The sequence below is a fragment of the Thamnophis sirtalis genome, unplaced genomic scaffold (genome assembly GCF_051295495.1).
Source record: "Thamnophis sirtalis isolate CommonGarterSnake01/CBP01778 unplaced genomic scaffold, rThaSir2_p1.2 scaffold_4, whole genome shotgun sequence".
Lineage (NCBI taxonomy): Eukaryota > Metazoa > Chordata > Lepidosauria > Squamata > Natricidae > Thamnophis > Thamnophis sirtalis.
The window spans coordinates 113,266,687-113,318,339 of NW_028261384.1; the positions used below are offsets into that span (position 1 = coordinate 113,266,687).

Here is a 51,653-nt window from a genome sequence, read left to right on the forward strand (position 1 = left end):
CTTGTGTGTGTGTATGTGATATTTGTGCTGATAAATAAATAAAGGGATTTATACTAGTCTCCCTTTATTTATTTATCAGCACAAATATAACACAAATGTAACAAAAAGGTAACAGTAAAAATATTGGGATGGTCTCTTGTGACGAGCCGATGGACAGAGAATGGAAGTAGTGATATTCCTCCCATATTTGGGCATACCGGGGGTTGTAACTCACTCTCTCTCTCTCTCTCTCTCTCTCTCTCTCTCTCTCTCTCTCTCTCTCTCTCTCTCTCTCTCTCTCTCTCTCTCTCTCTCTCTCTCTCTCTCTCTCTCTCTCTCTCTCTCTCTCTCTCTCTATATATATATATATATATATATATATATATATATATATATATATATATATATATATATATATATATATATATATATATATATATATATATATATATATATATATATATATATATATTAGATTTTTTACAACCCCTGGTAAGCCCCAATTATGGGAGGAAGGTCACACTTCCACTCTCTGTCTTCGGCTCGTCACAAGAGACCATCCAGACAGAAACCCAATATTTTTTACTGTTGCCTTTTTGCTATATTTGTTATATTTATGCTGATAAATAAATAAAGGGAGACTAGTATAGATCTATTTCAAGCTATTTAGCTCTCATCAGCTAGCCATACCCTTACTGGGATTTGAACCTGGGCTATATTGCACACTAGGCATACTAGGCAAAGATCTTAGCCATTAGGCCACAGGCTCTTATCCGTTTATCAGCGAAGCCAGGGTGAAAGGTATCTATTAGATTTTTTACAACCCCTGGTAAGCCCCAATTATGGGAGGAAGGTCACACTTCCACTCTCTGTCTTCGGCTCGTCACAAGAGACCATCCAGACAGAAACCCAATATTTTTTACTGTTGCCTTTTTGCTATATTTGTTATATTTATGCTGATAAATAAATAAAGTATGCCTAGTGTGCAATATAGCCCAGGTTCAAATCCCAGTAAGGGTATGGCTAGCTGATGAGAGCTAAATAGCTTGAAATAGATCTATACTAGTCTCCCTTTATTTATTTATCAGCATAAATATATATATATATAGAGTTACAACTCTATATATATATAGAGCAAGTGTCTTTCTTTTCTTTCTTTCTTTTTTTGCTCTTCCCTTCTCATAACCTCAGTAAATAAGACCTATTCCTTACTGGAGTGGGATAAGGATGACTATTTTTCTCTGGAAACTGAGGGTTCATTAAGAGACAGGGGGGAGAACAAGGATAATATTAAGAGCAATTTTAAAGGAGGCTTGGATTTGATTGCCAAGAATTGCCTCCTGACAGCACAAACAGTTATTGCTATATTTGACCAGCTATTAGAAGCAAACAAAAAGATTGAAGAATTAAAGTCTCTAATGGGAAACTTCATTTCTAAATTAGATAAGGAAGCAAATAGCAAAGCCAATGCTTCAAAACATATTCTTAATTCATGGATAGCTCAAGTGGACTGGGAGCTTCAAGATAGAGAAGTCCTATAGTGACTGTTAAGCGAATTATCATGTGACCAATTTTACAACTATTTTTCCTGTGATGTTAAGAAAATCAGGTGGTTGTTAAGTGAATCATGGTTGTTAAATGAATCTTGCTTTCCAATTTGATTTTGTTTGTCAGAAACCAGTTGAGAAGGTTGCAAATCACAATCACATGCCCAAAGGTGCAGCAACTGTTATAAATGCAAGCTGGTTGCTAAGCAACCAAACAATGATCACATGACTTTGTGGGTGATCCATTGGTCTTAACTTTGAAGACCACTTGTTAGTCACTTTTTCCAAGGTTGTCATAATTCTGAACTCTTGTTAAACAGATGGTTGTAAGTTAAATACTACCTGTATAAATTTGTTCCTGGAAATAGTTCTCACTATGACTAGGGTGCCTAGTCATTACAAAGAATGTTCTTAATTTTAGAAAGCAGTGTGTTAAATTTATTTATTTTTCAAGAACTCAGTTTAATCTTTATTTAACTTTTACCATACATTTATCATTTAATACATAGACTTTCACATTCAAGTAAAACTTAATTATCTTTTTAACATATGGTATATGAAATACTCTTTGATTTTAGATATTTCTATTAGAGTATACTTTTGAAAAGGTTTTTCTTGGTTTTGCTCTTGAATTTTCCTTTGTAATGCAAAATCATAAACATAAACATTTTTTTAAAAAATATGACCTTGCTTTAGCTTTGCCTCAGATTCAAGTTTGGCAATTATTTTTTCCAAGAAAATATGATACATAACTTGTGATATGAATTATTTAATATAAAACCTTTCACATCGGGTTTAGTTCATTAACAACTATGACTCTTGGAGGATTTTTTAATTTATGAATTCTGAGGAAGTAGACAAACTAAATTTGGAAGCCTTGCCAACTGTAGCTAATATCCATAGCAACCTCAAGTAGATTGTGGTTGCCCAAGGATATTTGCTTCTTGTCCAAATATCCATTACTAACTTCTGTCTGGGCTACTGCAGTATCCTTATGTAAGGCTTCCTTGGTATGAAATGTGGAAACAAGATAACATTTTTTTTCTCTAAGGTTATTTGGAGAGAACAATATTTTGGATTTTGATTGACAGTTACACTGCCTGATTGTTACAGTTTTCTATATAGGGATTTAAATAATGTATTTATATATTTTGCATTATCTGGTGAAATATTACATGACTCATTCAACCCTGCCATTTCATTAATGGATGGAATTGCAAGCATTGTCTTTAGAACTGAAAACATACCCTTAATTCCACAGAGACATTAAAAATAAAAGGTTGCAATTTTGTTTTCCTCTTATAATTATCAATTATTAATGTCCCTGCTTCTCAAAGGCTTGATTGCCAATTTATTTCTACAAAGAATGTAGAGGTGGATGGATAGTTAAAATATTTCATGTGTTTTTTAAAATACTCTTCTTTAGCATTGCCTAAGATCACTATCAACATAGTCTCTGAATCACTTTTATTCTAAGGTTCAAAACAGAATGGGAGTTATCTGAAGAATACAGAATGATTCAGTTCAAATTATTTCTATTGAGATTGAAGCTTTTTATGGAAATGAGAGAAACTTTCAACTGAAATCAATTTTTAACATGATTGTATTGAATCTGCTGTTACTTTTTTTGCCACATATGACTTACCAGGGTGAAATAAAATGCAGAATCAGAAATCCTATCCCGATTGTTCATAATTATTTTCAACCAGGTGACTTAATTATTGGTGGCATTAGTTCGTTTATCTTCGTGCCTAAAGATGTACAAAACTTTGAAGAAGACCCTAATCATTCAACTGTTGGTGAACCCCTGTAAGATATGATGATGATAATGATGATGATGATGATGATGATGATGATGATGATGATGATGATAGCTATATCACACTAGATGCCATATTATGATGTTTCATGTTATGAATCACAAATAGATGTATTGCTACAGATACAGTATTGGTACTGCTCAAATAATTATATCTTTGTGCTCTATAAAAAAATGCACAGCTATAATGCATATTCCTTAAATCAAAGGGGGGGGTGTTTCAAACTAAATATTCAACTTTTTAAAATAAGTAGATCTTGATGATATAGAAGCTGTTGTCTCTTTGAGGTGAGAGTTAGCATGATTATATATAAACATAAGAATAATACTATTTATTTTGAGATATAATATAATTTGCTTCAGTGAAAAGTACAAGAAAATGTTCTTGGGGTGGGTGGATGATGTCTTCTCCTTAGTGTTAATTAATAAAATAAGCATTATTTTCCTCCTAAATTTTCCTTCTAGCAAGTTTTAACAACTAAATTTAGCAAAGCATATTTATACCACCATGAACAGTTATTCATTCAGTTTGGCATACTTGGTTGATGCTGTAAATTTCAGTGTTGCTGTGGCTTCAGCAAGATATATATAATCTTGGAGGAGATGATAAAAGTAAAGGTTTCTCCTATCTTATCATGTCCAACTCTCAGGGGCAATGCTCATCTCTATTTCTTAGTTGACGGAATCACTATTGCATTAAGACATTTTCTGTGCTCATTTGGCTAGCATGGCTATACAACATGGAAGGGTGCCACTTTATTTATCTACTAACATTTGCATGCTTTTGAACTGCTAGGTTGAACTGCTGCAGGAGCTCATCCTGTTATGCGATACTTGGGTCTTGAATCCAAGATGTCAGTTTTCCAGCTGACAAGCTCAGCATCTTCAACTGTTAAACCAGCATGACTCCAATGGAGAAATTAAAGAAGGATAAATTCAAAATGCTCCCCCCTTTTTTTCCATTTCATTCATTAAAATGACTCCTTCTCCAGGAAAATAAAAAATAACTAATCCAATTGTACTCCTCAATATATTTTTACAATACATATTCATTTTACATGTAGGGTAATCACTGTGTTCAGTTTCATATATGCAAAATTTCTTTAAAATAGTGGACTGCATCCCAAAAAAACCCAAGAAAGTCCAGTTGCCTCCTGAAAAAGCACCTTTGGGACAACATGACCTGGATGACTGAAAATCTCTACAAACTGAACCCAAGAAAACTCAGTGATTATTCTCCTAAAAACAATATCTAAACAGAATGCCAATTCATTAATTAGGTTACATGAAAAAGTGATTATTGCTGCCTAAGACACTATTTTGAAGAAAGTGAGTTTCACCGCCTTTTTAGGTGTAGAATTTCATTTGATGTAGCATCTAATTCCCATTACAGAATCCTTACCAAGTATTATCAGCATATTTTGGCCTTGATATTTGCTGTGAAGAAGATCAATGAAGACTTCCAGCTATTATCTAACATCACCTTGGGCTTCAGAATCTATGAGACTTATGGTGGGGAGTACACATATCATGCCACAATGGAGCTTTTCTCCGGTCAGAACCAATTCATTCCCAACTACAAGTGTGGCTTCAAGAACAAACTCATATCAGTTGTTGGGGCTATCGAACCTGCAATATCTTTCGATATGGCAGATATTTTAGGCATGTACAAAGTTCCACAGGTAAGATGCATTAATGATAAATTGTCCACACCTTGCTTTTTTGAGAGGGGGGATTTCAAGACCTTATTTTTTTTTATTTTCATATATATATTTCTGTAAACTATATTTAATTATATGTATTTATGAAACACAAATCAATGTGAATTCAGTTTCAGAATTTGATATGATAGATCAGTTTCAAAACTTAACCATTAATAAGCCCTGAAATTTGGATTTCTGTAGTTGTCCGATGCAAGTTGGAAAAAAGCTTCAATATTATTGTAATCAATCTTCATTCAATCATAAACTAGCAGATGAAACATCAGAATTAATTAGGATAACAAATAATTATATTTTTTTTCTAAAATATTATAAAAGGATTAAAACAGACACTGAGATATTATGTACAAAATTTAAAACTATTTAACTCTGATAAAGGAAATAAAATCAAATTGATCTGATAATATCAATTTAATATTAAAACAAGTCAGAACAACCAGGTTATTTAATAAAGAATGGAGATTCCTGGCAAATATCTGCTAAAATGGGGCAATAACATCCCATTATTACAATTCAACCGTATTCCTCCATCCCATGGACAAAAGGGGTGTTTTGGTATCTCTTTCAGTAATGGTTGTTGGGAGGGCATTGAATCAGAATAAGGATAAAGCCCTACTGAACCTCTCCACCAATTTGGAATTTTTAGTGTTCCAAACTCACTAGAAAATAATGAACACAGAGTACTTCTCCAATGTATATTTCAATCTTTGTATATAACCTCATAAAACTTTCTGTGTTGTTTGTATAGTTGATTTTTAAAAACATGACATAGTTATTTAATATTATGCTATATTTCTTTGTGCCATACTGTAAAAGGAAGGGAGGGAGGGTGAGAGGGAGGGAGAGAAGGAGTCAAGCCTAAATCTTACTTTTAGGAATTTCATAAAAACAAATTCTGAAGATAATACTATATCAAGAAAGCACATAATTTTATATTTCTTCCACAATGGAAAGCTTCATACATAAATTATTCATGAGTGCAGGTAAATTTGACAAAATGAGCTTATAAATTCTATGTTGTTAAAAAAACATTTCACAGAAACATTATTTCCACTATAGAAGAAAGAAAAATATTCAGTTTGTGAAAAAGTGATTGGAATTCATAAAATTGTACAATTGTGGCAACACAATTACCAGCTAATAAAGTATAATCTTTATTGTCATTGTACTTAAATACAATGAAATCGGTTAATCTTTAGTAACTACCTGTGGGTGTAGACTAGTTTTTGCCTAACTCCACTGTGACACCAGGAGCTCTGATTTCCAGAAATATATTGTGCACAAAATAATGAGATATTTCAGAGTTCTTTTATTTAAAAATTTTTAAACATTTTCTTTTGTTAGACAATTTCTTCTTTTTTTCATTTTCCTATCTAATTTTTATTTCTATAGTTCCTATATGGCCCTACTCCAAGTATGGAAGGTAAAACTGATATCCCTTTCTACTACCATATGGTTCCAGATGAGGAATTCAGTTTTAGGGGAATTCTTCAACTACTTTTGCACTTCCAGTGGACTTGGATTGGGATCCTAGTAAAGGGACATGGTGGACCAAATTTTGAGAACTTAATTTTTTCAGAGTTTGCTCTCTATGGCATCTGCATTGCCTTCTTAGAGCAACTCAAGCCAATTTATATCAACAATGTGTCTGATGGACTCAAATGGCTTGTGGAAACCTTCTATGTTTTTATGAACAGTAAAGCTAATGCTGTGATAATCAATGATAACTATGTTCTACATTTGAGATGGTTGTTATATGTACCTGAAATGGAATCACTATCTATAAAACCTAAAGGTAAGGTATGGATTGTGACCAATCAAATGGGTCTTGCCTCATTCTTTTATCAAAGGACCTGGGATATCCAAATCCTTCAAGGCACTCTGTCTTTTGCAACTTCTTCAAATGATGTTGAAGGATTTCAGCATTTTCTTCAGACAAGAAACCACACTTTATTCTCTCACCAAGATGGTTTCATAAAAGATGTTTGGGAGCATGCATTTGGCTGTGTATTTTCAACACCTTCTTCAAATGAGGAAACTGAGGGTGTCTGCAGTGGGAAGGAGAAACTGGAGACCCTTCCTGGGGCTTTTTTTGAAATGAGGATGACCAGTCATAGTTACAGTATATACAATGCAGTGTATGCTGTGGCACATGCTTTACATGCCATGCAGTTGGCCAAACAACCACACAGGAGAATATTGAGTGGCAGGACACTGAATCTCCATGATCCACAACCATCGCAGGTAATTTTGTAAAGAGTTGAAAATGCTCGGACTTAATTTCCACTGACACTGATTGTAAACAGATACATGTTGACTTTTACAGATGATTACCATATTTTTGGAGTATAAGATGCACCTCAGTATAAGATGTGCCAAGGTTTTAAAAAGGCAAATAAAAAAAATTGCACTCTGTAAACCTCCCAAGAATGGCCCATTTTTTATGAAAATGGGCCCGTTCCCCCCCCCAAAAAAAGGCACGAATAGCCTTTAGGGTGCTTGCAGAGTGCTCCTGAGGGAGTGGGGGCAAAAATGAGCAATAACAGCCCATTTTCTATGAAAATGAGGCTGTTTTTCATTAAAAAGAGGGCATGGATAGCCTTTAGGAAGCTTATAGAGTGCTCCTCGGGGCTCGGGGTGGTGGTAAAATTAAGCAAAAAACTGGCCGTTTTTTTTTGCTCATTTCTGCCCTTCCCAGCCCCCCAGGAGTTCTCTAAAAGCTTCCTAGAGGCTCTGCGTGGCCATTTTGGTCAAGGAGGTGGGTTTTCAAGAAGAAAAAAATGCTGTATTCAGTGTATAAGACACACCCAGATTTTCAGCCTCTTTTTTGAGGGAAAAAGGTGCATCTTATACTCCCAAAAATATGGTATATTTATCTTTTGTTATTTGATGAGCAAGCAAAAAAACCAAGGTACATGTATGTGTGACTTGTGAGTAACATAGATACTGGGAACCTTTGGATTAGGGTTTCCTGAGGATATAGGTATAAATGTACAGCAGAAAACATGAATACCACAAAAAGGAAGGGATTTATAGCAGCCTAGTGTGTCCTATATGCCACATCCCAATGGAACAGTAGAGAAAGGAAAAATTGCTCTATAAAAGATGAGAAGGATTCTATAGGGTTTAGTACTAATAAGAAAATATTTGGAAGAAGCTGTCACCACTGCCACCTACATGTAAAGGATCCTGATAAATGTTACAGATTGAAAGCCAAGCAATTTGTGGCATGGGAGGAGGTACTTTAGATCAGGGCCTTCCAACCCAGGTCCATGGACTGGCATTCCAGAAAATGGGACACACAAAGAAGCAAAGCTTCACCTATGGAAAGCAGGCAGCATACAAAACCACAATCCCTCTGGTCCACCGAAAAACCTCTCTCCATGGAACTGGTCCCTGGTGCCACAAATGGGGCTACTGCTCTAGAGTGCTAAATTCTACGGTTAATGCTTACATGCCAGACAAAGGGAACCAAAATGAATTGTCATTAAGGTGGTTGGATACACACAGTACTGTAAATCTCTGCATGAATTCTTAAGATATTGCAGTTTTATTTGTATGTAAGGAAAAAAGGACTGTAATTTTAAAATCTCAAATCATATTTCTGATGTTCATATGAACAAAGCAGCTTTGAAAATGGTTTTCATAATGTACCCAGAATTTGATTGCAAGTCAAAGTCTGAAGGAAATTGATTACTGAACTCTTCTGCCTCCTCCTGTGCATTCTTTCTCCATTTCATTAAAGCAATTTTCTGTAGCTTTGGCAACTTCACACTATTTGCAATCCAGTGAGGCTTCTAAACTGCTATTCACAAGTATCAGAGAAGAATTTAAACCAAGAATAGGATTTACTAGGGAAACAGGTTCAGTTTAAGTGAATAAATAACTCAGTTTTAGTCTTCCTTTTATCTATTCTGAAATAGGTAATGCATTAAATGGCAATATTAAAGAAAATTATATAGTTATATTTGACAGACTGATAAAACTCATTTACAAATAGGCAAATTAGTTTCAAAATTATATACATAACAAATAAGTACCTATCTACATGAAAATAGTATAGAACTGTTTATGAATTAGAAACAAGTTTAAAAGATGAAGAATAAACTTACACACACACACACAAAGAAATTGACCAAAACAATATGGAAAACCTTGGCCATGTTCACCAACTTCAGTGCCTCTGTCAGAGATGTCAGTCTTTGTCCAGCTCATCATGTTCAGGCAACTCATATATCAGTATAAAAGTTTTTCTGTACCTGTTTCTTTTTAACCAAGTAGTTGACTGGATTAAGTCCTGATTTGAATGAAAGGAATGCATACAGTATTAACTGCTTCTATATATTAACTGTAGTCACATTTTTGTTTTAAAAAATGCCCATTTTTTTTCTATATTCAGCTTCACTTTTTTTTGAAAAGGCTCTCATTTAACAATAATGTTGGAGATAAAATTTATTTTGACCAAAATGGAGAATTGATTTCAGGACTGGATATTGAGAACTGGATTACTTTCCCCAACCAGTCCTTTCATCGAGTGAAAGTTGGAAAGTTGGATCCCTGGGCTGCTGAAGACCAAATGTTCACCATCCATGAGGAAGCCATCACCTGGCACAGCACTTTCAACCAAGTAGGTTCTGAATGTAGATAATTTTGCTTGAATGTGAGATGATATCTAAATAATAACCACATTTAATTTAACACAAAAATAATATTGTAGACTTACAGTATTCTATCAATTGATGTGAATGTCTAGAAATGGGAATAATGTACATACACACACACAAACACACACACACACATGAGAATATTTGTAATTCACGGTTGAAATGAGGGCTTCTTGGTGTTCTCTGATCTTACATGTTTTCTTGCAGATGTTTCATTACCCAACTATATAACATCATCACTTCTATTTTCATACACACAGTATTGTAATGGATAGTGTAATTTGTATATACCTAAATCATTTTAGTGTTGCTATTGATTGAAAATACTTGTGTCTGATAGCAAATTATTTTGCAAAGTTTTATATACTCAATGCATTTTATTTCTTAGGTTAGGCATACAAAAGATGCAGAGCAAAAAAAATATGTTCACTATCTTAATTTTTATTTCTCTAATACTTTACAAGAAGCTTATAAGTATACAAAGTTTAGAGAGATTGTCTGATCAAATTGAGCCTAATTTCTAAAATAGAAAAAAAATCACAATGAATTCATTAATTTTGTGTATAATGTCCATATAATCCAAAAATAAGAAATGTCTGGAGATTTGGATGAATTTCACTGAAATATGTATAGAATTAATGCATGATTTGAATTTAAAATGTTTCACAAAGTATAAGTAACCAAGTTATTTAAACAAGTTGTTGAGCAGCAGATATAATCCAATCTTGCATAGTTTTGATATTTATGATTTTGAAGAACAAGAAAATATCCTTAAAATTATCCTATATTTGCTAAATATCAGTTCACCATGATTTTACTTTTTTTTTCTAAATATTGGATTGAATGCTAATATTTTCTTTCTTATTTTATTTATTGGGCAGACATTACCTATTTCAGCGTGTACTGAGAGCTGCCTCCCTGGTTATTTCAGGAAGAAACAGGAGGGGAAGCCATTTTGCTGCTATGATTGCCTTCCATGCCCTGAAGAGAAAATTTCAAAACAAAAGGGTAATAATAGATTTATGAAAGCAGTTAATCTTATGGTTATAAAGGACATAGAAGGCAGATCCATATATACAAACTACATTATAGACTTCCATTTTTCACCAGAATATCAGTAAAATAAGGAATTCCTCATTATTTGACAGCAAAGCAGAGTTTAAAAGCAAAGAGTTTAAAACCTGGTGGCATTACATTAATTGGGGGCTCTGGAGTTACATTTCTTATGTAAATATCCTTGCCACATCAACATGACAATGATATAAATTACATATTCTATAAACACATTTACTTGTTTATTGATATATTTAATATATATATACCATTTTTCATTAAAAAAGAACAAAACTACATTGATGTGATTTACTGTGTGTGTCTGTATGTGTGTGTATGTATGTATGTATGTATGTATGTATGTATGTATGTATGCATGTATGTGTATGCACGCACACGAGTGCCCATGCCCCCCTATATATATAAAATTTAGAGTCACAACCCCTGGTAAGCCCCAATTAGCAACTTATTTAGTAAAAAAGAAAATTTTCTGCTCATTTTTAGTGGAATATTTAATATTAAATTTAATACTAAATATTAAATATTAAATGTAGTAGGATTATCTATTGGTCTTTGTTGTCCTATATAGGTAGAGTATAAAGCAAGTTGTAGAATAGTATTTTCACATGTTATGATTTTATTTGAATAAATATCAGTAATATTTGTAGAAATCAACAATTGATTGTAAAAAGCTTTTAAAATTAGCTACTCTGTTTCTCTGTTTCTTTGATAAGTAGATCAGGAGTATATGTGTTACTAGGATGTTTATTTAAAAAGGACAGTGTTATGATGCATTTAGTCTTGTAACCTAGATACATATGTAGATAGGAAACAAGGATCAGCTGAACTAGAAAGAACACCATTTAAACAGAATGCACCTTGTGGGTTTTTTGTAGATATTTTTCTTGTTAATTGTTATATTGTATTAGAAAATATTATAAAATGTAGAAAATAGCTGAATCCATTTGCTTATACAAAACTAGTAATTGTGATAATTCAGATAAATTAAATCTTTAATGTGAGTGAAAGGTTTTTACCGATATTCTGTAAAATTTTCACATGATTTACAGTGTTTATAAACATTTATATCTTACAAGCCAAACTGTAACTATTAGTATTTGCTCTAATGTATTGATATATTTAGTATATGGAAGCCATCCTTGCTTGATTTTGGTTAAACTTATGTTGTGAATATATGTTGTTAGCTTTGTCAATGCTGTATATTTTCCAAGTTTATATTGGAGATATTGCTGGAATTGTATTTCCCAGTTAATACAACTGTGAACAGAATAGAAATAGAAATCGCAGTAGCAATAGCATTTAAACTCATACACTGCTTCACAATGCTTTATAGCCCTCTCAAACCTATTTACAGAATCAGAATGTACCTTCTTTGTAGGGATTCCTGGCATGTGACCTCTTTTAGTGAAGTCTTGGCAAATATTGAGCTTGTTAAACAGATAAATATAGTTTAACAAAATAAATACAGACCATCTCAATATGTAGAAAGATACATACATATATTTATTCCATCTTACTAAGAAAAATAATGATTCAATTACAGTTTTGTTCCATACAGCATCAACCTTGTGAACTCTCAAACTCTCTCTTTATACTCTCTCTCTCTCTCTCTCTCTCTCTCTCTCTCTCTCTGTGTGTGTGTGTGTGTGTGTGTGTGTGTGTGTGTACTGTATGTAATATGACCTCTTTTAGTGAAGTCTTGAAAAATATTGAGCTTGTTAAACAGATAAATATTAACAAAATAAATACAGACCATCTCAATACATAGAAAGATACATACAGATTCCATCTTTCTAAAATGCAATAATGATTCAGTTACAGTTTTGTTCCGTACAGCATCAATATTCTCCCTCCCTCCCTCTCCCTCTCTCTCTCCCGCTCCCTCCCTCCCCCTTACCCCCTCTCTCTCCTGTATGTAATGGCATGGGTATATGTGTTGTATCTATGGGTATGGATAGAAATACTGTATATTTTTCTTTGAGAGTAGGCAACAGAATTTCACTTTTAATGTGTGCCAGTGTGCTGACAGTAAAAAATGACAAAGATATGCAAAAGAGAATATGATGTTTTGTGCGTGTGTGACTTCCACAAAACTGTCTAAGAAAATAAATTCAACATGTATGGGTCCTTTCCCAATTGCTAAGCAAATAAACCCAGTAGAATTTGATTTAAAATTGCCAGCATCAATGAAAGTTCACTATGTATTCCACTGCTCTTCACTTCTGCAAGTGGTGGTACCCTGAATTCTGAGTTCACAGATGTCTTCCTTTTCCCATATGGATGAGGGAGGAAAAGTGCAAGGTGAAGGTGGTGCTAAACACAGACAGAAATGACTTGAATACTCGATACACTGGAAAGTTACCTAGAGTTTGAGAAGCCATGCTAGGCAGCAATGGATGTACATGTACTACAATTGGTGCACTGCTTTCACAACCAATACCCAAACAAAACCCATTCTTAGTAACTACTAATCTTCCAGGACTTAGGTACTGACCAAGATGAGCAAAATGACTTTTTCTATGAGATAGATGACACCCTAGGTATATCACATTGCGGAAGATGGAAGCAACCAAATAGAAGGCTTGAGAAATAACCAAGATACTTGGGGGCTGGGGGTTGAGTGAGACAATCAGATTATTATTATTATTATTATTATTATTATTATTATTATTATTATTATTATTATTTATTTGTCTTGTATGCTGCCCACTCCCGGAGGACTCCGGACGGCTCACAAAAGACAAGGGAGAGAGGGGAACAAGACAAAGAAAACATATTAAAAACAAAACCAACATTCACAATTTCTATGGAGGTAGATGCTTCTCAGCTCCCCCAGCCTGCTGGAACAGCCAGGACTTGGTGGCTTTGCGGAAGGCCGGGAGGGTAGTAAGAATCTGGATCTCAACAGGGAGCTCGTTCCAGAGGGCCGGAGCTGCAACAGAAAAGGCTCTCCCCCGGGGAGTTGCCAGCCGACATTGGCTGGCAGATGGAATCCGGAGGAGACCCAGCCTGTGCGATCTAATTGGTCTGAGAGAGGTAATCGGCAGGAGGCGGTCTCTAAGGTACCCAGGTCCGATGCCATGTAGGGCTTTATAGGTAGTGACCAGCACCTTGAAGCGGATTCGGAGACTAATAGGTAGCCAGTGCAGCTTGCGGAGGATAGGTGTAACGTGGGTGTACCTTGGTGTACCCACAATCGCTCGCGTGGCTGCATTCTGGACTAATTGGAGTCTTCGAACACTCTTCAAGGGCAGCCCCATGTAGAGCGCATTACAATAATCCAGTCTTGAGGTCACGAGGGCGTGAGTGACTGTCTGAAGGGCCCCCCGATCCAGGTAGGGTCGCAATTGGTGCACCAGGCGAACCTGGGCAAAGGTCCCCCTGGTCACAGCCGACAGATGGTGTTCTAGAGTCAGCTGTGGGTCCAGGAGGACTCCCAAATTGCGAACCCTCTCTGCATATAATTTCACCCCCCAGCCTGAGAGATGGAACAGTTGGACAATCTTTGGGAGGGAACATCAGAAGCCACTCGGTCTTGTCTGGATTGAGTGCCAACTTGTTTGCTCCCATCCAGACTCTAACAACCTCCAGGCACTGGCACATCACTTCTACTGCTTCACTGAGTTGGCACGGGGCAGACAGATACAGCTGCGTATTGTCTGCATATTGGTGATACTTAATCCCGTGCCGGCGTATGATTTCACCCAGCGGCTTCATGTAGATGTTAAATAGGAGGGGGGACAGGACCGAACCCTGCGGCACCCCATACTTGAGGGGCCTTGGGGTCGATCTCTGCCCTACGACCAACACCGACTGCGACCTGTCCGAGAGGTAGGAGGAGAACCACCGCAAAACGGTGCCTCCCACCCCCACCTCTCGCAACCGTCGCAGAAGGATACCATGGTCGATGGTATCGAAAGCCGCTGAGAGGTCAAGAAGCACAAGGAAAGAGGGGTGACCCCTATCCCTGGCCCGCCAGAGATCATCGATCAGCGCGACCAAAGCAGTTTCCATGCTGTAACCAGGCCTGAAACCCGACTGAAAAGAGTCTAGATAATCGGCTTCATCCAAGGACCGTCGGAGTTGCGAGGCCACCACTTTCTCAACAACCTTTCCTACAAAGGGAAGGTTGGAGACTGGACGATAGTTGCTCAAGATGGCTGGGTCCAAAGACGATTTCTTCAGGAGGGGTCTCACCACCGCATCCTTTAGGAGGGGTGGGAAGATTCCCTCTCGGAGAGAGGTGTTCACAATCGTTTGGATCCAGCCATGTGTCACCTCCCTGGCTGGTCGAGACCAGCCAGGAGGGACACGGGTCCAGTATACAAGTGGAGGCACTCACCGCTCCCATGGCCTTGTACACTTCAACAGGAGAAGCCCGTTGAAACTCAATCCATAAAGCATGCTCAAGACCCTCCCCCGGTACCTCGGCTGGTATCGTGCAATTGGAGTCCAGCTCTGTCCGAATCCGAGCGACTTTATCCTTCAAATACTGAACAAATTCCTCAGCTCTACCCTGTAGAGGGTCACCCACATCCCTCCCTTTCAAGAGGGAGCGGGTTATTCTAAACAAGGTGGCTGGGCGCGATTCAGTGGATGCAATAAGGGCGGCAAAATGCGAACATTTCGCCACCCGTATTGCCACGAGATTGGCTCTAATAAAGGCTCTCATCAGTGCTCGGTCTGACTCAGTTTTACTGGCCCTCCAGCGGTGCTCTAGGCGTCTCTTTTGGCGTTTCATCTCCCGGAGTTCCTCGGTGAACCAAGGAGCCCTCCTGGATCCGCCGCCTCGGAGAGGTCGCAAAGGCGCAATCCGGTTTAGAGCCCCTGCCGCCACTATATTCCAAGCAGCGACTAAGGACTCCATCGGATTGTTGACGATAGTGTCAGGTATTTCTCCAAGCGCCGTCTGAAACCCCATTGGGTCCATCAGGCGCCTGGGGCAGAACCACCTAATTGGTTCCTCCTCCCTACAGTGGGGGATTGGCCTCCGAAAGTCAAGCCTCAGCAGGAAGTGATCAGACCATGACAAGGGCAAGGTTTTAATGCCCTTCAACTCTAGATCACATCTCCACTGCTCCGACAGAAATACAAGGTCAAGTGTGTGACCCACTGAATGAGTTGAACCTCGAATTACTTGGGTCAAGTCCATGGCTGTCATGGAAGCCATGAACTCCTGCGCCCCATCAGTGCGTTCACCAAGTGTAGGCAGGTTGAAATCCCCCAGAACCATAAGCCTGGGGAACTCCACCGCCAACTCGGCTACTCTCTCGAGGAGCGAGGGGAGGGCTATTGAAACGCTGTTGGGAGGTAGGTACGTTAGCAACAGACCTACTTGACCACCAAGGTCCAGCTTCATCAACAGGGACTCACACCCGACAAACTCCGGAGCAGGGATCCTACGAGGAACTAAAGACCCTTGGACGATGACAGCCACTCCTCCACTCCTTCCCTGGGATCGCGGCTGATGAAGCACCTGAAAACCTTCTGGGCACATTTCAGTGAGGGGGACTCCTCCCTCTGGGCCCAGCCAGGTCTCAGTAATACATGCCAGGTCTGCCCCCTCGTCTAAAATTAGGTCCCAGACAAGGGGAGCTTTGTGAACCACAGACCTGGCATTTAGCAACAACAGCCTGAGACCAGGGCCCTGACAATTCTCACCACCTGGCCCTGGAGTGGAACTAACAGGGCCGGAAGGAGGGATCTCTGTGATGTAGTGAACCCTCCTTCCCCGGTAATGGCCAGCCCTGAAGTTCCCATCATACCTGCCCCTCCCCATAGTGACCATAATGCTCCAGCCCTCCCCCGCTACTGTAGACCCCACAACCCCTCCCACAGCTCCCGCACCATCCAGCAGGCAATCCTTAACACTCATTCTAGGACGGGAAGTAAGTCTGGGCCCCTACCACTTCTGCAGTGGCACTCAGTGGAGGAGACACCGGGCAATACTCTCAACCCTCTCATACACACGCAGCCACTCACCCATGCAGTCCCCACAAAATAAGTTAAACACAAAAAATACAACAGTATGAATTTTAAAAAAAGTGGGTGCAAACATTAACCAAGCATGCCATTCACACTACATTCCTAAAAAATTCGCGGAGCACTGCGCTAGTGCGATGTAAGATAATGGTGTGCAGATGGAGGGCGAGCTGCTCCGCTCTTCTCCCCTCCTCTGAGTCCTAGAAGAGCTTCCCAGGCCACGGGTCCAAAGTCAGTAGCATATAAAGTGGCTGTAAGCGGAGAGGGCACGGGATAAGGGTCCGGTATTGGTACACAGCAGCTGTCCAGTCCTACGTCCTCCGGATCCAACAAACAATTTATGGCCCCCATGTCGGGGGGTAGTTCTTCTCCTTCCCCTGAGATTGAGCAGGGTCCAGAATCCAGGGGGGGAGAGTCTGTGGGGCCAACATCTGGGACTGGCCCGAGCTGTTCCAGAAGATGGGATAAAGGGCGCCAATTCCTACAGAGCCAAGTCCTGACCCCTATGGCTGCCATCATTTACCACTCCTAGCCCTACTCCAACCTTATCCTACTACTAAACCTAATCCTAACCTAAAGCTAATCCTAATTCTAAGCCTAAACCAAAAACTAACACCAACCCAAACTAAACTCACCCATTCTAACCCTACACCAGCCTAATCCTAATAACCCCAGCATAGCTTAGCCCTAGCCCCCACACTAACTCTACCCCCAACCCTAGCCACGACCCCAACCCCGGTCTCCACTAGCCCTGCCCCAAGGCCGAGAGCACCCACAGATGGTACAGTCTCCAGTACTTATACCTAAAACTATATCTAATCTATGCCTAAACTATATCCTAAATCTATATCTAATCTATGCCTAAACTATCTATAACTATAAACCTAAACCTAACTAAATCTACCTAATTAACTGGAGCTATGGCAGGCAGCAAACAGTCAGAGGGAGGGCAGATAGAATGACCAGAGCAGATGGCCCCAGCCGAGGCGAAGGAGAATCAATGCTGGGTAGGGAGATGGTAAGGCTTGCCGGTAATGGAGAGGGACAGGAGTGGTATCCGAAAGGCTGCGATGGAAAAAAAGGAGGGGGAGGCATCCAGGCCTCTCACTGACTCAGCAATGGACGATGTCAGCACGGCGCCGCCCTTCTCCGCTCCGAGCAGAACCTGACAGGGGCGGAGGGGCGCAAGGGCGAGAGGAGAGAGGTGAGAGGAGAGGCTGGAAAGGGCGAGCAAGGCATTGGGGGGTGGAGGGAATGGCCACAGCGGCGGTACGCGCAGCCAGCCGCCAAATCCGCCAATCCCACAGAACTCTGTTCCAGATGGTCTCAATCGAACAGATCTCCCAATCCCCCCTGCTCACTGCTCACCACATAGATGAAATAAAAAAACAGAGTTCAGCTCCAGTTGGAAAAGCAGCCGCTCAGATAGAATCAAAGGCAAGCATCCAAGATTTAAAACGCAGCATTCAACAGAGCGGCGCCGCCATCTCTCCTCTACGCCATGAAGCAGCTCCAGTTCCAGGCCTCGGCAAATCCACAGCTAGGAAAGCGACTGGAGATGGCTGATGTTCAAATGCCAGTCCCCACTCGATCCGTGAAATACAGTCCTTCCAGGACCTTATGTCAAAGTTGTCACGGACTCCGGAGGCTCTTCTAAGATCTTCTTTTGTCTCGCCGGCTTCTATCGGGCGAGAAGCCAGGCAGCCAGCCAGGTCCTGCACATGTGTGGCAACAACCTCTGTAGGCACAGTGGAGTTACTGAATGCCTTGTGCCATTTTAGGAGTTAACTGACAGAAGATGGGAATGACAGAGGCCATAACCATTTTCCCCTGAGAACTTGAAAGAGGCAGATGAGTCTGAGTGGGAGGGTGATGTAGGTATGTAGTAAGTCATTGCTTGACCAGGCAAAGTTTTGCTGCCTAGGGAATAGTCTGATAAGAGCTAGGATAGAGCACAGTTACACAGAGGGTGGAATAAGAGATTCAGAAGGGCCTGTTCCTAAATTATTGAGTTGTAAAAGTATCAGCAGGAGAATTTTATTTTCATACTTACAAGATTCTGCTAATATATAGTAAAGTAGAATTAGGTTCCTGGGTTTGAATTTCTTATCTGGTCTACCTAGTATGACTGATAGAAATTAAGAAGCACTTACTAAGATGAAAGAAATTTAAATTGTCACTTTTGGGGAGAATCTTTATGAATATTTTGCCAATAATTATGTTATAGTTTCAGATAATATCTGATTATAAATCATACAACTGATGTATTATTTAAAGATAATGGAATGGAATAGAATAGAATAGAATTCTTTATTGGCCAAGTGTGATTGGACACACAAGGAATTTATCTTTGGTGCATATGTTCTTAGTGTAGAGAAAAAATACATTCATCAAGAATCATAAGATACAACACTTAGTGATAGTCATAGCTTATTAATAAGAAATCAATTCATATTAGGAAACAGTATAAATCATAAAAATACAAACAACATGGTTATAGACATGAGTGGGAGGAGATAGGTAATAGGAAGGATAAGAAGAATGATAGTAATACGATCTTAGTAAATAGCTACATCTAACTTTATATCTCAAGGAAAAAGTAAGATAAATATAAAGTTTAACAAGATGAAAATGAAAGATGTGGACTGGCTTTTATTGGATTTGAAATTGTATTTTGTTGCTTGTTGTTTGGCCTGGATGAAATAGTGTTGACAAGAAACTAGACATTTTTACAGTTAGATGGTCATGACCTGAAATTTGGATGCAGTGGTATTTAGGTGTGATTAATTTAAAATTAATGTAGATTTTAAACAGCATAGTAGATGTGTTATATTGAGCATTTTGAATAGATATAAATCTAGGTTGGGTCCACAAATACTTTTATCGATCTCAGCTCAAGAAACATGTCATGGAAAAGAAACAGTAAACCAAGAGAAATGTTGACATACCATGTATTATTGGAAAATTGTCATCATTTTCATAAATATATATGAAAACAATATTTTAGCCATTGCCAGCCCACTGCAGGATGAAGGCCCTCTTCCACATTTTCCCAACCAATATAGTCCTGAACTTTCTTTTGCCAATGGAGCCCACAATACTTGCTAATGTCGTTGATTAATTTCGCTTTAGATTTCTTTTGCAGAAACTTTTTATCAAGTGAGATCCATTCTATGATTGTTTTGGTCGACCTGCCATCAAATCTTCTTGCTGTATGGACAGCCCATTTTCACTTCAATCCTTTTACTCTCTTGATGATATCATAAAATTTTGTTTGTTATATATACTCATGACCTCAGAATGCAGACATAAAGTGGAGAAAAACTAGCCTTAAATAATAATTGTTATAAAAAGTAAGTGTACTTTCATGTTGATTTAGGGCAATCGTGTGAGTTTTTTATAGTATATAATGTTGCTCTAAACTAAGGTGACCAGATTTTCAGATTGGTAAAGAGGGACACCTTTGACCGGGGGGGGGTGGGGTTGATTAAAAATTTTATATGGAGCAACAAAAATTTTCATACAATGCAAAAATAGTATTGTAATGTTTTTTTTATTTCAACATAACTACAATTTACAAATATAAATTGTAACTGTTGCTAAACATCCAAATTTTGATCACGTGACCATGAGGATGCTTCAACCGTTGCTAAGTGTGAAAATGGTCACTAAATGTGAAAAATGGTCATCAGTCACTTTTTTCAATGCCATTGTAACTTTGGTCACTATATTACCTTTCTTGCCAAATGGTTTCCCCGTTTGACTTTGTCAAAAGGTGATTATATGACCTCAGGACACTGAAACCATCATAAATACGAATCTCTTGCCAAACATCAAAATTTTGATCGTGTGACCATGAGGATGCTGCAACGGTCGCTAAGTGTGAAAATGGTTGCTAAGTGTGAAAAATGGTCATCAGTCACTTTTTTCAATGCCATTGTAACTCTGGTCACTATACCACCTTTCTTGCCACAGTTCTTAAGTGAATCTTAAGTGAAGATGTTATATCTTAAGTGAATCTTAAGTCTTAAGTGAAGATGTTATACAGTAGAACCTCTGGTCACGAACGCTTCTGACCAAAATATTCACATTCTCCCCCCCCCCCCTGCTGCTGATTTCCCCTTCTGCACCATTGTTTTTGTAAGTGCCAAATTTCCAAAATTAGGTTTGATTCATGACCAAATCAGTTTGCGACCAAAGTTATGGAATGAATTATGGTTGTGACCAGAGGTTCTACTGTATTCATGCCTTTACATACTCTATATCACCTCAAAATGTTGCACAGCCTTCATAAGCTTCTAATACAGATAAAATTAAATACAACATCAAAACCATAAAAAAGTAAAAATAACCTGGCTGGAAAATCCTATGCCTGTCTTGCTATTATTACTGACACACTTGCTGCAGTATTTGATGGCTAAAAGAAAAAAAAATTGTTAAAGTGTGTATTATGTTCACTCCCATGTCTTGTCTGCTGCGTTGATTTTGAATTCATTAAAAGAGCTTATTTTACATCAAATCCCTCTCATATTATTCTCTTATGTTCAATAAACTCTAAGAGACAGCATACTATACATGAAATTCCTGTAACTGTATATTTAGTAAATTGTGGAGCTGAGTTTATCCAATTAACTCAGTTTTTGGACTTGAGTAATCACATACAATAAAGGAAATAGAACTATTTAGTTGGCTATTTGTGATTGAGGGTGTCATGCAGAAACAATTATAGTTTTGATCAGGAAAATACCCCAAAAAAAACCTTTTGTTCTTTCAGGGTTTTTTTAAAATGATTTTTCCATGGCACATCAGAGTGTTACACATATTGTTTTGAATAAAAAAAACAGCAGCTGCACATTTTTAAAAACCTACATTATTTTAAAATGCATTAAAAAATAAAAGAAAAAAACCCAGCACACTTACCAGAACTGAGCAAATTGAAACTTTCCCACCATCTTGGAGAGTCCTCCAACCTCCGTGCCCCTCCCCTCCGGAAAATCCAGGAAGTAACACTGGCGACCCCTCTAGCCATTTCCTGCAGCTCTATGGTACTAGGTCATTTTTTTTCTTATAAAATGAGGTAAACGCGGTGCGGGGGTGGGGTAGGGAGGTCCGTTTTGTTGCTTTAACATTTTAATGTCTTCAATGAAAGTACTGAGACAGCGAGAGAGAGAGGGAATTTAGACAGGGTGTCTTTTGTCTTGCCCCGGTTAGAATTTCTTAAGCAAATCCACTGGGCTTTCAACATGAAGCTAGAAAATCGGGACTTTTTTAAAAGGTGGAGGGACGCGGGAAAAATTGTTATAGATCGTGACTGTCCCACTGAAATCGGGTCATCTGGTCACCCTACTCTAAACACACCAAGTTGATTGTCTTAAGTAGTTTCTGCTGGATTTTATCCAGAGAGCTTAACAATGTTATTTGGCCTAGTCACAGTGTTGCCATGAAAGCAGGGCTGGGTTTCGACCGGTTCGCACCGGTCCCTGCGATCCGGTTGGTCGGCGAACACGGAAGTAAGTAACTTCCGGGAATGGCAAAGCCCCCCCCCCGCGCCCGCGCGCGCCCGCACACCCGCGCCCGCTCCTTACCTGGTTTTTTTGAATTTTGCGCATTCCACGCATGCGCAGAATGCCTGCGCGATCCTCCAGGAGCAGCTAGAGCATCGCGCAGATGCTAGAAAGCATGCGCGTGCCGCATGCGTGCATGCGCGAGGACGCCGCATGTGTGCACGTGCGCGCCGCGTGCGTGCATGAGGACGCCGCCGGCCTCGTTCCAACCGATCCGGTTGGAACGGGGCGAGAAACCCACCCCTGCATGAAAGGTATGGTAGCTTTAAGCAAACAGATTTGCTTAAAAGAATGGATATCAGTAACATGATCCTTTTTTTGGACTAATTTGTATCTTTTATTACTGGTTGCCAATTATTGTAGAATAGTGGCTTTCTGAAAACAGCATGAGCTTAGTATAGAAGTAATTAAAGGGATAACTTTCCATTTAATCTAGAAACCAAAACTGTTTTACAATGACTATCTGTCAAGCTCCTTAAAAATTAGAATTGTTTTTAAGCACATGTTCCCATTGAAGGGTCCTGAACCTCTACATTCATTAACTTTGTTCTGAAATTGCACCCCAAATGGAGACAAAACAATATCTGGACATTCTGACTTAATACTCAGTATATTTGCTAAAAAGAATGAAAGTTCTCTCTTTCCCTCAAAAAAACTGTTCTTTCATTCCTAAATGGATTTCTTTGAAGTTGGTTCCTTGAAAATGGTGTTTATTAGCCAGATTGAATTAATAAGTATTTACACATGAGAAAACTTTTTTTCCACAATACTATAGAGAAATAAAAATGTAATTATTGCTATTTTTTCTCCATATATAATTAGCAGCATTATTATTACTTCTGAATTATGGCTGTATTTAAAGCCCTTATATGTAATATTTATGCAATAGCAAGAACAAAATTTAGTGTTTATGAGCAGTACATAAAATCTCTGGCAGTTCCCATTTGGAGCTAGTCTAGTTATAGTGAAATGCTATCAGAATAGTTCCTGGACTATTAGGACTTGTTTTCAGAGTTTCAGAAATTGTGAGGAGTGGGTGACTGCATAGTTCCTTGTTATATAACCTTGAAGATTCTGAAACTTTATCCAACCAATTCTATTGTGGACATATATCTGGCATAATGATCTTGATTGCTTTGTTCCTATTCTTGACTGCAATGGTTTACAAGTCTGACATGAAAAATTGCAAGGTTAATGATCCTCTCCCTATTCTTCACAATTATTTCCAGTCCGGTGACCTCATCATGGGTGCTATTACTTCTCTTGTCTTCATGCCTCCAGATCCAGCTACCTTTTCTAAAAATCCCCACCATTCATTTATAAGAGAACCCATGTAAGATTTTTATATAATAATGATTAGTATTCCAGATTGTATTCTGGAATAATAATCCCCCAAAGCAATAGAATTAGGTATGGGGTGAAATACGTAAATTTTCCAGGTTAATCATTAATGAGATGGTGATTCTTTTTATTCTTGTTCATTTTCACTGGATTTCTGGGAAGAATTAAATTATCTGATTTATTATTGCAACATAGAAACAGACTAAACCATGAGTTTGCTAATTGAAGTTTTTCTCACTTAACTAACTGGTTGGATTTGATATCGGAATAACAATTTTGGAGAAAATGGCAATTTTTATCATGGAAAAAGAGTTCATTTTTTTTTAAATCACAGGGAAGATTTAAGATGTGCTGAAACTTGATAAAATATGTTAGTTCTAAATATTAAAATCATGGGTTTTTATTTACATTATATACCATCTTGAAAGGCATCTTATGCAGTAAAATATTTATATTTTTGTTAAAAATTAAAGTGTATTTTAATAACCTAAAGTATATATTCCCTGTCAGATTAATATAGGCTCTTAAAATCATTTATAGCATAGTAACAATAGGATGGCATACCTCTCTCTCTCTCTAAAAATATAGATTAATGACCTTATCTGGTACCTTCACGTGGCAAATATTTTAATTATGTCTCCATCTTCCAAAGCCTTCTCAATCGTCTTGCAGCCATCATTTCATTGGGTTGACCTCAAAATGTCAGAAGAGGCAGAAAATATTATTAGTCATTTAAATGTCTTTCCTGAGAAAGACTATAGGACTTCAAAATGCATGTCTTTCTCTTCAGCTTCTAGAATTACAAAAAGAAAAGAAAACAACAAACAGTGTAGAACCCAAAAATGGCATAAACCAGAAAATGAGTCAGGCTTAAAAAAAAAAAAGGCAATATTATGAGAAATGTGAACTGATCTGGTGTCAGTCCACCATGTCACAATTTGAGAGACATCGTGCTGTTGTGATAAAGTGTATTCCATAGGCAAGACAGATCAAGCACTGCATTCAAGAACAGAATAGTTTATTGGATGATACATTTGTCGCAATACTTTTTGTTAGATACAGAATACCTCTTATAATGCTTTTTCATTGCAGGGTTCAGCCTAAGTTTTATCAGCATATTTTAGCTTTAATATTTGCTGTAAAAGAGATCAATGAAAATCCTCAGATCTTGCCCAACATCACCTTGGGCTTCAATATTTTTGATAGCTATGATGGAACATGGACTTATCATGCCACAATGAAACTTTTTTCACCGTTAAAGAGACTGATCCCAAATTATAAATGTGGCTTCCAGAACAACTTGGTCGCAGTCATTGGAGCTCTTTATTCTGAAACTTCTCTTTTATTGGGAGATATCTTGAAAACCTACAAAGTTCCACAGGTAGGGGTTGTAATGAATCATGAGATTATATTATGCAATATTTGATCTTTTTACATTTCTGTAACTTGGAAACATTATTTATCAATCCTTCATAAAGTGAATAAAGCATATAAGTTAATAAAATATTTTTTTAAATGAAATTAAATGGTCCAGTGGTGCAATCATAAAAAATTCAGTGAATTAAGGATATTTATTTAAAAGTGGAACTATTAGCAAATGCAAGATCACTTTTTACAAAGTTCATAAATCACATATATTTGTAACAGATATAATAAAATATTTTTCCTTAGAGAAAAGCTAAGAAAAAAATCCCTCATTTCTTCAATAATAACACCTGAAGATATTTCTCTCATTTTTTTCTCTTGTACTTAGAAGATTTTATCCTCAAAAGGTAGCCTCCTGATAATTTTTTATTACAAAAAACAGGGTAAAATGCCTCTGGATATAATGCAAAATTCAATTTTAATATTTGTATAAAATGACAATCTTTAAAATTTTTCATTTAAACTTAAATTTTGGGAAGGTTTAGTCCATCAGTTATTTATTTCTATGGGGAAAAAAAGTAATTTCCTTCCATTCTCCAAATTTCTAATTTTACTAATTACTAATCACCAATCATCATTCAACATTAATTACTAATTACTAATTTATTATAATTTATTCATTAAACATGACACTCAGACAACTGAATATTCAAAAAGGCATCACATTGACTGGTGCTAATGGTTGATACGGTTTTCTGCCAGCATCCTAGGTATCAACTAAGTACCTTCTTAAAATATAAGATGTTCTGAGTAGCACCGTTTTTTGCAGTTCCGTTGATGTATCTTATAAAATTCTTGGACATGGTCCAAGTGCCCCGATGACAACTATTACATATTACTATTATTTGGTTAATCTTTGGTGAGATTCATGGCCTTTGGGACTGGTTGGTAGCTCAACAGCTCGAGTCCTAACTAAAGACCTAGGAACTGTGAAGGTAACGTCAGAGGATATAAACTGTTCCAAGTAGAGTGTTTTTTTGTAGAATCAGAATGTTCAAGTCTGATAAATTTAAAATTTCCAAATAGCGAGGTAGCCCTTTAGGTATTGCTCCAAGGGCTCCAATTACAATCGGGACAACACATGATTTCTTTTTCCACAGCTGCTCAACTTCAATTTGCAAGTCCTAGTACTTTGTGATTTTTTCTTGTTGTTTATCTTCAATTTGTGCATCTGCAGGTATTGCAATGTCAATGAACCATACTTTTTTCTTTTCAACTATTGTTATGTCAGGTGTATTGTGGGCGAAGTGCCTGTCAGTCTGAATTCTGAAGTCCCACAAAATCTTGACTTTCTCATTCTCTAAAACCTTCTGAATCTGATGTTCCCAGTGGTTTTTGCTGTACTCAAATCCAAACTTTTGACAAATTTTCCAGTGAATGATCTTAGAAACGCAGTCATGGCATTGTAGGTAGTCAGTTTGTGAAATTTTGCTACACCCACTGGTCAGGTGGTCGACTGTCTCGTCTTTCTCATTACAGAGGCGACATTTGCTGTGAGTGGTAACATGTTGAATTTTTGCCTTCATGCAGTTTGTGGCTAAGGCTTGTTTTTGAGCTGCTAAAATAAAGCCTTCTGTTTCTTTTGTCAGTGCTTCTGATCTTAACCAGTTCCAAGTTAGCTTTTGGGCAGCTTTGCCTTCAATACTTTTCAAATATTGGCTATGCATAGCTTTGTTTTTCCAATTTTCAGCTTGCTTCTCAATTACTTCTTTCTTATATTCATCTTTTGATTTAGTTGTCTTTAAAAAGCTTCATTTATTATTATTATACAATTGTATCACAGCGGCCAGTTGTTTCGCCGGATTTGGCACTGAGTATGTGATCAACAGTTTCATCAGCTCCTTTGCAAAGTCTGCATTTGGCATCATCAGAGGATTTTTCGATTTTGGCCTTAATGGCATTTGTGCGGATAGTTTGTTCTTGCACAGCCAGGATTAGTGACTCTGTTTCTTTCTTTAATGTACCTGTTGTTAACCATAACCAAGTTTGTTCACTGTCCACTTTATCTTTTATTTTTTCCAGAAATTGGCCATGCAGTGCTTTGTTCTGCCAACTCTCCATTCTTGATTTTATCACATCTTTTCTGTATTCTTGTTTCGTCTGTTGGGCCTTCAGTAGATTTTTGTTCTTTACTTCGATTAATAGATGTTCTTGACTTTCTTTTAAATAATCAGCCAGTGCATGTTTTTCTTCTTCAACTGTTTGCTTCACTTGTAATAATCCTCTGCCACCTGATTTTCGGGGCAGATATAGTCTATCAGTATCACCACGTGGATGTAAACTGTAGTGCATTGTCATTAGTTTCCTGGTTTTTCGGTCCAAAAGGTCCAAATCAGCTTGTGTCCAGTTAACTATACCAGCTGTGTATCTTATAACTGGTATTGCCCAGGTATTTATACCCTTGATTGTATTTCCACCATTCAATTTAGATTTCAAAATTTTCCTAACTCTGTTGGTGTACTCTCGCCTGACAACAGTTTTTACATCTCCATGCTTGATGTTATCCAACTGCAGAATGCCTAAGTATTTGTAGGCTTCATTTTCTTTGCATTTAATTAATTGGCCATTGGGCATTTCAATTCCCTCACATGCAGTGATTTTGCCCCTTTTTATGGATACAGTAGCAAATTTTTCCATGCCAAACTGCATTGAAATATCGGTGCTGAATACTCGGACTGTGTTTGTCAATTATTGGATTTCTGTTTCTGACTTTCCATAGAGTTTCAAATCATCCATATATAGTAAATGCAAAAAAATTTCAGCTTCTTTGGCTGTTTGGTAGCCTAATTTCATTTTTTTTAAAAGATTACTGATAGTGGGATCATTGCGATGATGAAGAGAAGAGGTGAAAGTGAATCACCCTGGAAAATTCCTCGCTTGATATTAACCATTCCGTAGATCTCATTCCCTACTGCCAACTCAGTTCTCCATTGTTTCATCGCCTTTTCAGTAAAGGATGTAATATTTTTGCTAATGCCAGTTGTTTCTAAGCATTTTATGATCCAACTATGTGGCAGTGAGTCAAATGCCTTTTTGTAATCAATCCAGACCATATTCAAGTTCGTTTTTCTGTTCTTACAATTTTCTAATATCATTTTATCAATTAGAAGCTGATCTTTTGTGCCCCTGCTCCTTCTTTTGTTGCCTTTTTGCTCTACTGGCAAGATGTTGTTTGTTTCTAAATAATCCATCATGTTATCTGCAATAATGCCTGTGAGTAATTTGAAGGTTGTTGGCAAGCATGTTATTGGTCTGTAGTTTTCAGGTGTTGTTCCTTTAGTTGCATCTTTCTGAATCAAGTATGTTTTTCCAGTTGTCAACCATTCATCAATTTGGCCCTTTTGTAAAATTTCATTCAGTTGCCTGGCCAATATTGCATGTAAACTGGTCAGATATTTGAGCCAGAAACCATGTAATTGGTCCTTTCCAGGTGATGTCCAATTCTTTACCTTTTTAACTCGATTTTTGATCATCTCAGTTGTTATTTCTAATACTTGCATTTGTTTGTTGCCAATGCTTTTCTCAAAGTCATGTATCCACTTTGCTTCCTTGTTGTAGTCCTTTGCATTTTCCCACAATTCTTTCCAGAATTCAACTGTGGCCTGTTTTTCTGGTTTTTCACTTTTGGTGTCACCATTCACATTAAGACTTTGATAAAAAAGCCGTTGGTCTGATCGAAATTGCTGATTTTGTTTATATTGGATGATTCGTGCCTCATATCTTTCAATTTTTCTAGCTGTTGCTGTTATCCGCTGTTTTACAATCTCTACAGCTTCATTGATGTTTCTTGTATCCAATCTATATCTTCTGATTAGCCGATCTATGATTTTGTTGTTTTTAAGCCGTTGCTCATGCATGTTCTTTAAGTTACTAGCATCTGCCCTTAATTTTTTGATTTTTTGTTCTAAACAGATTTTCCACTTTGGCTTTGATGCTTTTTCTGTTGTGTGACTAGGTACTTTAATTTTAATGCCTAGTTCATTAGTGACTATTACAGCTGCGCTGTACATTAACTGGTTTGTTTCCAAGATGGATCCCGGTTCAATTGTTGAAAACACTGCATTAACCATTTTCATGATAGGGGCCAAAATTTTCTTAGGTACAGTTTTTAGTGATGGTAAACGTTGCCTTTCCTCATTAAGCAGAAAATGCTCCATGATCTTATCCTTCAATTCTTTTTGTTTTTGAGTTAGTTCATCAGTTGGTTCAGTGATAACTGGTTCTAGTGGTGGTGATGTTATTTCCTCCCCGAGATCTTCTTCTGGGAGTTCTACTATAGTGTCTTTAGTTGTGTCTTGAATATCAGTTATTTCCGCTTGTGATATTGTTTTTTGGGTTTTGCAATTTGCCTGAATTTCCTCATGTTCAACTTCACTAAACACTTTATTCCGTATAATAAATCGCCTTTGAACTGCTAGTCGTTGTTCACTAACATTTGAATCTGGATATTGTTGTTTCCATAATTCATACATTCGCTTTAAATATCCTCTTTTTTCTGGCTCTGAGTTGTAGTAACAGGCCATTATGGCACGGTTTTCATCTGCACTATATTTTTGTCGTTTTGTTGGCTGGTCCACTTGTAGCCCACTTGTCGACGGATGTCCAGGGACCCCAACATCCGCCGCGGCCCTTGTTAACCCGCGCGACGACCGATGCCTTATGGAATTCTTATTCGTTTTTTTCACCATATTGTATGGGTTGGCGGGGGTTTTTTTACGGGACCAGATGCCAACCTGATCCCAACCTTCCTCCTTTCTTATCCGGGCTTGGGACCGGCAACGGCGGAGTTGTTGTTGTTGTTGTTATTATTATTATTATTATTATTATTATTATTATTATTATTATTATAGATAATATATGGGTCATATCCGGAGATGCCAGATCAAAGTGATTCTTTTTCCTTCTATCAAATGGTTCCTAATGAAAGTTATGAATACAAAGGTTTGTGTTATCTGCTTTTGCACTTTGGATGGACCTGGGTTGGGATTCTTGCAAAAGAAGATGATAATGGAAGATTTGTGAGAATGACATTTTCACTCTTTCCTCTTCATGGCATTTGTATTGCCTTCCTAAAAAAGATAAGACCAATTTATATCAGCAGCTTTTCTGATGATATAGAATGGCTAACAGAAACATATTATTTTTCAATGAACAGCAAAGCCAAAGCAGTGATTGTCTATGAAAGAACACTTCTGCATTTGAGGTTACTGCTTCAGCTTCCAAAAATGGAACTAGTGTCCCTAGAGCCTAAAGGTAAGGTGTGGATCATGGCCTCCCAGATGGATGTTTCATCAGTGTTTTACCAAAAGAGCTGGGATATTCGAGATATTCATGGGTCCCTGTCCTTTTCAGTTCATTCCAATGAAATTCCTGGATTTCAACATTTTGTTCAGGCAAGGGACCATTTCTCATCAAAAGAAGATGGCTTTATCAAAGATGTGTGGGTACATGCATTTGACTGTTCCTTTCCCAGTCCCTTGGTGAATGACAATGATGGTGACCTCTGTACTCTGAAGGAGAAATTGGAGGACATCCCAAGTGCTTTTTTTGAAATGAGCATGACTGGACACAGTTACAATATATACAATGCAGTGTATGTTGTAGCTCATACTTTACATGCCCTGCAGATTAAACAAAAACAGGAAAGAAACCTGTGGAGAGAAAAATTAAATCTTCAGATTCAGCATTCATGGCAGGTATAGACTTGAGCTCTCATCCTTTAATCTATTCATAGTCTTTATATATGCATAGTAAATACATTGGTATTAGATTTATTATATTATGACTTCCAGTACAATTTCATAGACATACAAACTTACTAAAAAATTATGCACGTTTCAGAAGACAGAAATTGTAGTTTTTCCTATCTCTGAAACAAAAACAATGTCCAACATTGTTTTTATTAATTTAATGAAATACAATAAAATACCAGTAAGAAAAAGGAGACAATGTAAAATAATAAAATCAAGACAAAAATATCATGCACATTAGGAAAAAGAATACATTGAAAATAAATTCAAAAGTACATTTTTCCACACTATATGTGGACTATTTTGTGACATTTGATTTTTAGAAGATCTCCAACACATTCTAAATCTTGATGCCAAAAAGAAAAAAAGCTATACCCAAGCTAAAACCTTAACACATTCCTTCTATGTATGAATATCTCAGAATAACATGATGTTAGTCCATTCATAATCTGAAAGGTTAAATTCTTCTAATAGGAAGTTGCACTCATGAAAAGATGTAATGTTTTCTTGATACGCATCAAGTCTCCTTAAGCTTCTTATAATCATCTGTGAAGCTTCTTAGAAGACAGTGAGCCCTTTCAAGCCAAGCCATCCATACTTTCAGAAATTATTCCAGATTCTCAATTCTAATTACGTTTCTATTGGAAGGCAGAAAATGTTTCTTTTGATCTGCATTAAATAAAAAGTGACAGGGAATTGTAGACTATTGTGAGACCATTTTAGATGAATATGGAATCTTTAAGAAAATTGCAATGTATTCAGGAAAAAATATAATGTTCAATATCAGAATATTGGACATTTCTTAATGAGATGCTGTTACATATTACGACATTTTTACTCATTAATGACATTATAACCATTTCTTATGTATTATTTGATATTCAGCTCCACCAGTTTCTAAAAAGCATTTCATTTAATAACAGTGTTGGAGATGAGATTTTGTTTGATCAGCAGAGGGAACTGATAGTAGGATTTGATGTTATAAACTGGGTCACATTCCCCAACCAGTCCTTCCATCGAATAAAAGTTGGGAAACTGAATCCCTGGACATCTGAGGGCAAAAAGCTCATCATTCATGATGAAGCCATCATCTGGCACAAAACTTTCAACCAAGTAGGTTGGTGAATGCAGATAATTATATCTGGATGTTATTTAATATATGTTTGTCCTTGATTTACAGCTATTCATTTCGTGACTATTCAAAGTTACAATGGCACTGAAAAATGTAATTTATGACGGATCTTCACACTTATCATTGAAACATTCCTGACAATTGTCATCAAAATTTGGATGCTGGGAAACTGAGATATAATTATGATGGTTGCGGCATCCTAGGGTCATGTGAATATCATTTGTGACTTTGTCACATAGATTCTGACAAGCATTCAATGTTGGATATACTTAATGACTGTTTAATTCACTTAACAACTGCAGTTGTTACAAAGGTTGTAAAGTTGGGTATGATGATTTTGAAGTGGCATAAATCCGGAAAAAAATTGTAAGCAATGTCACCGAGGGAAGAGGAGGCAGCAGTGGCCAGGAGGGCCTTTGCACACATTTGAGTGTTGCACCAGTTGCATCCATATCTGGACCATGAGGCCCTGATCAAAGTAATTCATGCCCTTGTAACCTCTAGATTAGACTACTGTAACGCATTCTACGAGGTTCTGCCCTTGAAGACCATTTGGAAACTTCAACTGGTGCAGAATGCAGCTGCACGGGTAATAACAGGTTCTATATATCTGGCAGGGACGTGCAGTCACTAGAGGCAAGGGAGGTGTGGCCTCACCAGTCATGAAGAAAAGAAAAAGAATTTTAAAGATTTTTTAAAAATAATTAAAGCCAAGGTAGTTGCTGCCAGATTCACAGTGACATGGAACAGTGCTTTGTGTTAACCATAGAAGGAGGCCAGAGAACTAGGGGCCTCTTTTGCATAAGGAATTTTTCACCTTTTAAGAGTTAAGCAAGGGTTAACAAGCAAAAAATTCCTTATGCAAATGAGGCATGTATTCTCTCGCCTCCTGTTAAGAGCATTTTTAGAGGCTTTTTAGAGTTCTCTGGGAGCAACTAGTTCAGTCTGACAGAGCTCTGGCCTTTCATGAGGGGAGGGCAGGGCAGGGCAGGGAGAAGCAGAGTTGAAATCGTCCCTAAAACAGCTGGAAAAGGTGCATGTGTGGGGAGGGGGGAGGAATTCAAAAAGTTTGATCGGAAGGCAGCAGGGGAAGCGGGGGTATGGCAGAGGAACTGCTTTCAAGCCTTTGGAAAATATATCCAATCCAACTTCTGTGTTTGTGTTTGAGAGTGAGTGAATGAGAGAGAGATCAAAGTTCTCTGTGTCCGTGTGTCTGTTTGAGAGAGTGGGGAGGGAGGGAGAGAGGGAGGAAGGTGGGGCAGGGAGAAGAAAAAGAATGGGAAAACTTATTTTGCAAGGGGGGAAAATGCTGTCACTTTAAATCGGAACTGATCGTGCCTGGCTGTGGAATTCTGGGAGTTGAAGTCCACAAGTCTAAAAAGTGCCTCACCAGGCCTAAAGCTGACCACAAGTCACTGATATCTGGCACACCTAAAGCATTTCACTCCTCAGAGTCAGCTACACTGATTGTAAGTTTGTTCCCAGATGAAATTTAAGGTTCTGGTGGTTATCTATAAAGCTCTACATGACTTTCGACCAGGTGTCTGAATTTTTTTATAGTCTTTTCTACCAACCAGCCAGTTAAAATTGGATGTGCATCCTGTACATTCCATCAGCCAAAGAATGTCAGCTGACAGGGATTAGAAGGTTAGCTTTTCTGCGGTGGCCCCTCTTCTGTGGAACATCCTCCCAATATTACAATGGCACCAAGCCCTTCATAAAGCTCTTAAAAACTGGTTATGTTTTTGATTCTAGGGAGCTACATACACCAAGAGAACCATCCCCTGACTATATTGTTAATGAGACAGATATCTAGCTTACATCAATTAGGAATGTTTTTTTTTTTTACTTTTAATGTTTTAATATGTTTTTATGATTTAATTGTAGTATATGTTTTGAGTTATTAGTTAACCGAGTACGTAAACAACTTTAAGAATACAACCAAGCTCCAAGAGGACCAAGGACTCCACATTACAGAGAGATTTGAACTTATTTAAAAGTTGCTTGTTATTGCTTATGGATTTAAGATGTATCAATTGCTTGGTAAACTGACTACCTCTTAATTGTAGAGTCAAGAACCATATGATTTTTTATAGTAATTTTTTTCTGTTTGCAAATAGGTTGTAAGAATGCTAATATATATATATATATATATATATATATATATATATATATATATATATATATATATATATATATATATATATATATATATATATATATATATATATATATATATATATATATATATATATATATATATATATATATATATATATATATATATATATATATATATATATATATATATATATATATATATTTCCCTCTTTCTGGGCCAGACATTGCCTACTTCTCTATGTACTAAGAGATGCCTCCCTGGTAATTTCAGGAGAAAGCAGGAGGGGAAACAATTTTGCTGCTTTGATTGTCTTCCATGTCCTAAAGGGAAGATGTCAAGACTGATTGGTAAGAAACATTATGAAATAAGATATTGTAATACTACAGGATATACCAAGCAGATCCATTAATATGTAAGTATGGAATTTGTGTTATATTCTTTTATGGATAATTGTGAGACAGTTATTAAGTGAGTTTTGCCCCATATTATGATCTTTCTTGCCACAGTTGTTAAATGAATGTTCAGTTAGTAAGTGAATCTAGCTTGCCTGTTGACTTTGTTAGACAGTCATAAAAGGGGATCACATGACCCTGGAAAATTGGAAGAGTCATAAATATGAACCAGTTGCCAAGAATCTGAATTTTGATCATGTATCCATGGGGATGCTGCTACAGTCAAACACATGAATAATGGTCATATGTCACTTTTCTCAGGGCTATTATAACTTTGATTATAATGCTCATGCGAAATAAATAGTTGTAAGTCAAGGACTACCTGCATTTATTAACAGAATTCTCCCCTCAACTTTCTCTTAAAAAGAAAAGAGAAAGAGTTATTAAGGGAAGTTTAATTTCCTTGGATTGTATTACCTGAATTGAGCATCGTGGCTTTCCCATTATATCAACTGATAAAACAGAGCACATCAACATATCTTTTACAACATTTGCTTTAAGGGGCTGGAAACACTTGAGAGACTTTTCAGTAGTTTAATGACAAACCAATCTCTTATCATTCCTTCAGGAAAAAATATTTACCTATTTATTTTATTTATTTAGAAAATTTATATGGCCACCCACTCACTATCAGTGACCTTAGGTGGCTTACAAAAAACCCCAATATACAATAATAAAACCCTATAACCCCATCACCTCCTTGGTAATAGCAATCATCTTGATGAATCCCATCCTACTCTGGCATCCTCAAGCTAATTGACAAAACCAGATGTTCAGGACCTTGTGAAAGAGTGTCAAAGTAGGACCTAGGGAATGATGTTACAAAGTGAATGAACCACTTTGGAGAAGGCCCTTCTTTAGGATCCAACTAAATGTACTTCCTTAAAAGAGGAGAGATGCAATATTTTCTGCCTTTCTGCTCTGGTGGGTTGGGTGGATGTAAGTAGGGAGAGACAGGCCTTCAGATAACCTGATCTCAAGCCATATAAGGCTTTAAAATAACCAATACCTTAAATTGTATCCAGAAGAAAATTGGCAGCCATTTTGAAGACACATATGCAAAATTGGGCCTGCCAAAAATCATATAGGCTGTTGCATTTTGAAACAGTTAGGGTTTCTAGACAATTTTCAAGTTAATATAGAACAGCCGATGATTAAATGCACTCATGCCTCTCATCACATGTATATGAGTGTTTTTCTCTTCCAAAAATTATGAATTAAGAGCAAAAATAAAATTTATTAGGTCAAGGTTTTATTTTTTTCACACATACCTACCTGAAAATATGGAATACGGGAATATTATCTACAATTGATCAGCTATCTTGGAATTCTACTTCCCAAAAACCAATTAGATTTTCATTTACTTGTAAGCTTGGGATATTAAGTATTTATTCAATCTGTCCAATCAAATTCTTCTTCATGCATGGAAGACTCGGAGTTTTATCTCTACGTATATTGTTTCTCGTGACCCATCAAAACTGCGGTCCACTAAAGCGCGCCCGAATAAAGCGCGTACGTGACGTCATCAGCAGCGCGACAAATAAAATTAAAAATAAATTAAATTAAAATTAAAATAAAATTAAAGCAAGCTGATTCACATAAAGGTAAGGGTTAGGTTTAGGGTTAGGGTTAGGGTTAGGTTAAGGGTTAGGGTTAGGGTTAGGGTTACGTTAAGCGTTAGGGTTAGGGTTAGGGTTAGGGTTAGGGTTAGGGTTAGGGTTAGGGTTAGGTTAAGGTTTAGCGTTAGGTTTAGCGTTAGGTTAAGGGTTAGGTTTAGGGTTAGGTTTAGGGTTAGGTTTAGGGTTAGGTTAAGGGTTAGGCTTAGGATTAGGTTTAGGGTTAGGTTTGGGGGGGTGTTATGTTTAGATTTACGCGTTAATTTTAAGTTTACCACTCACAGCGTGCCGTTTTTGTCACGCTGTGATGACGTCACGTACGCGCTTTCGTTAAGCGCGCTTTAGTCTACCGCAGATTTGTGGTGGAACCATTGTTTCTATTCAAATTTTTATTAAAGAATTTGAATATAAACAATATAGATAGAGATACAGTAAATACTAATGTTTGATCACCTAATAAAGTTATACTAAAAAAGTTTTGGTATTAAAACTATGCTATTAAGTAAAGTTTATCCTAAACAATTAATGAGCTTATTACTAATCTCTTAATTTTCATTTATTAACCAGTATACCAAATGTTGAAAGATAGCAATAAGTACAAAAACCAGCTGAAAGTATTGGTGCCACGGATGAAATCATGGAAAAAGAAGAAAGACACTAAAATCATATACAATAAAAAGTATAATGTAATTATAATACAGGAATAAAAATAGTTTTTTTTAAAAAAAAAAACCTCTTACAGATATGGATGACTGTTCTGAATGTCCAGAAGACCAATATCCAAACAAAGACCAAGATTCATGTATTCCAAAGAGAATATCTTTCTTATCCTATGAAGAACCAATGGGAAGAAGTCTAGTTATTCTGGCTCTCTCTTTTTCTTTTTGCACAATATTGGTGTTGTCAACATTTTTGAAATATCACCATACTCCCATTGTCAAGGCCAATAACCGAAACCTGACTTACATTCTGCTCATCTCCCTCCTTCTCTGCTTCCTTTGCTCACTGCAGTTCCTTGCTGCACCTGGCAATATAATATGTCTTTTCAGACAGATTAGCTTTGGCATCATCTTCTCAGTGGCTGTGTCTTGTGTTCTAGCAAAGACCATCACTGTGGTTTTGGCTTTCATGGCCACCAAGCCAGGATCCAGAATGAGGAAATGGGTGGGAAAAGGCCTGGCCACCTACATTGTTCTTACTTGTTCACTGATTCAGACAGGCATCTGTATGGTGTGGCTCTTCACATATCCCCCTTTCCCTGATGTTGATAACCATTCAGAAACTGAGGAAATAATAATGCAGTGCAATGAAGGCTCAGTTACTATGTTCTACTGTGTTCTTGGTTATATGGGCTTTCTGGCAGCCGCCAGTTTCACAGTAGCTTTTTTCTCAAGGAAGCTTCCCAGTAGTTTCAATGAAGCCAAATGTCTCACATTTAGCATGCTAATCTTCTGTAGTGTATGGCTCTCTTTTGTTCCATCCTACCTGAGCACCAAAGGCAAATACATGGTCGCTGTGGAGGTTTTCTCTATTTTGACTTCCAGTGGTGGATTGCTGGGCTGCATATATTTTCCCAAATGTTATATAATTATTTTTAAGCCAGAGCTAAACAACAGGGAACAACTTATTAAGAGAAACTCTTAATAAATGAAACTGTTATTTCATTTTTTTTTTCCTTTGGAAATCTTCAGCAACTTATTTAGTAGAATAGAAAATTTTCTGCTCATTTTTAGTGGAATATTTAATATTAAATTGAATACTAAATGTTAAACATTAAATGTAGTAGGGTTATCTATTGGTCTCTGTTGTCCTATATAGGTAGAGTATGAAGCAAGTTGTAGAATAGTATTTTCACATTTTATGATTTTATTTGAATAAATATCAGTAACATTTGTAGAAATCAACAATTGATTGTAAGAAGCTTTTAAAATTAGCTACTCTTTTTCTCTGTTTCTTTGATAAGTATATCAGGAGTATATGTGTTGCTAGGATCTTTATTTAAAAAGGACAGTGTTATGATGCATCTAGACTTGTAACCTAGATCCATATGTAGACAGGAAACAAGGATCAGCTGAACTAGAAAGAACCCCATTTAAACAGAATGCACCTTGTGGTTTTTTGTAGATTTTTTCCTTGTTAATTGTTATATTGTATTAGAAAATATTATAAAATGTATAGAATAGCTGAAACCATTTGTTTATACCAAACTAGAAATTGTGATAATTCAGATAAATTAATTCTTTAATGTGAGGAAAAGGTTTTTATTGATATTCTGTATAATTTTCACATGATTTACAATGTTTATAAACATTTATATCTTAAAAATCAAACTGTAATTATTAGTATTTGCTCTGATGTATTGATATATTGAGTATATGGACACCATCCTTGCTTGATTTTGGTTAAACTTATGTTGTGAATATATGTTGTTAGCTTTGTCAATGCTGTATATTTTCCAAGTTTATATTGGAGGTATTACTGGAATTGTATTTCCCAGTTAATACAACTGTGAACAGAATAGAAATAGAAATCACAGTAGCAATAGCATTTAAACTCATACACTGCTTCACAATGCTTTACAGCCCTCTCTAAGCTATTTACAGAATCAGAATGTACCTTCTTTGTAGGAATTCCTGGCATATGACCTTTTTTAGTGAAGTCTTGAAAAATATTGAGCTTGTTAAACAGATAAATATTAACAAAATAAATACAGACCATCTCAATACATAGAAAGATACATACAGATTCCATCTTACTAAAATGCAATAATGATTCAGTTACAGTTTTGTTCCGTACAGCATCAATATTCTCCCTCCCTCCCTCTCCCTCTCTCTCTCCCGCTCCCTCCCTCCCCCTTACCCCCTCTCTCTCCTGTATGTAATGGCATGGGTATATGTGTTGTATCTATGGGTATGGATAGATATACTGTATATTTTCCTTTGAGAGTAGGCAACAGAATTTCACTTTTAATGTGTGCCAGTGTGCTGACAATGAAAAATGACAATAAAGGTTCTCTTCTCTTCTCTTCTCTTCTCAACTCATCTTATATTATTTTATCTTATCTTATGATGCAGACAAACCGAGAGAAGGTGAAAGATATGTAAAAGAGAATGTGATGCTTTTTTGCGTGTGTGACTTCCACAAAACTGTCTAAGAAAATAGACTCAACATATCTGGGTCTTTTCCCAATTGCTAAGCAAATAAACCCAGTAGAATTTCATTTAAAATTGCCAGCATCAATGAAAGTTCACTATGTATTCCACCGCTCTTCACTTCTGCAAGTGGTTGTCCCCTGAATTCTGAGTTCACAGATGGCTTCCCTTTCCCCTATGGGTAAATGTATGGAAGAGGGAGGAAAACTCCAAGATGAAGGTGGTACTAAACACAGAGAGAAATGACCTGAATACTCGATACACTGGAAAGTTACCTAGAGTTTGAGAAGCCATGCTAGGCAGCAATGGATGTACATGTACATCCATTGGTGCCCTGCTTTCATAACCAATACCCAAACAAAACCTATTCTTGGTAACTACTAACCTTCCAGTACTTAGGCATTGACCAAGATGAGCGAAATGATTTTTTTCTATGGGATAGATGACACCCTAGGGATATCAACTTGGGGAAGATGGAAGCAACCAAATAGAGGGCTTGAGAAATAACCAAGAAGCTTGGGGGCTGGGGGTTGAGTGAGACAATCAGATTCACAATGAAGGTGTGGCAACCACCTCTGTAGGCACAGCGGAGTTACTGAATGCCTTGTGCCATTTTGGGAGTTAACTGAGAGAAGATGGGAATGACAGAGGCCATAACCATTTCCCCTGAGAACTTGAGAGAGGCAGATGAGTCTGAGTGGGAGGGTGATGTAGGTATGTACTAAGTCATTGCTTGACCAGGCCAAGATTTGCTGCCTAGGGAATAGTCAGATAAGAGCTAGGATAGACCACAGTTATATATAAGGTGGAGTAAGAGATTCAGAAGGGCCTGAGTTGTAAAAGTCAATAGGAGAATTTTACTTTCATATTTACAAGATTCTGCTAATATACAGCAAAGTAGAATTAGGTTCCTGGGTTTGAATTTCTTATCTGGTCTCCCTAATATGACTGATAGAAATTAAGAAGCACTTACTAAGATGAAAGAAATTTAAATTGTCACTTTTGGGGAGAATCTTTATGAATATTTTGCCAAGAATTATGTTATGGTTTCAGATAATACCTGATTATAAATGATACCACTGATGTATTATTTAAAGATAATGGAGTGGAATGGAATGGAATAGAATAGAATGGAATGGAATGGAATGGAATGGAATGGAATAGCATAGCATAGCATAGCATAGCATAGCATAGCATAGCATAGCATAGCATAGAATAGAATAGAATAGAATAGAATAGAATAGAATAGAATAGAATAGAATAGAATTCTTTATTGGCCAAGTGTCATTGGACACACAAGGAATTTATCTTTGGTGCATATGCTCTCAGTGTACAATATAGGGAAAAAAGGAAAAGAGAAAAAAAACATTCATCAAGAATCATAAGATACAACACTTAGTGATAGTCATAGCTTACTAATAAGAAATCAACTCATACTAGGAAACAAACAAAACAATATAAATCATAAAAATGCAAACAAATAGGAACGATAAGAAGAATGATAGTAATACGATCTTAGTAAATAGTTTGACATTGTTGTGGGAATTATGGCAAAAAGTTATATCTAACTTTATATAGCAAGGAAAAGATAAGATAAATATAAAGTTTAACAAGATGAAAATGAAAGATGTGGACTGGCTTTTATTGGATTTGAAATTGTATTTTGTTGCTTGTTGTTTGGTCTGGATGAAATAGTGTTGACAAGAAACTAGACATTTTTACAGTTAGATGGTCATGACCTGAAATTTGGATGCAGTGGTATTTAGGGTGTGATTAATTTCAAATTAACGTGGATTTTAAAGAGCATAGTAGATGTGTTATATTGAGCATTTCGAATAGATATAAATCTAAGTTGGGTCCACAAATACTTTTATGGATCTCAGCTCAAGAAACATGTCGTGGAAAAGAAACACTAGACCAAGAAAAATGTTGACATACCATGTATTATTGGAAAATTGTCATCATTTTCATAAATATATATGAAACCAACATTTTAGCCATTGCCAGCCCACTGCAGGATGAAGGCCCTCTTCCACATTTTCCCAACCAATATAGTCTTGACGTTTCTTTTCCCAATGAAGCCCACAATACTTGCTAATGTCGTTGATTCATTTCGCTTTAGGTTCTTTTGCAGACACTTTTTATCAAGTGAGATTCATTCTATGATTGTTTTGGTCCACCTGCCATCAAATCTTTTTGCTGTATGGACAGCCCATTTTCACTTCATCCTTTTACTCTCTTGATGATATCATAAACTTTGGTTTGTTATATATACTCATGCCCTCAGAATGCAGACATAAAGTTGAGAAAAACTAGCCTTAAATAGTAACTGTTATATAAAGGAAATGTTGATTTATAAACTTTCATGTTGATTTAGGGCAATCGTGAGTTTTTTATAGTATATAATGTTGCTCTAAACACACCAAGTTGATTGTCTTAAGTAGCTTCTGCCGGATTTTATCCAGAGAGCTTAACAATGTTATTTGGCCTAGTCATAGTGTTGCCATGAAAGGTATGGTAGCTTTAATAAGGTGACCAGATGACCCAATTTCAGCGTGACAAGCACACTTTATAACAATTTTTCTCGTGTCCCTCAGCCTTTTAAAAAGTCCCGATTTTCTGGCTTCATGTTGAAAGCCCAGTGGATTTGCTTAAGAAATCCTAACCAGGGCAAGACAAAAGACACCCTGTCTAACTAATCTCTCTCTCTGTCTCAGTACTTTCATTGAAGATATTAAAAGTTTAAAGCAAGAAAACGGACCCCGCCGCCGCCCTTACTCACTTTTATAAAAAAAAATGAACCATTACCGTAGAGCTGCAGGAGGAAACACCCAGCTAGAGAGGGAAGCAACTGTTACTTCCTGGATTTTCTGGATGGGAGGGGCACGGAGTTTGGAGGTCTGCTCGTGTGGGTGCTCTTCTTTTTTCTTTGAAAACTCTTTCCGTGGGACTATTTAACCATTTTAATTTGCTCAGTTCTTTGTATTAACATCTATATCATTTTGGATTGACTTGGAGTTTCTACCTGCTGGTTAGTATGCTGGGTTTTTTTCTTTTATTTTTTTAATGCATTTTAAAATAATGTAGGTTTTTAAAAATGTGCAGCTGCTGTTTTTTTATTCAAAACAATATGTGTAACACTATGATGTGCCATGGAAAAATCATTTTAAAAAACCCTGAAAAAACAAAAGGTTTTTTTTAGGGTATTTTACTGATCAAAACTAAAGTTGTTTCTGCATGACACCCTTAATTACATAGTTTTATTTCCTTTATTGTATGTGATTACTCAAGTCCAAAAACTGAGTTAATTGGATAAACTCAGCTCCACAATTTACTAAATATACAGTTACAGGAATTTCATGTATAGTATGCTGTGTCTTAGGGTTTATTGAACATAGGAGAATAATATGAGAGGGATTTGATGTAAAATGAGCTCTTTTAATGAATTCAAAATCAACGCAGCAGACAAGACATGGGAGTGAACATAATACACACTTTAACAATATTTTTTTCTTTTAGCCATCAAATACTACAGCAAGTGTGTCAGTAATAATAGCAAGACAGGCATGGGATTTTCCAGCCAGGTTAATTTTACTTTTTTATGGTTTTTATGTTGTATTTAATTTTATTTATATTAGAAACTTATGAAGGCTGTGCAACATTAGAGTATGTAAATGCATGAATACAGTAGAACCTCTGGCACAACCATAATATGTTCCATAACTTTGGTCACAAACTGATTTGGTCATGAATCAAACCTAATTTTGGAAAATTGGCGCTTACAAAAAAAATGGTGGTGTTTTTAAGCACATGTTCCCATTGAAGGGTCCTGAACCTCTACATTCATTAACTTTGTTCTGAAATTGCACCACAATTGGAGACAAAGCCATCTCTGGACATTCTGACTTAATACTCAGTATATTTGCTAAAAAGAAGGAAAGTTCTCTCTTTCCCTCAAAAAAAATATATCTTTCATTCATAAATGGATTTCTTTGAAGTTGGTTCTTTGAAAATGATGTTTATTAGCCAGATTGAAATAATAAGTATTTACACATGAGAAAACTTTTTTTCCACAATACTATAGAGAAATAAAAATGTAATTATTGCTATTTTTTCTCCATATATAATTAGCAGCACTATTATTAATTCTGAATTATGGCTGTACTTAAAGCCCTTATATTGAACATTTATGCAATAGCAAGAACAAAATGTATTAGTGTTTATGAGCAGTACATAAAATCTCTGGCAGTTCCCATTTGGAGCTAGTCTAGTTATAGTGAAATGCTATCAGAATAGTTCCTGGACTATTAGGACTTGTTTTCAGAGTTTCAGAAGAAATCAAGCATTGTGAGGAGTGGGTGACTGCATAGTTCCTTGTTATGTAACCTTGAAGATTCTAAAACTTTATCCAATCAATTCTATTGTGGACATATATCTGACATAATGATCTTCATTGCTTTGTTCCTATTCTTGACTGCAATGGTTTACAAGTCTGACTTGAAAAATTGCAAGGTTAATGATCCTCTCCCTATTCTTCACAATTATTTCCAGTCCGGTGACCTCATCATGGGTGCTATTACTTCTCTTGTCTTCATGCCTCCAGATCCAGCTACCTTTTCTAAAAATCCCCACTATTCATTTATAAGAGAACCCATGTAAGATTTTTATATAATAATTATTAGTATTCCAGATTGTATTCTGGACTAATAATCCCCCAAAGCAATGGAATTAGGTATGGGGTTAGATACATAAATTTTCCAGGTTAATCATTAATGAGATGGTGATTCTTTTTATTCTTGTTCATTTTCACTGGATTTCTGGGAATAATTAAATTAGCTGATTTATTATTACAACATAGAAACAGATTAAAGCATGAGTTTGCTAATTGGAGTTTTTCTCACTTAACTGATTGGATTTGGCATTGGAATAACAATTTTGAAGAAAATGGCAATTTTTATCATGGAAAAAGAATTCATTTTTTTATCACAGGGAAGATTTAAGATGTGCTGAAACTTGATAAAATATGTTAGTTCTAAATATTAAAATCATGGGTTTTTATTTACATTATATACCATCTTGAAAGACATCTTATGCAGTAAAATATTTATATTTTTGTTAAAAGTTAAAGTGCATTTTAATAACCTAAAGTATATATTCCCTGTCAGATTAATATAGGTTCTTAAAATCATTTGTAGCTCAGTAACAATAAGATGGCATACCTCTCTCTATATATAAAAATATAGATTTAATGACCTTATCTGGTACCTTCACGTGGCAAATATTTTAATTATGTCTCCATCTTCCAAAGTCTTCTCAATCGTCTTGCAGCCATCATTTCATTGTGTTGACCTCAAAATGTCAGAAGAGGCAGAAAATATTATTAGTCATTTAAATGTCTTTCCTGAGAAAGACTATAGGACTTCAAAATGCATGTCTTTCTCTTCAGCTTCTAGAATTACAAAAAAAAAAGAAAACAACAAACAGTGTAGAACCCAAAAATGGCATAAACCAGAAAATGAGTCAGGCTTAAAAAAGGCAATATTATGAGAAATGTGAACTGATCTGGTGTCAATCCACCATGTCACAATTTGAGAGACATTGTGCTGTTGTGATAAAGTTTATTCCATTGGCAAGACAGATCAAGCACTGCATTCAAGAACAGAATAATTCAATAGATGATACATTTGTCACAATACTTTTTGTCAGATACAGAATACCTCTTATAATGCTTTTTAATTGCAGGATTCAGCCTAAGTTTTATCAGCATATTTTAGCTTTAATATTTGCTGTAAAAGAGATCAATGAAAATCCTCAAATCTTGCCCAACATCACCTTGGGCTTCAATATTTTTGAAAGCTATGATGGAACATGGACTTATCATGCCACAATGAAACTTTTTTCACCATTAAGGAGACTGATCCCAAATTATAAATGTGGCTTCCAGAACAACTTGGTCGCAGTCATTGGAGCTCTTTATTCTGAAACTTCTCTTTTATTGGGAGATATCTTGAAAACCTACAAAGTTCCACAGGTAGGGGTTATAATGAATCATTAGATTATATTATGCAATATTTGATCTTTTTACATTTCTGTAACTTGGAAACATTATATATCTATCCTTCATAAAGCGAATAAAGCATATATTAATAAAACATTTTTTAAAAATGAAATTAAATGGTCCAGTGGTGCAATCATAAAATATTCAGTGAATTAAGGATATTTATTTAAAAGGGGAACTATTCACATATGCAAAATCACTTTTTACAAAGTTCATAAATCACATATATTTGTAACAGATATAATAAAATATTTTTCCTTAGAGAAAAGCTAAGAAAAAAAACCCTTATTACTTAAATAATAATACCTGAAGATATTTCTCTCATTTTTTTCTCTTCTATTTAAAGATTTTATCCTCAAAAGGTAGCCTCCTGATAATTTTTTATTACAAAAAAAAGGATAAAATGCCTCTGGATATAATGCAAAATTCAATTTTAATCTTCGTATAAAATGAAAATCTTTTAAATTTTTCATTTAAACTTAAATTTTGGGAAGGTTTAGTCCATCAGTTATTTATTTCTATGGGAAAAAAATAGTAATTTCCTTCCATTCTCCAAATTTCTAATTTTACTAATTACTAATCACCAATCATCATTCAACATTAATTACTAATTACTAATTTATTATACTTTATTCATTAAACATGACACTCAGACAACTGAATATTCAAAAAGGCATCACATTGACTGGTGCTAATGGTTGATACGGTTTTCTGCCAGCATCCTAGGTATCAACTAAGTACCTTCTTAAAATATAAGATGTTCCGAGTAGCACCGTTTTTTGCAGTTCCGTTGATGTATCTTATAAAATTCTTGGACATGGTCCAAGTGCCCCGATGACAACTATTACATATTACTATTATTTGGTTAATCTTTGGTGAGATTCACGGCCTTTGGGACTGGTTGGTAGCTCAACAGCTCGAGTCCTAACCAAAGACCTAGGAACTGTGAAGGTAACGTCAGAGGATATAAGCTGTTCCAAGTAGAGTGTTTTTTTGTATTATCAGAATGTTCAAGTCTGATAAATTTAAAATTTCCAAATAGCGAGGTAGCCCTTGAGGTATTGCTCCAAGGGCTCCAATTACAATCGGGACAACACATGATTTCTTTTTCCACAGCTGCTCAACTTCAATTTGCAAGTCTTAGTACTTTGTGATTTTTTTCTTGCTGTTTATCTTCAATTTGTGCATCTGCAGGTATTGCAATGTCAATGAACCATACTTTTTTCTTTTCAACTATTCTTATGTCAGGTGTATTGTGGGCCAAGTGCCTGTCAGTCTGAATTCTGAAGTCCCACAAAATCTTGACTTTCTCATTCTCTAAAACCTTCTGAACCTGATGTTCCCAGTGGTTTTTGCTGTACTCAAATCCAAACTTTTGACAAAATTTCCAGTGAACGATCTTAGAAACGCAGTCATGGCGTTGTAGGTAGTCAGTTTTTGAAATTTTGCTACACCCACTGGTCAGGTGGTCGACTGCCTCATCTTTCTCATTACAGAGGCGACATTTGCTGTGAGTGGTAACATGTTGAATTTTTGCCTTCATGCAGTTTGTGGCTAAGGCTTGTTTTTGAGCTGCTAAAATAAAGCCTTCTGTTTCTTTTGTCAGTGCTTCTGATCTTAACCAGTTCCAAGTTAGCTTTTGGTCAGCTTTGCCTTCAATACTTTTCAAGTATTGGCTATGCATAGCTTTGTTTTTCAAATTTTCAGCTCACTTCTCAATTACTTATTTCTTATATTCAGCTTTTGATTTAGTTGTCTTTAAAAAGCTTCATTTATTATTATTATTACTAGACTTCTTCTGGTTTTAATGCCTTTATCATTTCTTCATTCTCAAGTTCTATTCCATCATTTTCTATGACCTTGCCTGCTTTGGTTGCCATTGTTGCACATTTGTCAATTCCAAACAGCATACCCATGTCTTGGCTAAATTATTTTGTGTTTTTAATTACTAAATTCAGTTCAGCTTTTGTTTTACCAAACAGCTTCAAATCATCCATGTACACCAAGTGCGAAATTTTCAGTCCTTTCTTTGCAAGTTCGTATCCACAGTTCATCTTCTTCAAAATGATTGTCAGTGGTAGCATTGAGAGTATAAAAAGTAGGGGTGAAAGGGAATCGCCCTGGAACATGTCTTGTTTAATTTCAACTTCTCCCAGTTCTTCTTCATTAGCTATAAGCTTCCTTTTCCAGAGGTTCATTGAAGTTTCCATGAATTTTTGTATGTTGCTGCTGATGCCAAAGATTTTCAAGTATTTCTTGATCCAGCTATGGGGAACTGAATCAAATGCTTTCTTATAGTCTATCCAAGCCATGAACAGGTTGGTTTGTCTTTTCTTTGAATTCTTTAGGATTAGCTTGTCAATCAGCAGTTGGTCCTTTGTTTCTCTTGAATTTTTGCAGCATCCTTTCTGTTCTACAGGAAGCAAGTTATTTCTTTCCAAGTATCCATAAATTTGGTTTGCAATGATACCAGTATGGAGCTTGTATGTTGTTGGCAAAAAGGTGATTGGCCTACTATTTCCAGGGACCTTTCCTTTTCCTTTATCTATTGGGATCAAAAATGTCCTTCTAGTTGTCATCCATTCATGATTTTCAGGTGTTTTTAAGATCTGGTTCATTTGGGCTGTCAATCTTTTGTGCACACTTGTAAGTGCCTTTAACCAGAAGCCATGTAACTCATCTGGTCCAGGTGCACTCCAGTTCTGCACTTTTCTTGACTGTCTTTGGACCACTTCATTTGTTATTTTCACATCTTCCATTTTATGCACTTTAATAGAATCCTCAATCTGTTTGATCCATTTTGCATTTCTGTTGTGCTTCTTGTTGTTTTCCCACAAATTCTTCCAGAATTTCAGAGGTTTCTCTTTATCAGGCTTTTCATTTGTTGTTACTCCATCTCCACTTTCTAAGCTTTTATAAAACTGGTGCTGATTTTCTCTGAACTATGAGTTTTCCTTGAATTGAGTTACTTGGTTTTCATACCTTTTGATCTTTTGAGCAATGGCAACAACCCTCTGCTTCAGGTCTTCAATTACTATCGAAATCTCTTTATTCTCCAAATTGTATCTTACTTCCAGGCTGCTTTTGACCTGCTTGTTTTTTTAGCTGAGCTTGCCTTTGGTTCTTCAAGTTGCTCAAGTCTCCACAAAATTTTTTGATCTTCATTTCCAACCAAATTTTACATTTAGGCTTCCTCTTCTTGTCTCTTTGATTCTTTTCTATTTTCAAAAACAATTCTTTTGTGATTATGAATGCTGCTGCATAGATCAGCTGGTTTGTTTCATATTATTATTATTATTATTATTATTATTATTTTTATTAGTATTATTATTATTATTATTATTATTATTATTATTATTATTATTATTATTATACAATTGTATCACAGCGGCCAGTTGTTTCGCCGGATTTGGCATTGGTTACTAGTCGGGCCCCACCCAGGGGCCTAGGACGTCGTAACGTATTTTCGTAATATGCGTGCAGATCCAAGCAGTGCGGCTTTTTGCATTTGACTGATGGTGATTTTGTCAATATTTAACTGTTTTAAATGTAATTCCAGTGCTTTTGGAATAGCACCCAGTGTGCCAATTACCACTGGAATTACCACTGCTGGTTTGTGCCATAGTCGTTGAATTTCGATTTTTAAGTCCTGGTATCTTGCGATTTTTTCATGTTCCTTCTCGGCGACCCTGCTATCACCTGGTATTGCGATGTCTATGATTGTGACCTTATTTTTCTCAACCAGTGTGATGTCTGGTGTATTATGCGCCAGTATTTTGTCGGTTTGTATACGGAAATCCCACAAGATCTTGACCATCTGATTTTCTGTGACTTTTTCAGGCTGATGTTCCCACCAGTTTGTTGCTGTTTTAATATTATAATTTTTGCACAAATTCCAATGGATCATTTGTGCTACTGAATTGTGCCGCAATTTATAATCAGTCTGCGCGATTTTTTTACAGCAGCTGAGTATGTGATCAACAGTTTCGTCAGCTTCTTTGCAAAGTCTGCATTTGGCATCATCAGAGGATTTTTCGATTTTGGCCTTAATGGCATTTGTGCGGATAGCTTGTTCTTGCGCAGCCAGGATTAGTGACTCTGTTTCTTTCTTTAATGTACCTGTTTTTAACCATAACCAAGTTTGTTCCCTGTCCACTTTATCTTTTATTTTTTCCAGAAATTGACCATGCAGTGCTTTGTTCTGCCAACTCTCCATTCTTGATTTTATCACATCTTTTCTGTATTTTGTTTTGTCTGTTGGGCCTTCAGTAGATTTTTGTTCTTTACTTCGATTAATAGATGTTCTTGACTTTCTTTTAAATAATCAGCCAGTGCATGTTTTTCTTCTTCAACTGTTTGCTTCACTTGTAATAATCCTCTGCCACCTGATTTTCGGGGCAGATATAGTCTATCAGTATCACCACGTGGATGTAAACTGTAGTGCATTGTCATTAGTTTCCTGGTTTTTCGGTCCAAAAGGTCCAAATCAGCTTGTGTCCAGTTAACTATGCCAGCTGTGTATCTTATAACTGGTATTGCCCAGGTATTTATGGCCTTGATTGTATTTCCACCATTCAATTTAGATTTCAAAATTTTCCTAACTCTGTTGGTGTACTCTCATCTGACAATAGTTTTTACTTCTCCATGCTTGATGTTATCCAACTGCAGAATGCCTAAGTATTTGTAGGCTTCATTTTCTTTGCATTTAATTAGTTGGCCATTGGGCATTTCAATTCCCTCAGATGCAGTGATTTTGCCCCTTTTTATGGATACAGTGGCGCATTTTTCTATGCCAAACTGCATTGAAATATCGGTGCTGAATACTCGGACTGTATTTGTCAATGATTGGATTTCTATTTCTGACTTTCCATAGAGTTTCAAATCATCCATATATAGTAAATGCGAAATTTTTTCAGCTTTTTTGGCTGTTTGGTAGCCTAATTTCATTTTTTTAAGATTACTGATAGTGGGATCATTGCGATGATGAAGAGGTGAAAGTGAATCACCCTGGAAAATTCCTCGCTTGATATTAACCATTCCGTAGCTCTCATTCCCTACTGCCAACTCAGTTCTCCATTGTTTCATTGCCTTTTCAGTAAAGGATGTAATATTTTTGCTAATGCCAGTTGTTTCTAAGCATTTTATGATCCAACTATGTGGCAGTGAGTCAAATGCCTTTTTGTAATCAATCCAGACCATATTCAAGTTCGTTTTTCTGTTCTTACAATTTTCTAATATCATTTTATCAATTAGAAGCTGATCTTTTGTGCCCCTGCTCCTTCTTTTGTTGCCTTTTTGCTCTACTGGGAAGATGTTGTTTGTTTCCAAATAATCCATCATGTTATCTGCAATAATGCCTGTGAGTAATTTGAAGGTTGTTGGCAAGCATGTTATTGGTCTGTAGTTTTCAGGTGTTGTTCCTTTAGTTGGATCTTTCTGAATCAAGTATGTTTTTCCAGTTGTCAACCATTCATCAATTTGGCCCTTTTGTAAAATTTCATTCAGTTGCCTGGCCAATATTGCATGTAAACTGGTCAGATATTTGAGCCAGAAACCATGTAATTGGTCCTTTCCAGGTGATGTCCAATTCTTTACCTTTTTAACTCAATAACTATTATTTTAATTCAATAACTATTATTATTATATTATTATAATAATAATAAATTATTATTATTATTATTGTTGTTGTTGCTGTACAATTGTATCACAGCGGCCAGTTGTTTCGCCGGATTTGGCATTGGTTACTAGTCGGGCCCCACCCAGGGGCCTAGGACGTCGTAACGTATTTTCTTAATATGCGTGCAGATCCAAGCAGTGCGGCTTTTTGCATTTGACTGATGGTGATTTTGTCAATTTTTAACTGTTTTAAATGTAATTCCAGTGCTTTTGGAATAGCACCCAGTGTGCCAATTACCACTGGAATGACCACTGCTGGTTTGTGCCATACTCGTTGAATTTCGATTTTTAAGTCCTGGTATCTTGCGATTTTTTCATGTTCCTTCTCGGCGACCCTGCTATCACCTGGTATTGCGATGTCTATGATAGTGACCATATTTTTCTCAGCCAGTGTGATGTCTGGTGTATTATGCGCCAGTATTTTGTCGGTTTGTATACGGAAATCCCACAAGATCTTGACCATCTGATTTTCTGTGACTTTTTCAGGCTGATGTTCCCACCAGTTTGTTGCTGTTTTAATATTATAATTTTTGCACAAATTCCAATGGATCATTTGTGCTACTGAATTGTGCCGCAATT

At 36.6% G+C, this 51,653-nt stretch overlaps 2 protein-coding genes across 2 annotated transcripts; one reads left to right on the plus strand and one right to left on the minus strand.

Annotated features, from left to right (window-relative positions):
- Positions 1–3,162: 3,162 nt before the first annotated feature.
- LOC106539805 (vomeronasal type-2 receptor 26-like) lies at positions 3,163–37,832 on the plus strand. The gene is made up of 6 exons (XM_087714622.1): positions 3,163–3,335; positions 4,739–5,027; positions 6,459–7,310; positions 9,466–9,693; positions 10,612–10,738; positions 36,931–37,832. Exons 1-6 carry the CDS (start codon positions 3,163–3,165, stop codon positions 37,830–37,832), a joined length of 2,571 nt encoding a protein of 856 aa, XP_087570748.1.
- Positions 37,833–48,843: 11,011 nt separating this feature from the next.
- LOC148046253 (uncharacterized) lies at positions 48,844–49,614 on the minus strand. The gene has a single exon (XM_087714623.1). The coding sequence runs from the start codon at positions 49,612–49,614 to the stop codon at positions 48,844–48,846; it is 771 nt and encodes a 256-aa protein (XP_087570749.1).
- Between the last annotated feature and the right edge of the window lie 2,039 nt (positions 49,615–51,653).

Coding starts and splice junctions, on each gene's coding strand:
- LOC106539805 (XM_087714622.1), top strand. CDS start 3,163: ATGACTTACCAGGGTGAAATAAAATGCAGAATCAGAAATCCTATCCCG. Junction 9,694..10,611: donor GGCACAGCACTTTCAACCAA/GTAGGTTCTGAA, acceptor TTTATTGGGCAG/ACATTACCTATTTCAGCGTG. Junction 10,739..36,930: donor GAAAATTTCAAAACAAAAGG/GTAATAATAGAT, acceptor AACCTCTTACAG/ATATGGATGACTGTTCTGAA.
- LOC148046253 (XM_087714623.1), bottom strand. CDS start 49,614: ATGGAGAGTTGGCAGAACAAAGCACTGCATGGTCAATTTCTGGAAAAA.